At 39.3% G+C, this 72089-nt stretch overlaps 3 protein-coding genes and 1 pseudogene across 7 annotated transcripts; 2 read left to right on the forward strand and 2 right to left on the reverse strand.

Moving 5' to 3' along the window:
- Positions 1–1056: 1056 nt before the first annotated feature.
- On the reverse strand, positions 1057–5557 carry LOC104443278 (trihelix transcription factor GTL1). Of its 3 annotated transcripts, XR_005550500.1 has the most exons (4): positions 4831–5555; positions 2084–3764; positions 1522–1930; positions 1057–1335 (listed from the first exon to the last, which is right to left on the reverse strand). XR_005550500.1 is itself a non-coding variant. In XM_039311408.1 (3 exons), exons 1-3 carry the CDS (start codon positions 5088–5090, stop codon positions 1619–1621), a joined length of 2253 nt encoding a protein of 750 aa, XP_039167342.1. In that variant the 5' UTR covers positions 5091–5555; the 3' UTR covers positions 1433–1618. The 3 variants fall into 3 exon arrangements, 2 of the variants coding, with proteins under 2 accessions (XP_039167342.1, XP_039167343.1); XM_039311408.1 differs by lacking the exon at positions 1057–1335 and having other exon boundaries at positions 1433–1930; XM_039311409.1 differs by lacking the exon at positions 1057–1335 and having other exon boundaries at positions 1767–1926; positions 4831–5557.
- Positions 5558–19672: 14115 nt separating this feature from the next.
- Positions 19673–28435, reverse strand: LOC104443279 (annotated as a pseudogene).
- A 14118-nt stretch (positions 28436–42553) lies between these two features.
- On the forward strand, positions 42554–45094 carry LOC104442311 (probable receptor-like protein kinase At1g33260). The gene is made up of 2 exons (XM_010055693.3): positions 42554–43415; positions 44086–45094. Exons 1-2 carry the CDS (start codon positions 42716–42718, stop codon positions 44799–44801), a joined length of 1416 nt encoding a protein of 471 aa, XP_010053995.1. The 5' UTR covers positions 42554–42715; the 3' UTR covers positions 44802–45094.
- Positions 45095–59467: 14373 nt separating this feature from the next.
- On the forward strand, positions 59468–63501 carry LOC104442312 (protein FATTY ACID EXPORT 4, chloroplastic). 3 transcript variants are annotated; one of them, XM_039311377.1, is made up of 5 exons: positions 59468–59914; positions 60064–60128; positions 62283–62365; positions 62493–62580; positions 62756–62810. In XM_039311377.1, the coding sequence occupies exons 1-5, from the start codon at positions 59629–59631 to the stop codon at positions 62783–62785; spliced, it is 552 nt and encodes a 183-aa protein (XP_039167311.1). In that variant the 5' UTR covers positions 59468–59628; the 3' UTR covers positions 62786–62810. The 3 variants fall into 3 exon arrangements, with proteins under 3 accessions (XP_039167311.1, XP_039167313.1, XP_010053997.2); XM_039311379.1 differs by lacking the exon at positions 62283–62365 and adding an exon at positions 63102–63501 and having other exon boundaries at positions 59483–59914; positions 62756–62899; XM_010055695.3 differs by lacking the exon at positions 62283–62365 and having other exon boundaries at positions 59485–59914; positions 62756–63501.
- The last annotated feature ends 8588 nt before the right edge of the window (positions 63502–72089 follow it).

A 72089-nucleotide genomic window follows, 5' to 3' on the forward strand; every position in this document is an offset into this window, starting at 1 on the left:
ACGACTGACAAAATATGGGAACTCAAATTTTTAGTTGGACGAATATATAAAAGCTTTGATACTTCCACTGGCACAACCGCAGCTCATGCGCATCTGAAAGCTACCGAGAACTAAATTCATCCGATGGGATCGCCCGATTTGAGAGAGAATCCGTCCAACATCAGACAGACAATTAACCGAATCATGGTACTAATCGGCAAAAGTTAACAATTGCCATCGTTTCTCTTATGATCTTGTTACGTACAACACATAGAAACGCCGACACTTCCTGCCGAAAAACCAGCATTAAAACATGGCCGGATCATCACATTAAACTCTCTCAAAGCCAGAGAACATTTCGTAGAAGGCAGGGAAGGGCAACGTTAGCTTTTTACATGTTAATCGAAAGAATAATCGAAATCCATATCATCTGCATGATGTAGTTAGGAAAGTACCTAATCACATGGCGAATAATTCGTGGGAATTTCATCAGATACCGGCTGTGTCTCTAACCCGAAAATTCCAATTGGCCCGTCATAAATTTCGTCACGAGAAATTTTAACCCTTGGAATCATCTTTGGCGAAAAACGAAAATAACAAGTTACCAAATGACGACCGCTCTTGCTTATGGTCTGCCGCATAATATAATAATAAAGGCAGATGGCACCACTTTGACATAACATCAGATCCTCCTTACATTAATTAGCTTAATCACTTCTTTCATCAGGTGAATAAACAAAAGCAGGAACTCGAAAGATGGAGACAACCGAAGTTGATGGAAGAATTGTTGAAGGAAGGGTTAAATTAATTAACATGGACAATGAGAGTTATTATACAATTGCAATAAATCAAAAGTGAGATGAAGAAACAACAAAAGACCCAGCTGCTTTTGAGCTCATACAACCGAAGAAGATGAGAGAGAGAATCCAAAGCTAAGCAATTATATCGAGCAGAAACGAACAAAGGAGATCAACTCCTTCCTCTTCTTCTTCTTCTTCTTCTCCCTTCCATGTGCCTCTCCTTTCAAGTGGCTTTCTCTGAATTCTTCTTCTTCTTCTTCTTCTTCTTCTTCTTCTTCTTCTTCTTCTTCTTCTTCTTCTTCTTCTTCTTCTTCTTCTTCTTCTTCTTCTTCTCTCTCTCTCACCTCTTCAAGAATGAAATGCTGCTTTCCTCTTCACTAAAAGCTTTATTCTCCTCCTTTCTCGATGCCAATTTTTCCTTCCACTTTGCCTCCCAAGTTGCTGCATCTTATTCACCAAATGAATTAAACGAATTGGAGAGAGGGGGGCGGTCGCGATGGAAACTCTAATGGTGCCTTCGAAGAACTCCGCCGGTGAAAAATTCCTCCTCGACTTTCTACCAAAGAAGACAGATGATGAAGAAGGATGGGGTGTTTTGGAGGGAAGAATAAGAAAGGATGGAAATTGAGAAGGGGAAAATGATTAATAAAAAAAAAAAGGAACAATAATGTTAAATTTATTAGGCTTTGAGCTTAAAAATAATTTCAAAAGGTATGTTTAAAAGAGCTTTTTGAGCAGATACATGTGTGTATATGGTACAATCTTGCAGGGTGGTGGATTCCGCCTCCGCCACTGCCACTGCCGCCACCACCACCAACTGCTGTCGCACCGGTGGAGGCCTATTGAACCATGGCTAAAAACGACGGCGCCCCATTCCCTCCGCCATTTGGGGGCGCTGATGCGTTCGGCCTCTGGAATTCGATTTTATAGGCCATTTTCCTCTCCTCCTCCAATTCTTCATCCTCCTCGTTTTCTTCATCATCCTCTTCCAATTCATTTTCCTCCTGATCTTCTATATTATCACTGTCGCCTTCCTCCATCTTTTTATCGTTGTAATTACCGCTATTTACCCTTAAATGCTGTTGATCCGAGTCCAAGTGTTGATTTTGATGCTGTCCTTGCCCTATGAGCTCTTTCACGGTGTCTTCTGGCTTCAAATCCCAAAAAAATAATCAGCCCTCAAACTGAACATGGATTGAATCAACCACAGACGTAAATTTTTTTAACCAAATTATCCACAATTCGATCATAAATGATGGAATTAGACATGGACATTTCTCACTTTTTTTACAAGAAAATGTTACCTTCTTAAGCGATCCTCCATTTCCTTCCTCGACCGTCCTCTCTTGTGCCCCTGAATTGTCCCCTCCATCTTTACGTTCGGGCTCACCCGCCTGTGCCGGTGCCGCCGCCGGCGGCGGTGGCGGCGGCGGCGGCTGATCCTGAGCAATTACCGGGCGAGCTTCCAAGTTCGCCGTACTCGGAGACGGCTCGGCCCTAAACCCCATGGACCCGGAGGTGGCAGCTGTGCCGCTGGTGGCGCCGCCACCACCACCACCAAGTTCCTTTTTCCTATAAAGGGCATCGAGCTCGTGGAAGTACGGGCAGGTCTTGGCATCCTCGGGCCGCTTCTTGTTGCTTTCCTTCACTTTCTTGAAGTATTTGTTGATGTTCTCCCATTTCTCCTTGCACCTCTTGGCGCTCCTCTTGTACCCCATCCTCGCCATGCCGGCAGAGATTTCCTCCCAGAGCGGCCCCTTAGGGCCAGCCTCTTGATACCTCGACTCAAGCCCACTTCGCAGCTTTATCAGCGCAATCACTTCCACTTTCGGCCACCTCGAAGAGGATGACGGCTCCCCTCCACTTCCGCCACTAAGGATGAGTTCTTGAGACCGTGGCGGCACTTGCTGCTCCGGGACGGCCATGATTATTCCAGTCGAAGCGGGCAGCGGGTGCGTGACAACCTCGATGTTCTGTCGCTGCTGCTGCGGTTGCTCTTGATACGTTGGAGGTGGTGGCATCGGCGGTTGTGGATGAGGAGCAGCATGGGTTGGTCGAACCTGTGTTTTGGGCAGCGGGGTCTGAGAGAGAGGCGGAACACTAGTCGTCACAGTTGCCAGCATGGTAGCCGGCATGGTCGGCAGATGGATCGTCTGGCCTGTGATCTTCTGCAAGAATGAGACAATGGCTGCATCCCTTGAGGCGGAGGCGGCGCGCTCCTGAGCCGCGATCTCGTTCTCCCGGGCCAGCCTGTTCATCTCCTGCCGCCGCCACGCCTCCTCTCTAATCAACCTATCCTGTTCTCTCTTCTCTATGGCCTCAAAGAACCTCTTCTGCATCTCCTCCTGCTTCTGCATCACCTGCCTCATCAGTCCCTCAAAGAGCTCCATCATCTTACGGCGGCTTCCGCCGCCGCTGCCACTCGTCTCTCCTGGCCCCCTCTTCCGCTTGCGGCTACTGCCCGTGGTGGATGGCTCACCTTCCTCTTCATCCTCCTCGTCATCATCGTCCTCCTCCGATCTCCCAGACGAGGAGGAACTGTTTGACGAGAAGATCATTCCCATCGGGCTAGCTGACATCGCCGCTGTGGCTGCCGACCTGGTAGCCAGACCGGGTGCTGTTGTGGGTGCAAATATGTGGTGGGTATGGGGCGGCGGATGCGCCAAGACAGGAGGTTGGCCGCGGACAGTGGAGATTGGGACGGGGTTGGCGAACGATATCCCGATCGAAACTGGGGGTACCGAGAGACCGCCCAGGGCTGCAGTGCCAGAAGCAGCACCACCACCACTTGAAGCTGCTGATATTCCGACGGTGGCCCCGGCGGCGGTGTTGTGGAGGGCTTCGAGCTCGGAGAAGAACTTGTAGGTCTTGCCGTCTTGACGACCAGCACGGCCTTCCTTGGTCCTCTTATAGTACTTGTGGACGTTCTCGAACTTCTCCTTGCATTTCTTGGCACTTCTTCTGTATCCGAGTTCACCTAGCTTTCTGCAACCACAGTCCCATAAACAAACATTAAAAAAATAAGTTGCTTAGTGAATCTCTCTCTCTCTCTCCCTCTCTCTCAACGGAGATTGATGTCATGCATGAGATCAAAATCCCAGATCAAGGCTTGTAATCTCCGTCTTGTCAAGTAGCAGACAACTAGGAGATCATACGAACCCAAAAAGCGAAAAAAAAAAAAAAAAGGAGATAAGAAAAGCCGAGAGCGAGAGGGAGAGAAAGAGATATGAGATGAGACACGTCCAAATGCAAAATAGTGACCCAACTTGATGACAACTTAAGCCCACTGCTGAAACCATTAACAAAAAAAACTTGAGTGTCGCTATTATTATTGAATAATTGGAAAGTGCAGTCCTAAACAAAGAACCTAGAGAGGGGGAAAAAGTTGTGAAGAGAAGGGAAAAAAAATGTTGAATTTTCGGGGGCTGAGAATTGTTCTCGGGATTTTCAGTATTTTTCGAAGTAAGGGGAGGGAGGGAGGGAGAAGGAGGGGGTACAGATCAAGATGCTTTTCGCATCCACATGTAAAATAAAAATTCTCGAAAAAGAGGAGAGAGAGTGAGGAGGCGAGAGGATTGGTCCAGAGCTCATGCACTTGATTTGGCCTATTTCTAAATTTGGAGAAAGCTTAACCCACCCAAAACAAATAAAAATCTCTCGAATTCGAGAGAAGGGAAAACATGAGAAGATGCCCAGATGCCTGCTCAACAGCTCGTGAGTCGTGTTGGAAAGAGAGAGAGAGAGAGAGAAAGAAGAAGAAGAAGAAGAAGAAGAAGAAGAAGAAGAAGAAGAAGAAGGAGAAAGAAGAAGAACCCATCTGGGTACAAGGACAGGTTGAATTGCTTGAAAGTGAGATAATCATCTGAGGAAGATTGAAGGAGTTGGGTTCCGTTTAAAGATCGAAATGAGAAAAACACGTTTTGATAATGATGTTATCATGATGATGATGATGGTTATTAGAGCAATGGGGGGGTTCACATGATTTCAGCAATTAAGTCCAAAGTAAGATTCAATTTCATCACTTTTGGGAAGTAGTAATGTGAATTCCTACCTGGAGACATCTTCCCAGAGTGGACCTTTGAGCGTGGCGTCCCGGAACGCTGCGTCCATCTCGGACCTGATCCTGAGCAGCTCCAGCGTCTCCTGCCGCGGCCACCGGTTCCCGCCGCCACCCCCGCTGCTCCCGCCCACATCCGCCGCCGCCGCCGCGGCGAGGGCGTCCATGTCGCCGCCCGAGAGCGGCAGGAATTCGTCCAGGCCGGAGGGCGCGGGCGGGCGGCTGCTTATCGGGGAGGCCTCCTCAACCACCATGTGGTGGTGGGGAGCGGCCGTGGAGGTGGGCGGGGGCGCAGCGGCGGTGGCTGCTGCTGCGGCGGGGGCTCTGCGGGGGAGGCGGGCCGCCGTAGTGGGAGTGGGACCCTCCTCCTTGCTGCATCGCTCCGGAGGTTAATCTCCTCCACCCTCCTGAAGCTGAATTGGGTTCAAGAAAGGGCGGAGGGGGGCTGCAAGAATGACATGCAGATGCAGATCTTGATTCCTCGCTTCCTCTCTTCCTCTCTCCTGCTGCTCCAAAACAAGATGGTCACTTTGATCAGCAGCTCCGCCTAGAGAGAGAAAGAGAGGGAGGGAGAGGGAGAAGGAGAAGTGGGTCGAGAGATTTGAGGTTGATGTTTAAAGGGGAGGGGCAGAGAGAGAGAGAGAGAGAGAGAGAGAGAGAGAAAGAGAGAATTCCTACGAGTTAGTGCAAGAAGAGGGAGGGAGAGGAGGGAGGGGGGTTCAGATTTTGGTTTTTGTGTTCTTTTCAGTTCGGAAAAGAAAGAGAGAGAGAGTTGAGAGGGAGGGAAGGGGAGAGAGGGGTTGCAGTAAAGAAAGAGAGAGAGACAGAGAGAGAGAGGAAGGGAGCATAATCATCAACTCTGCACTGTAGCACACACAACAAGCATAAAAAAATGAAAAATTTGAGGGAAAAAAAATGGACAGAGTAAAAAGAAAGAGATGGGTTGTAGAGAGAGAAAGTGATGGAGAGAGAGAGAGATAGGGACTACGATTATGAGGATGATGATGATTGAGAGAGAGAGAGAGAGACAGAGAGATGGGTGTGAATGAGTGAATGAATGAATGAATGAATGAATGGAAATGTGATAAAACAAAGGAGATGCTGTGTTGTCAGCGACTTCACTTTGCTGCTAATAATTGTTAGAACCCCCATTTCACCAGCCCTTAAAAAAATCCACCCCCTTTTTCCCCCCTTTTTTTATTATTTTATTCCTTTAATCCCCCCTCAAAAAATAAATTAAAAATAACAATAGTAATAGCAATAAAAGAAAAAAAAATCAATGAGATCGGCAAACCCCAATTTCACCATTTCAAGTACGCCGCCTAAAAGGACATTCATGGGCTCCTTCTGCTCCCCCGTGGCAAATTCCATTCAACTCTGCTTTGACAAAATATTGAATTTCAAGATTGGAAAATTTATCATCGTTGTCATCCCCCATCCCCAGCCCCCTGTTTTTCTTTTAAGGTGCGAGGTAGCTTAATCTTTTTTCTCAATTTTCGAGAATATTTTTTGCACGGGACCCGGATGATTCTCCCTGATCGGGGACGGACGGAAACACATCCTATTCTAGATACCGTCTGATTTTTCCTATTCAATTGAGTTTGAATGTGCGCGTGTCCCTTATTTGTAATCCCATCCTTTATGGGCCAATTATCAATGGAGGAAAATTCATAGTCCTGCCTATTATTATTATTGACATGACGTGTCCCTTGATGTATAATATGTATATAAAATATTTATGAATAATTCTGAAGAGAGAGAGAGAGAGGGTTTGGCGTGCTTTTCACAGCTGTAAACGTATGCGTAGAAGTCGTAGCGAATGGCCATGACAAGCGTATTGTACTTTATCCTTTTCTTTATTTTTTTCTTAATCCTCAATAGAATACATAAAAAGGAAAATAAAGAGAAAAAGAAAAAGGAAAGAAAAAGGAAAGGAAAGGAAAGGAAAGAAATGGAAATGGAAGCAGTGCCACCCATGATGGCTGTGACCCATTACTGTTTCAAGAGGCTCGAGCAATTATTTTATCTATACAATATATATCATAAATATATATATATATATCAAATATAATAAGAAACCTAACAGACGCTCCAATCTGGGGTGACGTGGCCTTCCATTATTGGGCTTTGCTTTAACTTTTTCAAATCTGACACCACCCAAGTGTTTTGCCCCGCACAGAACCGCAGCAGATTCTGTTTATCCCCCTTTCTTTCTTTCTTTATCTCCAGGAACCCCACCAAAAATCAATAAAATATAATTATTATTATCATATGTATGTATGTATTTTTTTTAACCTTAGACCTGACTGCTGATCATTCACATTAGTTTCATTTAATTTCTCTCTCTTTTTTCTCTGAGAAGTGGACTTTATAAATAAGCCATTTTGAGCTGGAACAAGCTTGACATTTGAAATGCAGGGGAATCAGAATATCAACCTCCTCCATGTGTAGTAGACTTAACCAGGGTTAGGTTATGGTTTATGCCTCCCATCCTGTGGAGATCTACTTTGCAACTGGGATATGGAAATTTTTTAAATTTGGGTGAGTACAGGAGACATTGTCCTGCGTCATAAGCTCTTGATTTGAGATTTTTAACTATTGATTCTCCTATTAGTCATCAAATCAAAGAGTGAATGAGGGCGTTCGTTAGGAAAACCAATCTTATGATGATAGTGTATTATGTTTGGGTGTTCAAGAGCACAAGAGAGATGAAGAGAGGTTTACTGTCGTACTAATCCGTGTAGAATGGTTAATCGCCGCACTTGGACTCAGACACAATTAATGCCACCCAATTGGACGAGAATTAGTCGCCATCTCATCATTAGTACAAATCCTCCTCACTAATCTCAATTGTTGTCACATCTGTAGAGTTGATCGATAAGCGGGCGACCGATAGATAAAAATGGCCGAGCTTGGCTGAATGCCTTAGGCCTGCAGGCTGAGCATGGGCAAAAAATTCCAAAAGGCAAAACAACGTCCTTGAGGCTCCACCCTACCCAAATGCTCATTCACAAAGTTAATATTTACTAATAATTTCACTTTGACATTTGGAATTTATGAGCACTAATTTGATAAAATGATCCGAAATTTCTAATGTATGGTTGAAGACTATAAGATTCATAGATAAAGTAGCAAACATACTAATACAAAGCCCTAAAATGATTCAGCATTCATTTTTATAATTATATAACTTTTTAGCTGAAACAAACAAATAAAAATAAAAAAGTGTTCCAATCAGAGAGCTCAATGCACCTGTGTTTTTCCCTTATGCGGGCTTGAGCACTTGCCCAAGCCCTCACCACGTCAGTAAATTCCTCTTTCGAATTTTACACTCTATCAACAACCAATTCACAGTCTAGTATATCTCACTATTACTTTACCCGATATCGTTTGTGCTACTCACATTATTAGTTAGTATGCATCATGTATAACTCATTTTTTTGTAGCCTTTCAAATTCTTTACTACATCAATCCACCTCCATTTTTCCCTTACACCAGCTTAAGCACTTGCCCAAATCTATGTGACATCAACAAATTGCTCTTTAGAATCGTACACTCTATCGACATATGGTTTGTAGTCTTGTATATCTCACTATTATATGACTTGACATTGCCTATGCTGCTCATATGATTAGTCAGTACATGATTGCAACCATGGGACTCATTCTGTTGTAGTCCTTCAAATTCTTTGCTACGTCAAAGGTATGTTATTTCATGATTTTCACTTTTATGCTCATCTTACATTGGAGTTGACAATTTATTTTGAAGCTGATCAAATTGGTGATCTCGAGATCGATCCACTCCATTATAGGATACTATTTCTTTTTGGTTGACTCATTTGTCCTATGGCATAACAACAAATAGACTACTATCGCTTGCTCTAGTATAAAAGCAATTTATCGAGCTTTTGCTGATACAATATCATAATTATTATAGTTGTAAAAATTGTATTTAATTGCTTATGAAAAATTTAGAGATTATATTGAATGAAAATCTGTAAGGGATTTCAAGAAAATATTTCGAAAGCAAATATTTCCTTCAAATTTCAAGAAAATAAATGAGAGGTTCAAAACAAAAAAATCTCAAAAAGCACAATAAAGCAACAAAACACAAACAACGATTGATTGCCAAATCTCACATCGTAATAAGTGTTAATCACACACCATAATCTCCTTTTCCAAAAGCTATTTCTTACCTGGTGGATGGTGTATAGCTAGGCTCAGTGTCTATCATCATTGTATAGAGACACCAAAAATAGGTTGAAAACGCTTCCTAATCTAAGTCTAGATTAAAAAAAAAAAAAAATGGACGAGCATAGAAATATCTTTAAGGAACACCCAAATCTAAATCGGGATAAAAGAGCTCTCATTTTATTGGAAGTTAAGAGCTTCCACAGCTTGAAGAAGTTGTATATTTGTTCCTAGTGCAGCAAGAACTTATTCATCCTTGATCCCATTGGATTTATTGATTTGGATTATCTAAAGTAACGGGTTAATTGCTAACGATGGAAGCGAAAAATATGTCCAACAAGCGAAAGAGAGCATCAGCAACCTGTAAAGAAAAAAAAAAAAAAAAAAAAAATAAATGAAAATAACAAATGACTTCCAGATCAGATCGAGAGAGAGAATCTCAACTTGAGTTTAGAAGATGGAGCCTTCCTATAAAGGACCGTATTGAATATTGGCAAAACTTCAGAAACTTCCCCCGTCATTTACCCTGGTAATCCTCAATATTTCTAGCCACAGACTTGATTTAATAATTTAGCGCCCAGGCAATAAGAATCGCTATTTTTTCTTGGTCGGAGTAAACGATGGTATGTAGCTGTCGAGAAGGGAAGGTGTCGGTGGCACATGACCATGGCTTGATAAGACTGCATGTGATTGGAAACCGGCATAGGGAGGTCAATTAATTGACACTTTACACATACATAGAGGTGTCTGTATTGATGTACCCACATTTCGTTTGGTCCCAACGGCAACCTAATCATAGCGTCACTGTATCATGGCTTACGAGAATGATTCTGCTATAATGGTTTTCAGAGAAATTCATGTGTTCTCTTGTTCAATTTGGTACAAGAAAAAACTATTTCTTTGACTTCTTCTTTTTTTTTCGCTTAGTCTTCTTTCATTTGACTTGTATTTAAGTCTCCCCAGGCGGCCAGAAAGAAGAAAGTCGCATTAGGGTCTTTCTACAAGTGTATATCATATCGAACTTTCTTGCCTCATCAATGCTCTTTGTACTCCTTGTTTTGGACCCGGTGTATTAGGGGTGATCGGTTCCCGGTTCGGTCCGGTTCCACCTTGGAACCGGGAACCGGACCGGGAGCACCGGTTCCCAAAATTGCGAACCGTGGACCGGACCGTTTGGTCCTAGGACCGGGAACCGGACCGGACCATCGGTTCCATCGGTTCGGTCCGGTCCGGTCCGGTCCAAAAAAATCAACTATACTTTTTTGCACTAAAAACTAAAGAGTGATCACGTTCTTGGTGATCAATTCAATTCGATTCTCGGGCGATTCAACAAAACTAATCACACGTGTTCCACGTGCAAAATATTCAAACTTCACTTGTGTGATTCACGGGAACTCTTGAAGTCTTAGTCCCACGTCGAAACTATCAACGAGATTTTTCTATAAATAAAAGAGTAATAAAAATGATTTTAATGGTCTCTTGGCCACATAAGAGGTTGCTACCTCAAATTGCAATTTTGGTTGCAATAAGTTATCATGTTTATATGTTTTATTAATTCTATGTATATAAATTATATATAAAAAAGTTTGGTTCGGTCCGGTCGGTCCGGTTCGGTCCGGTTCCCACCTTGAAACCGGGAACCGGACCGACCGGCCACCGGTTCCAAGATTAGGAACCGGGGACCGAACCGCCGACCGTGGGAACCGCCCAAAACCGACCGGTTTGGTCCGGTCCGGCCGGTTCCCGGTTCGGGCGGTTCCCGTTGCACACCCCTACGGTGTATCCAAACGCGGTGTTTGATTAGCTTTCTTTCTTTTTCGAGACATGGGGTATGTGGAGCAATTTCATCACAAATTGATGGATGTTAGAGTAGTTTAATCCAAAAAAAAGAAGAAAATAATTTGATAATATCAAAAAATATCCAAAAGGGTTGTGGTGAGAATGCTCTCTACATGTCGATTGTCTTAATTTACCACACATGAATGAAAAAAAAATCTCCAATAGGAAGGAATAGTTGGAATTTGGTAAAGGACAAACGTGACGATGAAATGGGATAAAGGTTCATTTGTTTTTGTCGTACGAAAAGCATGGTGGGAAAGGAATAAAAAGAAAGATGACCATAAATTTAATTTTGGATTTAGAATAGATTTGAGAATTTTTAAAATGGAAACTTAATGTAGTATACAATAGCTATAATTGAATGATAAATAATTGATCTAATGTTATCTAATAATAGTTAGTAAGTCAACTAATCTTATGCATACCCTCTAAGAATCTAATGTCTGAGATGATTATGAAGCCTAAAATATAAAGTATAATAATCAATCCTAATTATCAATATTTTATTGATTTTGTTTACTAGTATGAGTTGCTGTTATTTATAATCGAATGAATTATGTAGTCCTAAATAGCTTTAGCTTTGAAATGGAAGTCGATTCCATGGCTTAAGTAGTGGAAGAACAACTCCATCAAGTTGGTGGAATTTCGACCAAAAAAATAAAAAAAAAGTTGGCGGAATCAACATTCTTTCGGAATTGAGGATTCCATGATCGCAATTTGATCCAAACATGGGAAAAAGGGATTGAACCTTGCAGTTGTGATTCTGTTCCTACTCATCCATCCGAACCAAACGTGCAAATTTTGTAACAATGTATAAGCATTTAAACTCCAATCAAACGTGGGACTTAGGTCAAACATTTTCATTTTTGTTCCGTGCATTTTATCTTCTTTTTTTCTTTTTTGGAGAAATGAATTTGCTATTGTCAAACAGTCTTTATTTAAAAAACTTAAACTGTTGAAAAAATAGACATCGGATAGGATATCAAACATATATATTAACGCTCCCCCTTTCCATCTAAGTTGAGTTTCACATGTGAACAGCTCGACGAGAATATAACTATGTTGAATCATTTTAGGTATTATTGCTGAAAATTGCTAACATGTAGATATCCTACATAGGATGACTAATGATGACTAAACCGTCACACAAGCCATTTTCGACAAAAAATTCATAAAAGGATTACATTGAAATGGCATGCAAAGATTTACAACTAAATTGACAAAATTGAAAAGTTGAGAACTCATTTAGTAATTTTTTTCAAATTAAGGTAGGATGTTTTTTAAAAAAAAAATTATACTATTGGAAATCAAACCACGTTTTAGGGAAAACTTCAAATAATGACCTGAATTACTTTTATTTTTTCAAAAGAGAGTATATAGTGAATATTGTTTCAAATAAGGATTTAAAGTAGTCATGGCGATTCCAAAAAAAGGTCTAACCTCATTGGCTGATGAAATATTCTGGCCGGTCAAAGGCATTTTTCATCTAAAGACAAACTTTTTTTTTTTCCTTTTTTCTGTCTTTTCTTCCCTATACATATTCTTCTTCGTCTAGCAAGATGAACAAGGAAGAGTGGCCAAAGCAACAACCTTAGCAACTAGAGCCATATGCAAGAATAACCAACCTCGGTATTGAAGCGATACTGGTGCAAGCTGTGGGTGCGGGCCACAAAGCCTTGTCCATCGCCAATGAGAGTCACAACCCTCACCCAGCCTTGCCTAGATTTGGGGAGGCCGTTGTGGCAGTGGATGAGGACTCTCTCGCCATGACTTTGCCAGTTGTGGGTAAGAGCGGCCAACTAACAACTTTGAGTCCCCTTTATGATTTGCTTTTCAAGACCCAAAATCGTAGCAAATTGGTCGACCTCATTTGCTCATCTCTCAAGAACTCAAGTCCCCATCTTGCGCTCTTACGTGATGACCTAAAATCGTTCCTTTCTCATCCGTGTAATGATGAAATCTTGCGGACTTTATTGAGATGCCAATCGAATTATGCCTCAGCTCTCACTTTCTTCAATTGGGTCAAGGATGATTAGGGTCTCGGACTCAGCGGCTGGCAAGGTCATGACGAGGTCATGATGAAGAAGAAGATACAACAAGGAAGAAAAGGAAGAAAAACTTACAAAAATTATCTTTGAACAAAAATACCTTTCACTAGTTGAAAGATTTGGTCGGCTGGCGATGTTAGAATATTATTTGAAACTGACATAATTATTTTGAATTTTTATTTGAAATAATATCTACTTTTAATCATTTTTGAGAAATTGAACACAACTGTCATTCTGGATTTTCCCCACATTTTATGTCGAACATGAATATAAAAAGGGGTTAGGTTGGTGACGTGGCTAATTTTCCTTCATGATTGAGTTAGTTTGCACCCAATTCTTTCATCGTTACATTTAATGTAACGGGTCCCTCGTCCCTTATGTTTAGGTTTAAACTTTTTCCCTTTTCGGGAAAAGAAGTCGTCGATACAGCTTATATAGCTGAGTCCTTGACAGTGCCTTGGTCCCGACATTGTTAGGTTTTGTTAACGTTTCTCCTTGTGAACTAACCCTTAGGTTTAGGTAGAACATGTAAGAGCCTCATGCAACTATCTCATTCGAGGAAGTAACAACATCCTTCCAGCAATTCTTTTTAGCTTCAAGAAGACGATTTGGGAGAGAGATTGTATGGTCCATGGACCACATGGATCACAAACATTATTGATAATGTGGATCTCACAATATATCCCACTCAATAAATGATATACATGATCCATAGACCATGTAATAACTTCTCAATCTATGAGAGAGAGAGAGAGAGAAATAACTCCTTGAAATAGGGTGAAATGTAGGAGAAACTTGTATTTATGGCAATTCGGTCCTAAATTTCTCAATTTGGTCATAAATATTTTGACAGTTTGTAAATATAATTTATCCAGTTAATTTTGGTTGAAAATTATTGATGTGGATGTCGAAGTATTACATGACACAATTGACTATGGTGTGAACAATTCTTATAGTTTTTTATTATAATATTTTTTGTTCTTCTTTTCGTTCTTCCTTAGTTGATTATTGTGTTTTGACAATGATTAGCAACCGGGCACAAGTGACGATTGGCTAGGGTTGCCCTTACCAACCTTAGGCGAAAGTCCATCCCTCGCCTGATCTTCCAGCAAGATCGAGCCTCGCCTGAAGCTGGCAAGGCCGGCCCTCACAAGTCTCTAGTAAGGACGAGCCTCACCTGAAGCTGGCGAGACGGGGGTGGAGAAAGGTGGGCCCCCACAAAGTAGGGATGAGGGGGCAGACAACAACACATTGGTACAGCTGGGAGGTGGGGTGGAGGGAGGTGGCCCCCGCCAATTTAAGAGGGTAGTGTTGTAGTGTGTGGTTTGTGGATTGAGGGAGAGAGATAAGAGAGAACGTGCGTGGCCTTTTGTCCCAATTCGTGAAAATGAAAATTCCCCCCCATCGCCCGTTCAGTCCCCCCCAACTTACAATTTGCCATCCCGCCCCTGATCGGCGCACCCCACATGCACGCAATTCGTGTTCCTAGTTTTCATCCACTTTACTTAATCCCTCGTTCGTACATTACGATGCTGTGCGTGAGCTGTGACTGTTGATTGCGAACTCCACCTCTGATCTCTTGCTGAAGGAGGAGGAGGTGAGGATCGCAATGATCATCTTATATGCTTATCATGCGATCAATAAGATCATAGAGTCGTCCGTGCTCTGGAAGTGCCAGAAAAATCTCTCGGTTCTGTCGACTGTGTTCGATAGGAAGCGGTTCGGCTGCGACCGTCTTCTTTCTTTCGTTCGGTTTATTCATTAAAGAGTTAAACCTGATTTTAGATGTAATAGTGAGCGCTGAGACTTTAAGTGTGCTTGATGTGTTTTACCTTTCTTGGCTCGGGCGCGGGGGAGTCTGGTCGCATTTGTTTGGCGATTAAGTGCTCCAGTTAAGAAGAGATTCGAATAATTTATAAGGAAAAAGAAAAGAAAGGAGATAAGAAAGGAACAGAATGAAAATGGAGACAAAGGCGACCTAAATATACTTTATGTTATTAAATATTGAGATAAAATAGAGGTAAGTGCGGAAAAAAAGCAATTTTGTCTCTTCATTAGTTGCACGAATCCGTGCATTATTAGATGGACTAGGAGGGACTTAAAAAGCTGCACAAAACTGGTTGCATTAATTTGTCCTTCTCTTCGATCCAAACTCATCAAGGTAAAATTAATGTTCGAACAACGAAGTAAATCGCCTCGAGCCCTTTCGAGGGCGGATATCGTGTTTTGTCACAAGATAGATTTCATGGTCCAACAACGAGGTTTCATAATCGGAGGAATCTGAAGGTCATAACACTCATCGACCTATAAGGGGAGAAATACCAAATGTGTCGGGTGGGTATCATGTCCTTGTGTATTCGGCAGTGTTCTTTTTCTTTTCTCTCTTTTTCTGGGGGGCCAATGACTTCTTCCTTTGTGAAGCTGCAACTAACCTTTCGAGATTCTTAGTTGTACTACTCAATTCTTATTCTTGTTCAAGGCATCATTATGATTTGTGAGGGAATCCATTAATGAACGAACAGTTGTCATACATATGGGTTTAGTTGCTTGTGAGAACGTGGGAATTCCCAACCAAATTAACCAAAGTCACTATTGCCACACCCTTTCTAATTGCATTGACATATATAGCCTCACCTCAATCAACAGACAAAACTCAGGACATAAAATTTTATTTAACAGGCAGGATAATGCTCAGTTTCAGTTCTTTTATTGAGAGAACAGAGAGAGAAAGAAGGCCCGGGATTCAGGGCTGTCGGGCGAGCTCCTCATCGCAGCTCCACCAGATGCTACCGAGAACGTCGCGACGGATAATATGCCAAACCTCAAACTTGTCCATTGCAAACTACTGGGATTTTCTGAGCTAGGAATAGGAGGATGGGAAAAATCAAACTTGCGACTTTTGCAAATCAAGTTTTGACCCTCGACCAACTACTAGGCCGGTGCGTCAATGGTACTTTATCTTACTGGGAATTCGTTCTAAAGTGAACTTTTAAAAAAGATACTTACATACTGTGCTGCTTTGATCAAATTTTAGAACAACCTTTAATTAACGAAAGTCAATATATATAAATATCCATATTCAAAATAAGGTGCTCCCAATCAACTCTGTGCTAGTCAATAATGTATTCTGTTAAGTTGATGATGTGACAAATGAGTCACGTCGACTTTGATGACTTGTGGAAAGAAAGATAGACATGAAAGCGGCGAAGTCAATTTTCCTCTTTAATTATTTATTTGGCCCTCAATTAATATTCACTGTTAGATGATTTATACATATGTGTATAGTTGGTTTTCCAACTGAATTCTTCCATATATCAATCACTTAATAATGATAGAGTAGCTTATATTTTACACCGACAATTGATTTAATGAAAAACCCTTTTCGAAATAAAATTATAAGTGTTGCGACGGATTTTTCCCCCAAATTAGATCTCTTTCAAAAAATAGTTCCCAAAATAGATCTCTCCCCAAATCATATGTCAAAATAGACTTCTCACTACCGCACGGCTCTTGAAGACGGCTACATTTTTAAAAAATTAATACCCAATAAAGATATTTCCCTAAACTATGTGTCAAAACGAACTTCTCAATGTCACATCACTTGGCCAGATTGCCTAATCATCACACGCTTGATCTCAGTCATCTTTACCGCCTCTCTCTTAAATTATTAAAATCACTTTCTAAGACTTTTCATGATCTGTACTTTCTTCTTGAATCAATTTATCATAAATAATTAAAGTCTGAGTATAAGTGCATCTAACCACTCGATTTTAATTCGGCGTTGCCTCTCTATATAAAAAATAGAAAGGTAAAGGTGATTATGAAGTTTATTTTGGTAAATGGTTAGAGAGAAATCTATTTTGAAAATTATTTTTAGAAAAACAACTATTTTGAAAATAAAAAGTCTTTGTCACGATGTACTTTCAATGAGAAGGACGTCATCGAAACTTATATCCAAAACGAAGCAAAAGCAAAACTCTCGTGTGGCTGACAAGCAGAAGACAATAGAACAAAATTAAAGGAATTTTATTGACATAAAAATAAAGGAATTAATATCGGGATTTATCTTCAAATTATTGTGCTTGATGACATCTTGAAATCACAACATAATCTTTTTACAGCATAACTATCATGATTGTAAGTTACAATAGGTATGCCCAGATTAATAAATTTATGAAATGTAATTACCATATGAAAGTTAATTCAAAGCTTAATTATTGCCCCATCTACATAGTAATTTTTTTTTTTTTTGGGTTCTTTTCATTCACCCTAGCCATTTTCTTAACTAACACAAGTAAAATGAAATGCAAAAATTGAGAAAAATGTCTAAAAAATCTTAAACATATTGAATAACGACTAATTTAGTTATAAAATTTTCAATTTAGTACCAAACATTTTGATGATTTGCTAGTGAAATCCTTTCAAACCATCAAATCATCAAAATATTTAGGACTAGATTGATCAAATTGAAAAGTTTATGATTGAATTGATCGATATAATAAATTTATTACTCTTTAGGTAATTTTCTCCATAAAAGTCAATATAAATCAAAAGGGTCTTGGCCATCCATCAATCAACACTCCACCACTTTAATGACCCACTTACCATTGAAGATCTTTCATAACCATTTCATTGCATAAATATCTAATGACAAGACAGGAGTAGTTGACAAAAAGGGAGAAGAAGAGAGGAAAAGCGCATCGCAGTTAGACGCTAGTATGAATATCCAATCTTTTCGTTTGAATATGTTCATGATACATATAAACAATCCCATCCCATTCACGTACGTCGGGTAAAACTTCACATTCAAAACGAAAAAAGTTTACCGAAAAATTGCTTTTAGTTGGAGACGTATACGAAAATTATTGCACGCATATCAATCGTTTGGTGATCTATCGATCCGCCAAACTATACTTGAAAGTAAAACTCGGGTGTCAAATCTGAAGCCTCGTTAGCTATTACTGGAGTGGGAAAAGAGAAACATCATTGGCTTTATTAAGGAAAAAGGAATCTCGATCCTTAATCGTCCGACAAAGCTCGATTCGCATTGGTCCATCACGAGTGGACATCAGCAAACGTGGGTAGAAAGAGCCCACGAGTTCAACAAGCCCGGATCATCACGTCAATTTTCGCATGCGGAAACCGCACGCAATCGGCAATCTTAAATTCGTGCCTTCTTTGCTTTGATTGGGCAGAATTAATCATCGACCAAAAAATCACTACTTTGAGAAAAGTTTTCCTAATCATGACCGAAATGAATTGCTTAGAGAAATGAGTAGTAACGAAAAAAAATAATTCGTTATCGATAATAATTTATATCTAAATATTTTTCTTGATAATGAAAATATTTTGATTTGACTTATTTTTCTAAGAGATCAATCTTTGATTTTTCGCATACAAAATCATTGATATTTTATATATTAAGGAAAACCGACACATTGAATCCGTTAATATAGAAAGACAGAGTAAGTGCCACGACAAAGTAACACGTTCCAAGTCAAGTATTTGGCCACCGACCAAAAAAAAAAAGAGTCAAGTATTTGGCCCTTGAAGTCATCATTTCGCCCTTGATAAGAAATTTAGAGGCAAATAAATTTATTTTCTTGGGTATTGCCACCTCTAGATATATTTATAACTAAAGGCGAATTCGAAATAAATAAATATTTGCCTTTAATGTTTGTAATTAAAGTCTCGCAATGGAGGACTGGTCTCATTCGTCGAAATCAAGAGTTGATATCTCAATTATTTGGAGGTAAACTTTGACGAAAACTTACACTATATTAAGAAGAACCCCAATCCTCATTTTTGTTATATTACTATTCTAGGCATTTTCTTTTTATAATGTCTATAAATTGAAATGTGGGGGAGAAAATTTAAATATGTATCTTATAAAACACTACGATTTGGTTGATCAATAGTAACTCATTGAAATTGTCACCGATCCTCCATGTGGAGGAAATTACCAAATAAATCCGTAAATCTATTGCACTGGAGTCAATTCAATTATAAACAGATTACCAATTTAGTCATTTTGGTCAATTTTGAACATAAATCATTGACTTTGAAATTTTTTCAAACTTTCCTTTTTGTCCTGAGTTTTGAACAGAAATCATTACCAAATAAATCCTTTCTTTTTTTTAATTGTCACTGCCTAGGGCTTTGTGGCCCTCAACAATCACATTGAAAAATAAAAGAAAAAACTAAAAAATAGATAAATAATTCATAAAAATTATTTTTAAAAAAATATCTATGCCAACATCAACCGTTCTAAATAAAATGGCTGACATCCGCATCAAAGATTTCATTGAAATTGGCCAAAAGAATTACATTGCTTATCAAAAGGTTTAGAATTAAATCGGCCATATTGAAATGTTTAAAATTGAATAGACACAAATATAATAGGTTTAAGATATTTCAAATTTCCCCATGCACATGATGTTACATCACACTATTCATGGACATAAGGTTTGAGTTTGGGTTTGACAATTTGGGCTTGAGCTTAACTCATCCAATTTGAGCCTTAACAAGCTTATTGGTTATCCATCTATTTGTTGAAGATAAAGAGGTTTGTCCATTGAATCATCTATCGGTTCTTCTCCAAATCCAAAAATAATAATAATAATAATAATAATAATAATAATAATAATAATAATAATAATAATAACTCGCAAGAACAACGCTGATTATCAGGAACATGGCAAGTTCATGGGCCGACACGGACCATACGAGGAGGGGAAGTGGATCCGTAGACATACTTGGTTCGTATTGAATCCTTAAAATTGCCCAAGTGGGTTGTGTTTATCGCTTGCTCAATGATTAGAAGACTGCACGCTCACGAACTTCACAGAGTAGGACACCATCTATGACCAGCTGGCTAATGACCTTGTGGCGATCTAATAAAACTAACATACTTCCTACAGAAATGAACCATCGAAAACTGAGGCATGAGTTCACACTACTTAGGAAAGAGTCGACTCCAAAATTCAGATCAGACTCGTCTTTTGACCTTTCCATAAGATACCAAATAAGGCAAGTCAAACAACTGCAGAAGCAGCACCTTTTTCACATTATTAGGCAATTACGAGATTGCTAAACAGAATGGTCCTTGAACTTCTCGAAGGTTTTGATAGCTTGCAAGGAGCCAGTACACTCAAGTCCTTGTTTTGGATTTCCTTTTTCCTTTCCACAATCCCTATGTAAGCCCAGCCCATATATGACGATCAGAAAACCACCATGAGTATCGGGACAGGGTGCTGAAGCGTTTCCAACATGTACATCTTTCGACAGACTATTGGAAAGTACGCATGCTTGATATAAACATGAGAACAGATGCCTGGAGCGCTAGGTTTACCTTCAGATGGTGGAGGTGCCTTAGAGCGAGCGCTGCTGAGATTTTCGTACTTGCCAGCCAGTGAAGGCCTCAGATGGACCCTATGTGAAGAGAGGGGAGAGTTGGTTGCGTATTGCACGCTAGTTAAGAAACTTACTCCTGTTTGCAGCATAACATCCACTGAAATATTTAACCTCGATCAGCTGAGCAAATAGTAATTTATGGACTCAACTTCAGAAACTTGCATACCAAGCTGAGAAGTGAGTTCTTGGAGGAAAAACATTCCAATTGGGATTTCGAGGGACATTTAGCAGCAGCAGATCACAAAAGGCAACCTTCGCTGCCTCATCCAACACCATATCGGTCTGGCAACAATCTGTTGCAATGATGGGTGAATGGACATGAAAATGTCAATTATTTCACAATTAAATAGGTTTGAATAGCAGAAGAAAAGGCAAAGAAGACCAGTTTTTTGCTGATTTATTTTGTTTAAGCAAAAGTAAGATGCCATAGTGTTATCAAACAATCAATCAGTACACTTGAATCCCTCCAAATTATTTATCAACCCCCCTTGAGAGACCCAATCTCCAAATAGCAGTAACAAATGCGTTGCGCATAGAACGTACCTCGGAGACATCACGTGAAAGCGGCTGGAACTGTACTGGGACTGGGCTGATTTGGAGCAACATCTGCCACGTCGGCAATGAGAGGCACCAAGCTGCTCCGCTTCATTGATGGCTCGGCCAAGCATGAACTTGTAGGGAGATGACAAGAAGTTATCCAGTGGTCATAGCAAGGCAGATGATCAGGCAACAACACGACTAATGCAGCCTGAGGAGAGATGTGCTAAACATGGCATCAGGAGATATTGATTGGTGCTTTGTACAGTGTTGTAGTTCAAATCAGCAGATAGATGGAAATAACATGACATAAAATGGCAGACAGTTGCAGCAACAACCATTGGAAATCAATCAATAGTTCTGCGATTTTTATATCCCAGAAATTTTTAATTTAGCAAAATTCAGAATAAAAATCATGGCAATAACATGTGGAACATCATTATATGATTATGTTGGGTCTTTTCTTTTCTGGAATAAACTTATAAAAAAACTATTGACTGGGGCACGAGGCAAATTTTATCTACCAACTTTTAGTTTTGACTAAAAAAGTAACACCACATCCACGTCTCTCACTCCATCAGGCATTAGTGAAGGCTTCAATTATAATTCGATTTGGGACCTTGACAGTCACTTAGACCATTGAGCTCAGTGTCAACCACGTTGTCTGCTAAATATAGTCAGCAGAGGACTCCAACAAAATTTGTCTTAAATCTATGAATGGTGGCCATAAGGCTTGGCTAATCACTCTAGACATAGTGAAGCATGTTACAGTAGCATCCATATTTGTGATCTAAGAGTACAACCTAATCAATTAATGATTGAGGTGATATCTGAGAGCTTAAACTGGGTTTTATAATCCTCTGGATTCTGGAGCTGTGCTGATGCCCTCTCGGCATTCTTCAATAAAACCTCACATTATTTACATTTTTTTTTTCCTCTTCCATGACTCCACAGCAAGTCATTTAATTTAATAAAGAAGAGTTCGACCAAAAAAGAAAATTAACAAAAAAGATAGAGAGACACTCTAACAAAACTGTTGCTGCTTTCTCCTCACTTCTTAAATTATCCTTTAGCTTTGACTCTACTTTGAAATTTTGTGACAACCTCAGGAGAAGCAGGTATCAGAGAAACTCAAAAGAACCAGGCTTCCATATCAAGCACTAGCGCTTTGTCCTCAGAACAAATTGACTCCAAAAACTCATAGAGCAATGCTGCATAATATACTGAGTGCAAACTCAAAATGGTCTTACACTTACCAGCTCATCCAGTGTCATCAGGGAAAAACAAAGACCACCATCTTACATGAATTCCAAATCATCTGACTGTTGTTCCAGGACAATAGTGGCTAGGGCAAGTCTATATGCTGAAGACCTCATATTCCTCACTAGAACATATATCTCCTTTTTCCTCCATTCCACGGACATCTCGGTCCACTGCTCCTCTCTAAGATGAGCTAGATAGTTTACCTCACAGAAAGCTTCTGCTGTCGGCTTCTTGCTGAATAAGAAATAATATTAATAATAATAAAACAAACAAACATTATTGCATGCAGTATGACAGTAGTTTGGAAGCATGTGCACTATATGCACAATTATTTTGATGTATTAAATTGAGAACAGTTGTTCAGGAAAGGATGTTCTCCAACCTGCCCCGAAGGAATCCCGTTTTACAAATCCAATAGGCCAACGGTGACTCCATAGCAACTTGGTCTTCTGGCACTTGGATTTCCCATTCCCCAGGACAAACCTCTTTGAAGTATGAAGCCGCAGCTGATTGTGGCATTCATAGACCAATTTCATTGTTTTCTAGCCTGCACCGATCGCAGCATACAAATCTGAATCATACGAGAGAGAGAGAGAGAGAGAGAGAGAGAGATCCAAAGGACAGACCCAAGAAGGCAAATTAATAGCATGGCAAGTGGAAGCTTATTTCAGATGAATAAGCTAGAACAGTACAAAGCCAATAAAGTAAGTCCAAAGCTTTAAATTGAGGAGATAAGACAACAAAAGGAAGTGCTTTCAAAAGTAAGTCCAAAGCTTTAAATTGAGCAGATAAGACGATAAAAAAGAAATGCTTTCATTGATGTTTCACCTTGCAAAGTTGACACTTTCACTTATACCCTCATTAGTCAGGAAAAAAAAATTGAAGCCTCTAGGTGAGCTTTTGAAAATTTCGAAAAGCAGCTTTGGCATCTCAAAGTGATTTAGTGAAAGCAGGTGGCTGCTTTGGACTGTGGGCCTGAAACGTAGGTTTTGGGGTCAAGAGTTTCTAAAGAATGTTACCAAACAAAAAAAAATTCAATCAAAAGACACTGAAATTTAGAACTGCATTTCAATATTTTCCCATACTCACAACATGAGAAAGATGTATTTGCGCCAATCAAACTGGACAGGTGCAAACATCATATCCTCCATATTTTATATTCTCTAAAAACATATTGATAACATGGCCCAAGCGGGTGATTAAGCCAACCAGAATGGATACAGCAAATAATGATGAGAGAAAATTTTGAAAAAAACTAAAAGAACATCATATCATAATAATAATAAATGGAGGAAAGTAGTGAACTTGAAGCCCATGATGATATATCAGTGAAATGAGGTGCACATACAATCGCTCCTCCTTCAAAGAAACCTTCCTTTAAAGCATGCAGTATCACCCTTACGATACATTAGTCATGACAAGCCATGATTTGAGAGATCCCATTTGCCAACCCACCAACATTGCTCTTGTCCTTCAAAGCCTTCAAGAAACTCCTATCATTCACCATTTTGCGAGGAAACAAAAATGAATGACCACCATAGTTATCTTCAAGGAAGCAGGTCAGCTCCTTGTTTGTCCTGAATACAGAACCCCTAAAACCACACCTATGATCTTGGGGTCACAATGATGTCACGCCTGAGCTACTATTTGTCAAGCTTGATGGAGAACTGCTGTTGCTTGTGCTTCTTTCACTGGAGATCAGAGTATCTACCCCAGTAGTATATGCTTTGTCAAAAGGGCAAATAGTACTCCATGGTGGTGGAATGGGAACTTTAGGAGCTCTGACCGCAGGAGGATGGCAAACTGCTTTTGAATGAGAAGCAGCAGCTTTGATTGCCATAAGGGATGTGTACGCATTGCAATCAGGATAATCCCATGGAAAGTGGGGCAGGTAAGCCTGCCAAATGAGAATTGCATGCTACTTTTAACAACCAACCATAGTAGATCACATATTCACGCTTCAAAACTTAGATCTTTTGCAATCCAGTGCTTCTCCCTCAAGCCTATCGCATGAGCCCCCTTGGAAATAAGAGGAATCCAGAAGGCCTTAACCCAACTCAAGGGGAGTATGATTGATCATCTAAAAAGAAAACGACAATTATGAATTCATTTTTCATATGATGAGTATTCTAAATGGGGTTGGAGAAAAATGGAAGGGGCTAATAATCATCACATGCACACACCTACAGCCCATTGCAACCTCCTAAGGAGGTCCTAGAACTTGGATATTCAGATAAGGCTCATTACCCCCTCATGTGATTGCACAGACTAACCAACACATAAAACAACTTGACATCCAAAGCCATAATCAGGACTGGATATAAATAACCAATACTGCTGAGGATACAATAAAAGGAAAGAAGAAGACTAACAGGTTGCAAATGACAAATAGATAAAGAGCAGCTCCAGCACAAATTATTAATAATTTCTTTAATTGAATGATTATCAGATAAGCCAAGCACAAGGTCAAGATCTTTTCCAATTCAGACTAAAAGATTAAATAAATTCTCCAAGAAAATCTCTCCAATTATGAATAAAAAGGTAGAGAATCTTCTTTCCTCCTGCATTTTTGTATTTACTACTGAGAACTTAACTAGGACACTGAACTAATTCCTTGCATGAAATACAAATACTTAAGGTAACTTGTCGCCCCAACTCTATATTACAGCTTCCCAGATAGGCGTTGTGTACTTTTTACCAAGCAAAAGATGTCCAGATTCCTCAAAGAAGAAATAAGTAAATAAAAAAATAAAAAAATAAAAAACTATAGCAAGCCTTTGTGTAAACAATCTCTCTCTGCAGCTATGCCTCCCCTTTATCGAGATGTCTTATAAAGCAACAAGCCAGAAACTTATCATGGCATCAACAGCTAAATTTATTTACCCTTTAAGACAGTCATGTGTGCTCCCATTTCTTAGAAGCATTGTAGGGCAGGATCTTGAAGACTGTGACCTATCTAAATAATTTGACATCCCAGAGTTAAGATTATCCAAGCACAAGAAATCTGTACACTTCTTGTGCCTCTCTACGTGAAGAACATTCTCTTCAATTGGGGTTCTTATTCCTGAAGCAGCATCCCACAAACCATGATGTGCCTGTGACAATAGGAGTAAACCTCCTGCTTTGTCCAAAGGTTGTGTCGTAGATGACTGCTTTTCAGTTGCATGTGATAAAACCTAGTCAACTTTGCTAAGAGCTATCATTTCTGAATCATTAACAGCTTCTTCGTCCTTGTATTCCTGAGGGTCCTTGACCATGAGAGAGAGAATTGCATGTGAATGAAAATCGTCCTCGTTGTGAAGCAAGTCACATTTCATCTTCTTTTCATCCATACCAGCCTCGACAGAAGAATGCTTCTTCAACTGAAAAGGTCTTTTTAAAATTCTGCACAACCAACCAGAACCATTTAGCCAATTTCAAATAAATAACTAGGAAAAATTGGAATTGTCATGCTCCTTGATAACTCACTGTCTTATTGGATGTAAAATCTTCTGAAGAAGCTTAAAGGCACCTGATCCCATAACTTCCAACTTTGTAAGATGACTCTCAAGCGAAGAGCGACGGATGAAACTACCCAATTCATCCATCTGATGTGAAAGAAAGGAAATGATGAAGATGTAGAGAATCATTGCCATGCCAGCCACTTTATATTGCTAGGAGCCCAATATTTAAGTGATTTAATGATCAACCTTGAAATTCTTGATTTAACAGAATGAGCAGGAAATCCAGTCAAGTGGATCATGCAGTTAGTGCAACACACTAAATATAAAGCCAAAAATGGTGTGATTTTCTTAAGCCTTTTCCCTTTTATATCCCTCTTTCTTTTGGTAGAAGGGAGGTAGGCATTTCCATAATCATGGCAACAATTGTAAACAGAAATCTGCTACGACCTATAAGCTTGACTTTGACTTTGGTAAAAGTGGATATACAATTTTGCTACCACTAATGTCATAGTCCTAATGTATTTTATTGATAAATTGAGTGAAAGAACTATAAGAAAGCAATACCTCCTTTTGACATGCACACTTTAGAGCATCAGATCCTTCAGTAAAGGCTGATGTATGTATCCAGACCCATAGACGACAAAATGGAACAGAGCCATCGATATTCTCAGGTACACCTTCCCCATTTAAAGTGCAATCCTGCTGAACTTTACCAGTATTATGCTGGTCCAAATGTCTCCACATATACATAACCGGAGCAATTGGCTTGGAAAGAGGTGTCCCAGCATGATGAAGCTGCAATACACGAGTTAAGAAGTTACAACCGTTGGATTTAAATTCATCATTCGTTTACCTTGAATTCCATTGAATTGTTTACCATAGCCCTTCCATATGTAACACCAGAAAGAATTGAATGAGACATGTCCATTGCATGTGCAGATGGAGATGGAACTAGCACTCTATCTAACAATGAAGTCAAAGAATCCTGCAACCATAGAAAGTAATTGCTAGTTTGATTACAATATTACTGAACAAAAGAGGAGACTGTCCAGTTCTAAGCTAAAATGATAATCAGTTTGCTTAAGCTGCTAAAGCTCCAAGGCAAAAAGCTTAACAGAAGTAACAATGAAAACACATGTGCTCACATATACATAATGACACCGATTATGCAAGTTCAAAGACATAAGATGCCACCTCTGGACCCTCCAACTGGACAGCAAAATGGTAACTAGCATCATGAATGACTACTCCTTGCTTATACCGCTTCAAGAGAGCTCTTGAACCCCTCCCTCTACAACACAGAAAAAAAAAATGAATATGTTGAAAAGTCTAAATGCATATGTCTTTCTATGGATTCAAATTCCAGTCACATCCAATAATAAACAAGTTTAAGAAGTGGGCAAAAGACAAGTTGCTATCGACAGAACCCTCTGGGGGAGAAAAAACACCAAGCTTAACATACCCTGTCAATTGCCCTAATCCATTAAAAACAGTGTATCAAGTCATGATAACATTGTGAAAAAGACAACTTAATCACCTGCCCTGCAAACCGAGAGGAAGGTAAAAACCCCACAACTTGGTCATAGTAAACCACTTTGCATGCCAAACATGAGTTCTGAGTCTCCTAGTTCCATCCCCGGATGTACAGAAACCACTCTCAGGATTTTGTTTCAGCTCATTTCTGCACCGTACCTGTCAAGGAACTTTGCCTGGAGCTGCAGGATTGCGATCAGCACCAGCCACCTGTGAATCCTTTCGCCTCTCCCTATGCCTTCTATTGGCTAGTTGGTTGTCATGGGCAGTGGTTCTCCTCCTCTTATCCCTACGAGAGTGAAAGTTATTGCTCAATTTGTTGGCTACGATGGAGTGTAGATTCTCCATCTCAGCAGCTCCAGATTCTGCAAAATTTCTAACACTGAGAGTTCGAGGAGCCACTGATCTTTTACTTCCATCAGAGCCCATCACTGCCCACAGAAGAACCAGAAAACTGTTACTCAGTTCCTGTCAAATAGTTTCAGATTACTTCCAATTGATGTAAAAAATTCAACAATGCTAAAAAAAATGATACATCCTCAAACTCAAAGCACCAGACGCTATGGCTGGTTGTTGAGGATGTAGTATATCTATCCGAAAACTATAGACGACTCAACTTCAGACACACTACAACCTCCTATAGCCAACAGAAGCTGGCCACTCAACAATGCAGCAATTAACGACAATAAACTCGACATAAAGGGTGAGAACAGCATCTAAATTTGCGGCACTCTCATCATTGCTACACACTCCAGAGTAATAAAAAGAAATCCTCTTAAGAGAGGTTTGCAGGTAAGGACAGCAGCAGGGGAATAAGCAATATGATCTTTACATATTCTGCCTCCTCTTCGAATCGACAAAGTAAAAGTAATTGCAAAGAAACCGCACTGAAGCTTGCTCAAACAAGGAAGCCAACTAGACATGTGCACAGCCAATCCCGTGGGCCAAACCACCGCCCTCCCATTGCCCCATGCCGCAAGGCAGGGCACCCCGTGGAGTAAGGTGGTACCCCACCCCCTCAATGATTAAATTATCAACCTTCCAGAGGGCAAAGACTAATGTGAATAACAAATGCAACTAAAACTTAACAACCGAATAGGACTCAAAACATATATGGAACTTTGAAATGCTCAATCAGGACCAAAACAGAGAGGTGAGAGGGCGCCACGCACGGATGAGAAAACACGGAGAGAAAGGGAGACACGCACTCCTTGAGCTTCAGCAACTGCCGTGGTCGACGGTGAGGTGGTGAGAGGGAGAGAAGAGCAAGGACCTTGAGTTCAAGAAGGCGCGGAAGCGAGACTTACGAGACGAGAGGGAGGGAGAAGTGAGAGGGGCGTTTTTCTTGATAAGGAAGATTACAAGTTCCGATAACTTGTGCACAGTCTAGATATTTAAAAAATTTACCATTAAGCCCGAATGTTCTGAAATGTGTATAATCAGGTCCTAATTACTCGGGGGTGAAGCAAACCAATGCATCGGCCCATGTTCATAATCAGGTCCTTACTTTTTTATTTATTTTGAAGCAAACAAACCCTTTTTTTAGTTTTTTTTTTTTGTGACCGAGGACTCCGCCACATGCTCCCCGTGCCTGAATGACTCCTAAGGACTGGGTCTCTATACCTCGGGAAAGACTAGTACAGCAACCCTTTTTTAGTTAATACTATAAAAAAAACCCTAAACTAGTACATCCTGAACAAATTTATATTAAATTGGTACATTTATAATAAATTTACATTCTATTAGTTTCCGTTAAATTTTACTGTTGAATTATTGAATTTGATAACGGTTGATGATTGATCGGTATACCAATTTGAGATTTTACTCTCCATTTGTTACAATTCTACCAGTTTTGTGATTTTTCGTAGCATTAATCCAATTTAATGGAGGATACTAGTTTTGGGTTTTTGATAGTAAAAAAAAAAAAATTATCATAAGTATACAAGTCTAAGGTTTTTTGTGATCATTTGGGGTAAATTTGTCACAGATGTATTGATTTAGAGTTTTTGGTGATATTAACCTCTTTTTTTTTTTTTTGAAATTGAAACCTTATTTAGAAATTAGGGTTCTCTTTGCTTCAAAATAAAATAAAAAATTAAAAAATGGGCCGATTCATTGGTTCCATTCCTTATGTGAAATCGAAAATCGGATCGATTATTCGCAATTTCAAATTTTTGGAGCCAAGAGCAAACTAGTCTTCTAAGAACCATCTAAAATTTATTGGTCCGATTCGGTTGTATTCCTAGATTGGACTGAATCAATAAACATCCCTACTAATTATGTGTCGATTGCCATAATTTTCTTACATTGTATCAAATCTGTCAGACCATGAGAAAAGCCTAAAAGAGTCACCCTTGTCTAATAAAGAGAAACTTCTGTTCTCGCAAGAGTTCCATGATATTCTTGAGGTGTCTAACTACCCTTGGATTGTGTCAGTTCTGATTATCGCTTATGCAATATCTTCAAAAGAAAAAAAAAAGGAAAAAATAAAACAAAAACCATAAAAAAAAAAAATTCGATTATAAATTACCAGTCCAACCATTTGCTATTCCTTCGACCAAAAACAAAAAATCTACTGCTCCGCTAACTTACAAAGCAAAAGAACAAAAGCTCCGAGATACAAAAATGGTTCCAACTCAATGGGATGGGACAACGTGGTCAGATGGAAGTTTGCGATTGCCTCCCCTCCGTGTATTCACTCTCATCCTCTTTTAGTAAGGTGATCACGATATGTTTAAATACTTTTAATCAATAATCCATTTTGACAAATCTAACACAAAGCGGGATATCGAAATAGAAAAAACAATTAATAAAAATTAATAAAAAAATATTAAAAATTGCCATGTCAACATCCGGCCACCGACGACGTCTACGTTAGCGTCGGCCAACCAGCCAAAATTGGCTGAGTAAACTGAATTGGTACCAATATTAAAAGGTTTAGAACTAAATTAGTCAATTGAAAAGTTTAGGATTTGATTGGTACAAATACAATAGGTTTAGGATTTTTTTAGTACTTTTCCTAATTCAAAATTATTTAAACATATCTGATCACCTTAAATGAAAAGCCTAAAATTTAAATTAAATTCAAAGAGTGACTTTATTTTGCGAGATTTTCATTGCCTCGTCTTTAATGACAAATGTCTAGGGATACTTTGGCGCATGTAAGAACAATAATTAAATTTTTAGCGAGGCCCCAAAGATGTTAATCTTGCGAGTGTGTACATAGATTTGAATTTCAGTGATTTTGTCAAACCCGGATTTGCATGTGTACTGAGGAAGTGGAAATTTTACACAATTGCTTTGTGGATTTTGAACTATAACATTTTATTAACGAGTCGTTGAGCTGCGGATATATATAAAAATGATTTTAGGATGTCGTGGAGCATTAAAATTTTACATAACTCAATTTAGATTTACGGTTTGCTCGAAATTTTTTTTTTTTTTTGAAATTGGCTGCAACTGATGAACTGTGCTTGAACAGCTGCTTTTGGGCCACATTTCAACGATTTTCGGCACAATTTTGAGTTGGTCAAGATTCTGGGTCCTCTAGTACTTCGACAGATATTCACTTTGAATGTAAGTTCGCTTGTAATAGAGTTTGGTGGAGAAAGTTATAACATGACCAAGTTTCGCGCTTAAACTCTACATTGACTTTAAATAATTGCTTTGGACAAGCAATTTGTGGGCGCATTTGAATCATTTTGTCAGCATTTAAACTTAGCTTAGCTGAATCATAATTGAGGTGGCAATTTTCTCAGTTTTAACATTATTTCTCGCTTATTTAATAGGATTACGAGTTCTACAATCCAAATAATCTCCGTCGTTTGAGTGAGTGATGTTATCTCTTCCTTAAGTTTGTAAAACTCATATTTTGAAAGGTGATAATAAATTTCATATGGTATGAGATACAAAATGACATTGTTGTTGCATAAAAAAGCTGATCAAGCATTTACTACCATATTTGTTATTTGAAATCGTTCAAGACGTATTTATATAATGAATTGCAAAAAGGTATTCTGTTGGATTAGTTGAGCTGCGAAATGTCACATGATTTGTTTTGTAGATTGATTTATGACATGATTATGGATTTAGCTTTTATGGATTGTGAAGTATGCTGTTGTGGGTTAGTGCCGATGCTCAATATCTTTATGAGCCCATTGAAAGGTTTGTGAATATGCATACTAATTTAGAATATCCTTGTAGGCCAATCATCGCTAATATAAATGGAGACCTTGTCGGGGGGAGCTTGGTAGCCATGTCATAGGATACTATAAGTGATCATGATTGATATTTGAGCTCAAGATTGGTCATTGGAATAGACTATTGACATGTGCATTGATATTGATTAGTGGATTTGATTATTGATATTTGTTAAAAATCGATATGTATGTAGTTATGTTACAACGATATTACTCATTATATCTTGTATATGTATTGCACATAGGAATTGAGATTAATAAATTTTGATATTATTTTGTAAAGTGCATAGTGAATGCTTGATCTATTTAAAAGAAATACGTATTACTCACTAAGTTGTGGCTACTCACCCTTTTCTTCTCAATCTTTTAGGTTTCTTAGTTAGTGGCTAAGGACGCTATTGCAAGGACTTTTGAAGGTTAGATTTTAAGTATGGTTTGATATTATGTTCTTTGGATGGGAGGATGGCCATACCTCTTCCCCATTTTGGTAGGAATTGGGTGTGACACAATCCTTTTGGTCTCCTTTGGTAGAGGCATTGTTGAGCTCTTCAGCGCAAAGCTTGTAAGATGCACTTCCAAATTAGCATTGGCTTTTGCATGATATTCTACTTGTTTTCTCAAAAGTTCCAAATATGACCATTTACTTCCAAATTCGTCAGATACCAAAAGAACCCTACATGATAGAAATGATCATGAACTGGGGTCACTTCTTCAAAGATGCCATTAATCTCGGGCTCTGCGATATAAACATCAATGAATTGCTGATCCAATAGTACCTGAAGTCCTATCTTTTGCCACTCCGCCTTTCAAGTTTGGACTCTAGACTACAACAACTTCCGATAGGAACGTGAAGTAACAACAATCCTGAAGGATCATCGGGATATATTTCTTAAGCTGGTGTGATGAAGCAGTCTGTTATCAAATCCACGAGGTCTGAAGATTCCAAACGTTCATCAAAACAGCCAAATTTCTCAGGTTGTGTTGTGGCTGCGAAGGGTAAAGCCATTTGCAAACAGAAAGCAGGTGATTGCCACTCAAAGAAACTGATAATAGAGAAGAAGAAGAAGACGGCTGCGATTGGAGACAAGCTCCATACTCTCCGTTCACTTGTACCAAAAGACATCCAAGGTCCACTGTACTTTTCTCGCTCTACTCTAGAAAAAGTAATCCATTTCGCTTGGCGTTCAAAGCTGTTTTCTTCGATGCGGTCCTTCACTGTGTTGCAATATTGAGTGATTACTCTAGTCAACAACAATTTCTATTTGACACAAGCATAAATTTATATCAAGGAACGCACGCATTCGAAGATTGTCATGTTTTAAGGAACACATGCAGTAACAAATTATTTCATAGTCATATTGCTTGTTATTTTACTTGAAGACTGTATATCCATCTGATTCTTCCTTGTATTGACTAGATGGTCATGACTTCAATCCTTGGGGACGCTGTTGATTCCATTGAGGATTTACAAATGGAGGTGAGAAACCTCAAGGAGGAACTTGGCAAAAGCTTGGCCAGACAACGCGATAACCCTCGACTCTTCCCCGTCTTGACCCAAAGACGGACGCAGAGGTGAACAAAGTCAAGCTTGTAGCTCAACTGTCATCTCATAGTTCCTCATTAAATGTGGACTGAGCATCACTTTGATATCGTGCCTTGACTTTGTGGAATTAATGATTTCAGTCGCATGGGAAGGTGAACCAAATTGGGAAACGAGAATTTCTGGTCAAGGTGTCACTGTTGAAATAGCGAGGATGGCTTTCTAGAATGATGGAGAGGATGAACTCGCTGGCAATTTACGGTGGTTGATGCCCGCACCACCGCGTTAAATGGTAAAGTCCTGACCATTCTCGTGCTCGAGGTAAGTCTGTGAGGATACCGCGGCAAATGAGAGTATTTACAGAATTTCCTTCTTAGAAAAGCTTCTACGAGCATTGGTCCATCCTACTTTAATTTGAGCTTCATGCTCCAATTCAGGTATGTGTAGAACAGAAGGCATATTTATAATGAAGTTTGCATAAGATGCAAATTCTCTGAATAATTTATAGTTTCATGATTCCTGTTTCTGGTCGGTACTAAGACTATTCTTGTTCTTCCAGCTGAACATCGGTATCCCTCCAGAACATCTGAGAGACTTGCCGATGCGGCTAGTGAGCTAAATTAGTCAGTATGAACATCCGAGGTTGTCATCGAGAGGGGGCGAAGATTATGCAGAAGTGTCCTTGTGCGGCACAAGGACCAATGTATCCGTTAAATAAGGCCGATACCATGATCAATGAACTTCAACTATGCCCAAATCCCAATCGAGCCATGCCCATCTCGGCTCCCGTATTTTCGCAGTCGACATTTTAAATTCCAAAATATGTGTATGGCCAAGGAGGATTACAGGTATCCTTTCCAAATCGTCAGGTATGTCATTCAGTCTGTAGATTGAAATCTCATCAACATTTGCAGATTTCTTTTTGCATAACAGACTCAGATGTAACTTGATGAACCTATAGTAAAAATCGAGCAACTTAGAAACCTCTCCTTAAAACCGAAAGTTATAGGTTCAATATTGAAATCATCTTTAAATTAGTATGGTAGGTTTTAAATCAAGGTTCTAAGTTCTTATAGTCTTTAAAATTGGCCTTGCAATGAACTCATTCACTACGACCATCGTTACTCCTCATCTTAAGCAAGCAGTATTGTGGAATGATTCAAATTAAAAAGGATAAATGCGGGATTTGCGAAGAGGAGACAGTCGTCGTTCGTCTTTGTCATCGACACCGCTCCTGTGGGATGACTTACACGCAATGACAAGGGATTTGATATGGATCTTCAAATTGCCACTGCGAAACCACGAAATGAAAATGGACAAGGGACGACTTGCACGGACTCGCTTTGGCCGGGAAAATTTGCCCGGACTTGATTTAGATTTAGGGCTTAGAATTTGGGATTTGGGTAAAAAGAAAATACTCCGAGCAACACCTCAAGAAGGGAGAATAAGAAAGAACGAAGATATGGGGCAAGAGTTGAACGACGCCGTTTTGGATGCATTGAATATGGACTTAATTTTTTTTGCCACATAAGTGAGAAATGAATAAAATAAGCCACATCAGCATTTTCCATTAACCTAATTGGACAAAGTTATTGGATGGGCTTTCTTGCACTTGATAGAGCAAATCTCCCAACATATAACATCTTCCATAATCTGCACCAATCCCATTGATAGAGTAACTTTTCTATGATAATATAGCAGTCTTATATTTCGTAAAATCTTTTCAATTGTGATTTTCCCGCTCATGTACATACTATGAATATAATACAAAACTCCACACTAATGAGTGTGTGATCAAACTCAAATTCGTAATCTTTTATGATATCAAAACTTCTCAATTTTTTTCTCTTCTCCATTATAATGTCTTCTTCCCCAACCTCCAACATTGTTATTGCCTCCAACACCATATCTTCCACCATCGTTGCTAACTCTCCATTCTTGTTGGCTCCCTTCCAATTACCCTTTGCTCTCGACAATATATCCCATGTTCTTCAAATCAAGCTAGATCGCAATAATTACCTTATGTGGTGAGCACAGTTTCTTCATTTATTTCATATTCACGGGTATCTTCCGTTTGTGGATGACTCATATCCTTGCCCGGTGCCCACTATCATTACTGTTGATAATACTGTGATGGACAACCCAGATCATACTGTATGTCATTATCAAGATCGACTCATCCTCTACTACATCTTCTCCACTCTTGCTAAATAAGTTCTCTCACACATTGTCGGTTTTGAGACAACTTCACTCGAGAAACTTTATGCTCCTCAATCTCAAGCCTGCATAATGCAGTTAGAGTATTAGCTTCGATCTCTAAAGAATGGCTCTCTTTGCATGGAAGCATTTGGTTAAAAAGCCAAGAACACTACGAATCGACTTTTTCAACTGCTCATCCCTTCTCAAATTTCCAATTAGTTCTCAGCATCCTCAGTGGCCTGGGTTCGGAATATGATGCATTCATTGCCTTAGTCACATCTCGACTTGATCCATTACCTCTTGATAACTTCCTGGGCCTTCTTTACAATCGGGAAGTTATTTTTCAAAGCCGTACCACTAAATCTCCAATAGAGTCGTCTCCAATTGTGAATGCGGTAGTCAAATAATTTGAGCCCTTGAATACTTCCTTCAATGGTAAAGGACGTGACCGAGGACGAGGATGCGGCCGAGGCTGTGGTCACAATTTTTATGATATAGCTTACTCTCCTTTTCGAATTATTTGTCAAGTTTGTGATCATGTAGATCACTCAACTCTCCAATGCTACCAACGATTTAATCTTGGCTCTAAATCTATTACTGACTCTCTATCTACAATGTATACCTCTTCAACTGGTGAATCATTTATCCCATGCTGGCACTCAAACTCTAATGCCACTCATCATCTCACAGCTAACATGGCAAATTTGACCATTCAGATCGACTATCCTAACACGGTTCAAATCTATACTTCAAATGGGTTAGGTTTGCAAATATCACATACCAATTCTTTAATTCTACATTCTCCTACCAGTTCTCAATTTACCAAAGACAACAATGTGGTATTTAAATTTCATCCTACTTTTTGTTATGTTAAGGATCGATCCTTGAGGAACCTCCTTCTCAAAGGCTAGTATTAGAATGGACTCTATTATCTTAATAATGCATGTACCACCAATGAGGTCCCTCTGCAGTCAAATGAATCACCTTTAGCTCCATCTTGCTTCATTGGTGAAGAAGTGTATGCTTCTATTTGGCATGAGCGCTTCAATCATCCAACTGCTCGCATTCCTTTTTCAATCAATTCAAAGGCATGATCTGTCAATATCTCCTTCTTCCTCATTTAGTTTATGTGAATCATGTCACATGGGCAAGTTGCATCATCTTCCATTTACTAGATCATCAACAAATCGTAATACTCCTTTGGAAATACTTTATTATGATCTATGAGCACTATCTCCTGCAATTTCAGTAAATGGTTTTTGTTATCACATCATTTTTATTGATGCTTATGGTGGATACACATGGTTTTTTCCACTTAATGTGAAATCTAATGCTCTTTCTATTTTTGTGCAATTTAAATGCCAAGTGAAAAAATATTTCAATTGGAAGATTAAAGCCCTTTAAACCGATGGAGGTGGTGAGTATGAGAAATTTGATCTTTATCTCCATCTTCATGGCATCCTACATACTTTTTCATGCCCACACACATGGGAACAAAATGGTTGAGCTGAGCACAAGCATTGTCACATTGTGGAAACTAGTATCACATTGCTTATTTGAGCTTCTATTCCTCATCTATATTGGACTAATGCTTTCCTCACTATGGTCTTTCTGATTAACCGCATGCCTACAACGATGTTGAGTAAATTGTCTCCTTATTAGAAATTATTTGGCTAGAAACCCAATTATTTATAGTTGTGTGTTTTTGGATGTGCTTGCTATCCTTAACTGCATCCTTACACTCTGATGATAGAATAACGCAATGTATCTTCATTGGCTATTCTCCTTATCACCATTGCTATTGTTGTCCACATCGCATCACAGGCCGAGTATATGTCTCTTGCCATGTGATTTTCCATGAGCACTTGTTCCCATTTGCTAAACTACAATTTGGTCAATTGTCATCACCATCACCAAGTATCCATATTTACATTAGTTATTCCTCTATTAAGCCCCAGCAGCTTCAAGTGGTGTCCACTACTGCATCAATTTCATTACCTCCATCTAATATCATGGGCAATTCCTCATCACTACTTCAACAATCCTTTACTTCCACAATTCCATGTGGTTCTTCTTCTCCAACAGTCCACCCTTATAATCTTCTCAACCTCAACTGCCAACTTCTAGCCATCTAACGGTCACTTGTGTAAAAAAAGAACATTCGTAAACTAAAGGTTTTTCTCTCCTCTAAGCACCCCATGTGTTTTTGTTTTCACTCAAGCTTGACACCAAGTGAACCAACCTGTTTTTCCATTACAAACAAAGGCCCTAATTGGTAACAAGCTATGGCCAAAGAATCTAATGCTCTCATTCAAAATGGCACTTGGGAACTAATTCCTCATCATCCTTCCATGAATGTGGTCAACAACAAGTGGATTTATCGACTAAAAACCAAGGCTGATGACTCCATTGATAAATACAAAGCACAAATCGTTCCGAAGGGCTTTACTCAACAAGTGGCTTAGACCATGATGAAACTTTCAGTCTAGTTAACAAACTAGCAATGATTCAAGTTGTTCTTTCCTTAGTTGTTACATATAATTAGTCTCTATGTCAATTGAACATCATGAATGCATTTCTCCATTGAACCATTAATGAAGAAGTCTACATGAAGCAGCCACAAGGATTTGTTGATTCACGTTATCTTGGCCATGTATGTCGTCTTTAAAAAGCTCTATATGGGCTAAATCAAGCTCCAAGAATTTGGTCTTCTCGGCTAAGTTCATACCTACTTTCTGTCAGGATTGTGGCCTCCACTTATGACTCTTCATTATTCATTCAACGTAGTTCTAACCACATTCTACTTCTTCTCATCTATGTTGATGATATTATTATTACTGAGAGTTCTATATCTCCCATCACCGAATTAATCACTCAACTTGGTACTGATTTTTCAATTACTAATTTAGGAAATCTATCTTCCTTTCTTGGCAACGAAGCCCATAGATCCTCTATCAAGTTGTCCCCCTCTCAATCTAAGTATGCCACCACTCTTCTCACTTGCACAAGCATAGCTGATGCAAAACCTTGCTCATCGCCTATGCTCCCTCGACTTCCAAGTTGTTAAAGCAAAACCATTGATTGATGCCTCCACATATCGGAGTACACTTGGGGCACTACAATACCTCACTTTTACCATGCTAGATCTATTGTTTGCTGTCAATAAAGTGTCCCAATTTATGCAATGTCCAACTATGGACCATTGGTCAGCCATCAAATGGATTTTGCGCTATCTCAAAGCTACTATTCATCATGGGATTACTTTGCGGCCAAATGCCAACTAACCTTCACTGCATTTACGGATGCTAATTGGGCCGATTGCCTTGATGAGTGAAGTCTACTAGTGGCTATTGCATTTATTTTGCTCCCAACTTAGTTTCCTGGAGTTCTAAAAAGCAACCTATCGTTGCTCAGTCCAACATTGAATTAGAATACAAAGGGGTGGCTAATGCAGCCTCCGAATTACAATGGCTATTACAACTCCTTGAAGATATTCGATACACTCTCCACCGATCACCACTTGTTCTTTGTGATAATGTAGGAGCAATCTATCTGGCCGCAAATCCCATCTTCCATGCACGAACCAAACACGTGGAAATTGACTATCATTTTGTTCGTGATTTAATCGACAAGAAGCAATTGGAAGCTCAATTTATTCTTACACGGGCACAAACGGCTAATGTCATGACAAAGCCTTTATCCAAATCCCAATTTCTTATTTTACGTGAGAAGCTCACAGTAACAGTAACTCCGCCACTGTTTCGCTTGAGGGAGTGTGATAGAGCAAATCTCCCGAAATGGAGCATCTTCCACAATCTGCATCAATCTAGTTGATAGAGTCAATTTTCCATGATTTGTGAGTAAATTTTCCAAGATAGAGCATCTTCCATAATTTGCGTATCAATTTTCCACGATTTGTGGGGAAATTTCCCAAGATAGAGCATCTTCCATAATTGCGCCAATCCCGTTATAAAGTCAATCTTCCACAAGTTGTGCAATTCCATTGATAGAATAAATCTTCTGCCATATGTGATAATGTTGTAGATTCTTATCTTTTGTAAAATCTTTTTGATTGTGATTTTCCCGTTCATGTACATAGTATTAATATAATACAAATCTTCACACCGAGGAGTGTGTGATCAAAATCAAATACATAATCTTTCGGCACTGACTTAATAAATTTTAGAATTTAATTACATTTTTTGCAAGTTTAAATTTTTTTAATCAAGTTTAAGAACTTTTGATACACTCATCCTTTTCTTATAATAAGAAGTCAACGTTGCTATCATCGGTTGCAATCGAAAGGGATGGTGTAATCATTCGGCACCCATGGACGCAGTCTCATGCTCATATCAATCTTCTAAATATACGATTTAATAATCAGGATAAGGTCTCACATACGCTAACAAGGAAAGGAGTGCTACCACGTGTTTGTAATGATAATCGTATCATTATTGGCATGTTGTATCATCATTAATAAAAGATGACAGCGTGCCATCCCCCCAAGGTCCACGGGAGAGCGACGCAGCACCATCCACCCCATCGCAGAACCTCTACATGCGCAGCATACCCAAATTCAACCATGTCCAACATTAGAAAATACCCGACCAAAAAGAAGAAAAACATTAGAAAATAACAAAGGTGGAAGGAACACGAACACGGTTTCGTCTGACCGAATCGAAAGAGGGATATACTAATTATGCCGGCAGCGAAACGAGCCCACATGAACCTGCCCCATGACCGCTGCGATATCGACGGCATGCCCGGCTGCATTCTGAAGACCATTTTTCACTGGCGTGCGTGCCTCCTGTTCACATTGCTGGACAGCATTGGCTTCTTGCCAACCGCTGCTTTTTTCTTTTTATTATTGCGTATTGCTGTTGATGACTGTCCGAAGTGGAAAAAATCAAATGTGTTGACATTACCACATATGTCATCCCGGAGTTTTGTGCACGTCCGTTGGTCTAGTGACCGCATTAGATTAACCCAACTTGGAGAAGCATTTGTCATCGCGCTTGATTATTCGATGGGCAGGGCTTTTCTCTTCTGTTCTTCCTTTTCCAGATGATCAAGCAGCCATGGTTATGACATGGCGGGAAAAAAGAAAGCTCATTTGTCTAAATTTATATGCTCATGTGACATGGAGTGTTGATGAAACAGCTTCAATCATTTATTGAGAAACCAAAAAAAAAAAAAAAAAGTGAAAGTGCCTGATTTCCAAATGATTAAATATATTTTCGTAATTGAAGTGTCGACTACTAGGAATATGTTACCGAGAGACTTGTCTATATAGTCCCTTTTTATGTTGTGATTGGATGGTATCTCTAGTTGCATTTACATCAAAGTGGATTCACCTTCCTTGTTTGAACGAAAGCATGTCATCTCCGTAACAACAATAAAAGATCTGAGAAATTGTTGTTTTGTAACCTAATTCGAGATATATCATCTATAACGTGAGAGGCGTAAATGCTAATCAATATTCTTTTTCTTACAATTGGAACCGACAGAAATCAATTGATGACTAGCTAGACTCTCATTAATCTAGGAGCCGAACGGTCCCATGCACGCACACTCTTGTGGCAATGACTAGAACATTGGGGTCCCTTCCCTTTTATGTAAACATCAAAAGAGCGTGAAAGCTTGAGCAAGCACACCCATTGCTTTGAGCAACCTCTCACGGTTCGGATCGGCCCTACTTCCGAGGTCCGGCACAACCGGAGCTCTCACAATACAGTTGCCCCAACTCTTGAATCCGACCCTAACTTGGGACGAAACCCCGCACACCATCTCGTGTCCACTCCTGATGGGCCCAAAAACTTTAAATGTTGCGGCCGTCTCCGGGCACTGGGTCCAACCATCGCCGGCGGTTCGAGTCCCCGTCCCATCTTGGATCCGGCATTTAAATCTGGCGAAGCAACCGCCCCATCTAAAGTGGCCCCGCCCGACCCATTTGTGCGAACCGACCAAGCATTGAATCCCCCCTCCTCTCTCTGATTTGAAGACTTGTTCAGGATTTCCCCCAATCGCATGACCCCAAAGATTCGAAAGTGGATTTCCGTATTCCTTTAATAAAATAGGAGGAGGAGGACTTGACTTTGGGCACTCAAGGGCCCCACGTGGGCCAGAGCACGAGGCCACGTTTTCTTGACCTAGTGAACTTTTCGAACAGCGAATTTCTTCTCTTTACTTTGGGTTTTTCTTTTGGGGGTGGGGGTTTAGATTGGGCTCGAACAGCGAGGTGCGGAAACCTTAACTCGTCCGACTCCCGATGATCGCGTTCAGCCCCGAGTCAATTCCTCCCCACTGGAGCTGCCCCCCATTAGAATAATGAGCGCTCGCTCTGGCGGGCAGTTGCCGTGTAGATTTTGCCAAACGCTCGATCCCGTTCAGATCTCGCGGCTCGCCTTCCCTCGCATTTATTTCCCATTAAATCCCCTCCGCTCCTCCATTAAATATTGTCATTTCGGGTCACCCCTCTTTTGTGCCCTTTCGATTTGGGGTTCATTTGCGACGGCATCATTCACATTCACAATTCGCTTTTTTGTCCCCCTCCCCCTCCCCCTCTTTTTTCAAATATTATTCTCTCTTCCTGAGCTCTTTCCTTTTCTTTATTTTCCCCCCCGGGGGTCCTTTTTCCTTCCTTCCCTTAATCTCAAGTAACAATGCCAATTGGGGTTGTGATTAGATGTGGGTCTGACGATATCTCAAACCGAACTGTTGCGTCAGTATTGCGATCACGACGAAGCCCTTATACTTGTATTAAATTCTCTCTAAAAGGGAGAAGTATTGAGATGAAATACTTTTGAACACTACCAAAATACCAAGAGAAGGTAGTTCCCAGGAGGGTCGAAGTCATCTTCGAAGGATAATCTTATGTAGTGATAATAACTTCACCCCGTTATTGATATCTAAGACTTTTTATTCCATAACGACAATGATATTATTTCACAATCCTTTAAGATATATTACATATCTTGTAAATATGATCAGTTCTGTGATGAATTTGTTTCTACTCCAAAACTTGAAATCAGATATGGGAAAAGCTTGTTCTTAATTTATGGAATTGAGAACCAGCTCACCAACCTACTTGATTTGATTCCAAAATTGGTCCTAAAACCATTGCTTTCTTATTTATTTTGTTTCTTCTATTTTGTAGAAGTGGGTATTTCCCAACAATAAAAAAAAAAAGTAATTCACTAAGTAGGTTTGCTTCAAAATAAATATAATAAAAAAAATGAAGAGATCTTGGCCGGTCTAGTCGGATTGATTTTTCTTAGTGCCATAATTTTTTAATTAAGAACTAAACTAATTCCCTTAAAAACACCTAGAATTGTTTAGATGGGTTCGATTTAGTCTCGAATGGAATAAGAGCCAATGCGTACCTAACATATCCATCAAATAATAAGTAATTCATTCATTGTTGTTATGGATTAAGACCCCCTCGATTGGATTTACTTCCCCATACCATCGTAACTAACCTTCCTTCGTATGCATCATTCATTTATCCATTTTTTAAGAAAAGCTTATATAAATCTCCCTCCCCTCTCTCTCTCCCTCTCTCCCTCTCTCTGGAAGCAAAAGCCATGGAAGCTTGACCTTCCACCCTCTCTCTCTCTCTCCACAGGAGCAGAGTCAGAACAGACGCTTCCCCTCGGGGTCTGGTTCTGCCTCCTCCATGGCTCTCTCCGCCGCCGCCGCCGGAGGCCCGAACGAGGAGGAGGCGGTCGCTGAGCAGGACCCGTCTTCGCCAAGACCGGGTCTCTTTCTCAGCGGTCGTTCCTGCTCCCCCTGGCCCACCTCCTCCGCCATTTTCTTATTCCTCCTCTCTCTTCAGCCCACCACCATCTTCGGCGCCGACACCCCGGAGGCGCCGGCGAGGAAGAAAGCCCACTTCGACGCGCGAGTCGCCGCCCCGCTCATCGCCGTCTTCTCTCTCCTCGGTCTGGGCCTCGCGATGGGCATGCTCTGGCTCCTGCATCTCTGGCTGCGCCGCAGATCCAACGGAGCCGTCGTCGCCGGCGCTGAGGATCAAGAACGCGGCGAGGTTGGGAACGACGGAACCCGGGACGGTGTCGTTGGGAAGAGCGGGGCTAACAAAAGCGACGGCGGCGGCGACGGGTGCTGCGCGGGGAAGTACAGGTGGGAGGAGCTGCAGGGGATGACGATGGAGTTCTCGCGGGCGATCGGATCCGGCGGGTTCAGCACCGTCTACCTGGCCGCGTTGGACGGCTCCTCCGAGCCTGGCCTCGCGGCGGTTAAGGTCCAGTGCGGCGGCGGCGAGCGGCTGAGCTTGGCGTTCAAGCAGGAGCTGGAGATTCTGCTCCGCGTGCGCCACGAGAACATCGTGAAGCTTCTCGGGTACTGCGACGACAGAGGTGAGCGTGAAGCTTCTCTTCATTTCTCGCCATTGTCTTGCTTCGGAGGGGAAAGAGATCAACTCATTTAAGAATCTGTATTTTCTTGAAACAAGAAACAAGCTCGAAATTAAGTATTCTTTAATGGAAAAATCGATTTTTTACAGTATTCCAATTTTCGGATGAAATTTTTCTTTTTTATGGGCTATTCTTTTCTTTGTACGGTGTACGTTTCCTTGTTTCTTTTTTCCAGTAATCTGGAAATTATCATTTAGTTATTGTGTGAAAGCACAGTGGTGTCAGCATATTGAGTTTTTACTTTCTGCCAGAGCTAGCAAATTGAGGTTCTTTTTTTATTGGTAATTAGCAAATTAAGTTGAGTTATATGAAATTTTGTGCAAAGAGCTCAGCTTTTCAGTGCATGTGGTTGTTTGGGAAGCATTTAAAATGCTCAGTGATGCATAGGTAGGAGGACCTAAAAAAAAGAAGCAACTTTGGCCTCATAAATTTTGCCATTTCTGTTTGGTATGCTTTCATTGCTGATGATCCATGTTTGTTTGTTTTAACCTGCACTGTTCATGATGCTGTGCTCAGCTTTTGGCATTAGGGTGTACGAGGAAGTGTAAATGCAAATCATTTTGCTCTTGGAATAGTTTACTGATTTCGTTTATCTACTGTTTTTCCCCCCAAGATGAAGGAGCACTAGTGTTTGAATACGTTCCCAATGGAAATCTCCAAGAGAAGCTTCATGGCAACCATCTACAGAGGGGCACCGTCCTCCCGTGGAGCCACCGGGTATCGATCGCCTTCCAGCTAGCGCAGGCGATCGAGTACCTGCACGAGAAATGCGCGCTCCAAATTGTTCACGGTGATGTTAAATCGTCCAATGTGTTGCTTGATGAGGACCTCAATTGCAAGCTCTGCGACTTCGGGTCCGCGAAGATGGGGTTCTCATCTTTGGTCTTGCCGCCTTCCTCCACCTCATCCCCACGAGCAAAGCAGATCTTGATGGGATCCCCCGGGTACACGGACCCTCACTACCTCAGGACGGGGATCGCATCGAAGAAGAACGACATCTATAGCTATGGGGTCATAGTCCTCGAGCTTGTCACGGGGATCGAGGCCTTCTGCGAGGAGAGAGGGCTATTGCTGACGTCGATCGCCACGACTTTGCTTCGGGAAGAAGGCGAGCTTGACACGGCGAGAGCGGTGGAGATGGTGGATCCGCGGTTGAGCGGGAAATTCGAGATAGAGGAGGTCAAGGCCATGGTGGATGTCGCAAGGTTGTGTATGCAGCAGTCGCACACGCTCCGGCCCTCAGCGACGCATATCTTGGAGTTTTTCAGGGAGAGGATCCCGTCGGTGGCAGTGAAGCCGGGGCCAGAGAAGAAGCGTTTGAGAACCTGATGGTTTAGGAAAAAAAAAAGGAATAGGTTAGGTGCTTGATTAGATGTGCGTAGATGGTTGTTTTCTGGTGTAGAGACTCTTATCATTTTGTCATCTCGTTTGTACAATCATGTAGTTCAATTTTTTTTTTTTTGGCTTTTGGACGTTTGTAGTTGATTTCCAGGTAGTAGTCGTGCTTGTCTAAACTTGGAAGCCATTCTTTGTACATGTTAAATGGTCCCTTGTACATCATGCACCCCTTTGGATACTGATAAAGGCTTCGAGAAGTTGCTCACGATTTATTGTGGCTTTCAGCTCAAGCCCCTCCCATTCCTTTTTACTTTCTGCTTTGGCTGTGCTTTTTCCGCTGAAACTTTACCTCACATTTCGAATTGGTTGGCTTCGTTTTGGGGGTTGCGTCGTCTAGCGGATGATGGCGACCACGCAACTTTCCTCTACATTCTTTAACTGGTAGCTATCATGGAGTGATTAACTTCAGCGAGTTGCAAAAGTCACATCTCTTTAATTTTCCTTTTGGGGCTGGCTGTGATATCTCGTTCTCGCTAGGGACATTATCTGGGGTCTTGCGATGGCGACTGATGTAGTTTTCTCCATTGATGTTCTCCGTCACTGGTCCAAAAAGATTATATGCAGCTATGTATATGCATGTGCATACGAGACTATACAGGATGCCGCAATAAACAAACTCGATGCACTTTCCCTTTCACTTGCCTAGCGTACATTGACCGAACTGAGTTATTCCGTCCGGGGCTCTTTTTCTCTTCTTCAGTCGGGCAAGACCTACGGATCGGACAGAGAGAAATCAAGCCTAATCTGATGGGGGATCGGGCCGAAGGAATTCCTCTTGGCAATGGCGCGTCTGGTCCGTTTGCACCCCTAGTGAATACTCGTTCGGACTGTGGAAAGATAGGCGCATGGTTAAAAACAAGCACGTGAATAACTTAGGAACCAAATAAAAATATTTCATGCGTCTAATCTAATGCTATAGCCAGAAAACATCTCATTTGGGTCTTGGGAACCAATTGACCTTTACCTTATTGTTTTTCCCGATGCTATCTATATTCAGGAGGGAGAGTAGGAAGGAAAATAATGGATTCAAATGCTCACTTGGACAAAAGACGAGTAAGGAGTTATGAAGTTTGAGCCATATTAATGTCAGCGCTATATTTTTTGAATTTTATTTAGATGCTAGCTAGAAAAAAGGGGGAAAATTACAAAAAAAGAAAAAGAAAATCATAAACAAATTATACTCCCGCCAATTCAGTTTTCAACATTTCAAGTATATCAATTTAATTCTAAACATTACAGTTCAGTCAATGTTGGCCATCCTATGTAGTGTACCGACACTGACATGCATACTTTTTTAAATTTTAATTTTTTTTTTTTCCAATTTTCCCTCTTTTTCTTTCTTTTTTCCTTTCACTTTTTTTCCTTTCCTTTTTGTTGATGGCTGGCTATTGCCTAAGACGGCCACCGGTGAAAAAGAAAGATTTTTTTTTAAAAAAAAAATTGTTCATATTAGCGCTAGTATGCTATAGAAGATGGTTAGCACTAAGTTGACCACCATGTCAACATTTTTCAGTAAAAATTGGTCCAAAAAAATTATATTAGTAAATTATCAAAATGTTTTTTTTTTTTTGGTGAAGGATAATAATATATTGAGCTTTAACCAACAATTTACACAAGATTCGGCGCTACAAAACTTGCACTCAAGAAGACAACAAGTCAAATTGAGTGGAATCAAAATGTTTATAACTGAATTAGCAAGAACAAAATTAATAAAAAAAAATGGCAAAATTAATAAAAAAATTAATATTGAATTGACACAAATACAATAGGTTTATGATTTTTTTTGGTAATTTTCCTTAAAGAAAGGAATGAGAATGTAGTTATAAACAACATTTTAATTTTCTAATATCGTGTGTTCAGTTTAATGGATATTTTAATATAATGTTGGCAAGTTGTGATAAGTAGAAAGGGTGGGAAGAATTGTCCAGTGTCAGCGAATCCCTCTAACTATTTTCATAAGGAACCCGCAGCCTCTATATGATGTTCAGTTCAAGTTATATATATTTTGCAACACACGTGAACCGGAGGTTCGAAGTTAAGTCCATCACCGCAATCCCACCGAATTATTAGAAATTATCAAGTGTTTTCACATGATGTACAGCTAGGCAATGAAGCACGCGCCACGCACCACCCATAATCTCACTCACAACTTGAATTGAATTATGATTTCTTGAAAAAAAACGATTAACTCCTTTACCACTAAGCCGACAATCACCTCCGTAATGCCATGTTTGCGATTTAAACGTCGTACTAGATTGCGGTTATTCCTAAATGAAGTGCTATAAAGTCAATGAGATTTTGTCTTAGTAAGACCTAACTAGGTAGAAAATTTAACTGCCCCTTCAATAGATTTCTAGCTGATTCTGATCTTGCACGTGAAAATAACTCTTCCAGCAAGGAGAGGAATAACAAAATTTTACACTGTAAGTTTCACTTGGAACGTTAGCATCGACAATTTTATCACCTAGACTTATTCTATTAAACAATAAATCGTATGTTAATAAACATTATGATATCCACTAAGTCCTACGAAAATAAAAATTAACATAAGCTCTTTCTGTTGGGGATCTTATCTCTGATGTACCAATCTATGACACATGCACCAGATGATGACGTACAAATTGTTATTATGCTGGAGGTTAAGGGTACAAGTATTGAGATTCTGAACCATAGCATAAATTGTGCGGCCAACTATGATAATAGCTCAATCACATTATCCGTGTTATACATCCAAATCAACTTTTGCCGGCGCTAGAGAAGAAGCGTTTGAGAACCTGATGGCTTAGGACAAAAAGAATAGGTTAGGTGCTTGATTAGATGTGTATAGATGGTTGTTTCTGATGTAGGGAATGCATCATTTTGTTATTTCGTTTGTACAATCATGTAGTTCCAATTTTTATTTTTATTTTTTTGGTTTGGCTTTTGGAGGTTTGTAGTTGATAGTCAAGTAGTAGCCGTGTTGGTTGAAACTTGAAGCCATTCTTTCTACATGTTAAAATGGACCCTTGTACATCACGCACCCCATTGGATACTGACAGAGGCTTCAAGAAGTTGCTCATGATGTCTTGTGGCTTTCAGCTCAAGCTCCTCTTCCTCCTCCTCATCCTCACTTTCTGCTTTGGCCGTGTTTCTTCTTCTGAATCTTTATCACACATTTCGATTGGTTGGCTTCATTTTGGGGGTTGCATCGTCTAGCGAGTGATGGCGACCCCGCAACTGTCCTCCACATTCTTTAACTGGTAGTTATCATGGAGTCATAACTTGAGCGAGTTGCAAAAGCCACGTTTCTTTTGTTGCCTTTTGAGGGTGGCTGAGATATCTCGCTATCGCTGGGGACATTATCTGAGGTTTTGCATGACGACTGATGTAGGGTTTAGCAACTTTCCTCCACTGATGTTCTCCGTCGCTGGTCAAAAAGATGATACGACGACAGCTTGTGCCGATGCATCCCGCCAGGGCGAGCAAAATGGACCGTTCAAACTGAAAATCACTTAAACTGGACCGAACCGACCGATTGTAGGTAGTTTTAGAGAAAATCAGTTCGGTTCTTGGTTCCATAAAAATGAAATCATTGATTTTTAATTTAGCTCTTAATTTCAGGGTGGGAATTAGACTAGATCAGCTATATATATAATTTTTTAAATTTCTTAAAGAAAACAAAAAAACCCTAATCGGCCTTCAGTCCTTCCCTCTAGCAATGCCTCGCTCTTCACTTCAATCTTTCCGTTGCGCCTCACTCTTTCACTCTTTGGTCTTTCAGCTCTCGCTCGACTCTCAGATGTCGCTCATCAACTGCTTGGTCTCTACTCTTCAATCTCAAATTGCCGCTCCCTCTAATGAAGAGACATCATCAAGAAATGCCCAATTTCTCTACCTGTTTCGAGCTTCCTATTTCGCTCTTTACTTTTTGGTCTCTCGGCTCTCGCTCTTCTGACAGCCTATCTCGCTCTTCTGACAGCCTATTTCGCTCTCACGGTCTCGCTCTTCACTCTGTGGTAATACTCTAAATGAACCCTTGTCGAATGATGCCAAGAATTAGCGGTTCAGCTTTAAAGTGCCAAGGTGGCCATATGTTTGTTTGTACATATGAAGAGCATGTACTGGATTTCTAATTCACATGTCCTTTAGTAGAGCCTCTTGTTGCACGCATTCCTTAGTCTTTTCGCACCCTTGAGGAAGAGGAGTACCAATGCTTGTCTCATTGCTTAGTCATTTGATCATTGCTAAGTGACCGGACCGACCGACCGTCAGTCTGGTCCAGTTTCTGATCCCAATACCAGTCAGTATGTTCGCCAATTTTAGAAGCTTAAAACCATTCCTCCCGATCCATTTCCAGATTCTTGGGTGGGATCGGATCAAATCGAAAGTTGATCACCCTAATCCGCCGACTTCCTTGACTTCTTTGAATTCCACATGGGCCATGTATATGCATGTGCATGTGAGACACTACGGGATTCCACAATAAGCAAACTTGATGCGCTTTCGTCTAGCTTAGCGTACATTGACCGAAATGAGCAATTCCGTCCAGGGCCCTTTTGCTCTTTTCAGTCGGGCAAGACCTTCAAACTGGACAGAGAAATGAAGCCTAATCTGATGGAATTGGGCCGAAAGAATTCCTCTTGGCATGGCGCGTGTGGTCCGTCTGCACCCCAAGCGAATACTCATTCGGCCTATGGAAACGATAGGCGCATAGTTGAACATGCATATGAATAATTTAGGAACCGAATAAAAATATCTCATACATCAAATCCAATCTAATGCTATAACCAGAAAGCAACTCATTTGGGTCTTCGATGACACCAATTTCCCTTTAAAATATTGTTTTCCCCGATGCTGTCTATATTCAGCAGGGTTAGTAGAAAGGAAATGCTTACTCCGATATTTGCCTTTACGAGGAAGGTGTATAAAGATTGAGCCGTATTAATGTTGGGGCTATATTTTCCAAAGTTCTATTTTGCTAGCCAGAGAAAGGGAAAAATTATGGAAAAAAAAGTCTTAAATATGTTGCATTTGAGTCAATTCAACTTGGAAGGGGGGGATTCAAATCCCCACTTTCTCATGGGGGATTGGGGTGGGGACGATTTCATTTCAGGAATGGGTTTTGACTCCCACGCTCTGCAAGGAGGCAGGGCAAAAGTCTGATAGTGAGTGTTAGAGTAGGATTAGAGTATGACCGATAAAAAAAAATCTTAAACCTTTTAATTTTATCAATTCGATTTTAAACTTTTTGACAACTTGCCAATGTAGTCATTCCAATTAACTTTGATCAGAAATACTAATGTGACAGTCCAGTTAGTGCCAACCGTTCTATGTGGGTACCGACGCTAACAAGAATATTTTTTATTTATTATTTTTGAATTTTTCTTCTTTTCTTTCTTTTTTCCTTTTATTTTTTCTTTCCATTTCACCTGTCTCAGGCAATGGTTGGCCACTAGCAATGCCTGGAGAGGGTTTGGCCCTCACCTGATCCAGTGAGAACCACCATCGCCCCCCAAGGCAAGGAATGGCCTCACTTGAGTAGGGCGAGCGTTGCCTCACTTAGCCCTTTCCAAAAATTGGCGGTGGCCAGCCATCAGTGAAAAGGATGGAAAAAAGAAAAGGAAAAAAAAATCAAAAAAATGTTAAAAAAGTATTTAGATTAGCGTGGATAAATGCAACTCAACAGTTAGAAATATTATCATTCAGGCATTCTTGAGCATCTCTATGCTTTGAACTAATTCTCTGGGTAGTTTGGTAGTCCCTAAAGGGCTTGAATAAAAGGTTCGCCTACTGTGGATAGTATATCTGCCGCAACTGACTTGGTTTTCTCTAGTTCTTAGCGAAAAAAACCCTCATTGGTATCACATCCATGGTTTCATTTGTAACCTACTATATTCTATGCGCTTAGATGGTGAATCTAGTGTTGGGGAAATTTTCTCTTCATCTTGATTGATCTAGATATTACTCCAATAACTCTCAATGCTTCTGTTACTCTTACTCCATCTTCATCATCTTCTTCTTTATCTGAGTTTCGAATATCTAATGCTTCTAAGATCGACTATTTTTATGAAGTCTCTCTTAGTGATGATACTAAAATCCCTGAAACCTGAATTCCTCTTATGAATCCTTATTCAGCTTTTGCTAAACCATCTTCTTTGTTTTCTCCCATCCGCTCTACACAACACCTTATCCATCATACTCTCAAAGAGGTTAAAGAGCCTGTTCAATCTTCAAGTTTGACTAGCACCCTATTCCAGCCACTGAAAAAGAATATTTCGTTACTCTCCAAATTCCCCTAGAATTTCCTAAACAGTAGATTCAATAGGGATATTCTCATATCCATTATGAAGCTATGTATCTGGCATTCACTTTCTATGGTCAAAAAGGCGTACCAATTGTGGTCAGAATGGCCCTATTAAACACTAAGTTTTTAGAATATTAGCACGCTTGCATGGTACTATCCAAACCACTTTAAATGCTGGGACAATTTGTATAACCTTGTATCTGAACTTCAATATTGCTTTTTCAAACCTTCAGTTGTTTTCTTTCTTGAAGGTTCAAATCCACCTCATCGGAGCACCTCAAATTGCCAACTCCATTGCCGCAACCCTTCATTATCAAGTGATTTATCAAGAGCGGAATCATGCCCTTGATTTGAATTTCTAGAATGGAAATGAAGATGCCTTATTTATCTCCATGCAAAATGACCAAGCTTCTTGCATTCATGTCTTCAGATAGATTACTAAAGAAAAGTTGGCCAAGCTCATCCTCGAGACTTGAATTGCCAACTATGAGAAGATGCATCAGAATAATAAGCCACTCTGGTCCTCACATTTGGAATTCATGAGGAAAAAGCATGGCACTATGATGATCGAGTTTGGCAAAGAAAATGAAGAAAGTCTTTCTATCTTCTAAATTATGTTTATGATCCACCCTTGCATTCCAAATCCAATCCCTAAGCTAGACTTAAAGAAACTTGTTCAATACTTCCAAAGTGATGTAAATATTGTCTATTACTACAAAGACCTTTATGATCATTATTTTTGGGATCCTTTTTGCCCGTGTTTTTCATGTGCAAATTCTCCTGATGAAATAGACTCGGCCTCAAAGTCCAAGCAAAAAGCCAGAAAAGCTAAAGATGGTTTACACAAGATACATTTAAATGGAGATCTCTCTATTGATACTCTTCGTGAAAGTGATAACTTCCAGTTTATGGTTTCTTATGCTTCATTTCCACCACCCTCATATACATCATCACTATTATCACCCTTAGCTCCCTCATCTCCTCATAAAAAATCAATTGTTTCCCCATTTTACAAGCCAATCCTTAAATGGGTAAAAAAGAATTCATATCCACTTAAACTTCCAAATGAAACACCACCTAACCAAGAAAGTCAAAAGAAGGTTAACCCTTCTATTTCTGTGTTCTAAGAGGCAAATTTTCCCTTTCTTACTTGAGAAGGTTCTAGGCTTTCTTTTCTTGCCATTGCAGAATTTATTGATCCACATGGGAGATATTGTCATATTCCAAAAATTCCTACTCCAACTGATGTGGACGAAGAAACTTTTACCATACGAGATAGAACCGATGTGGTAGAAATGAGGAATCGCCTTTGAGAAATGGACAAGCAAGGGGAAAAAAAGAGGAAAATAGAAGATTCCTAAAGAATCCTCCAAATTTGCCAAAGAGGATTTTGACGAGATGATGTTATCTAATCTATTAGAATCATTTCTAATAGACCCGAATAATCAAGAAGATAGACAGCCTACTTTTGCTGATTTGAAAGATCATACTTAGTCTTTTCCAGATTTGATCCTTCCAATTAGCTCATATCTAGACTCCGACTTAGACACAAACTCAGTATCGCTTTCATTCTCTTCTTCTTTTTCAATACCTACTATTGAATCATTTCCTATTACACCGACCATACCTTCAATATTTATGGCTGATCCACCGGAATAAGAAAAGGAATCATATCCTTCCAAACTAGAGGTTATTCAACCAAATAACTCATCTCAAATTCCTACTTCCTCTTTTAAATAGTTTTTCACCATTGATGATATTCTATATTCCAAATGGCCAAAAGAATTCCTCTCTTGGCTAAACACTCGACCTCTTACTGTAGAAGGAAAATATGAGATCATCCTCAAATTTGTCACAAGGTTTACCAATAGTATCAAACATTGGTGGAAATCAATCTCAAAAGCAGACCAAGTGTAATTTCTGCTTCTAGCATACTTTGCTCAAGCCATCGGATTCATTTATCACTTTTTCATTGGTAAACTTGCTAACTTAGTTGAGCTAAAAAAAAGAGAATATTTTGAAAGAAAATATTGTTCTCTCCAAGAAAACACCTCAATCGACATTATCGAGAAATGTTCAAACTCTTTTATGGCTTTAGAGTTGATGTAAACTTGAAGCAAGTTTTTTTAGTCTCTATTCCAAGAGAGCTATCCCAACAAGTTGAAAGGTCCTTTCTCAACAAATAGATGAGAATTGTGGATATTCACTTCAGAGAAATACAAAAAAAAAAAAAAATCCATCTTTGTCTTGACGATTTATGTCTCAAATGTCGGATGATGAAAACTTACATTAGAGACAATCAAGAGCTTGATGGCATTTGTTCACGCTAGCATCTTCACATCAAGTGTTCTAAAAAAGATCTCGATGGCTCTTGTGGAAAATATTCTAGAAAGAATAAGCATTTCAAGAAATACAAGATGAGAAGATCTAAGCATGGATCCAAGCATTTTCAAAGAAAGAAAAAATGGCGATTCTTGCAAAGAAGGAAAGATTGCCTAGACTGCAAGAAATCAACTCGATGCTTCATCTGTAACAAGAAAGGTCATTTTGTCAAAAATTACTCTCATGCGAAAAAAAAGTCAAAACAACTTGATACACCACATTGAAATTGAAATCGAAATCGGCAGCTTCCTTGAGAATGATGATGTTGAATCATTGTGTTTCATTGATGAAGATATATTTAAACAAACTCTTTATATTATTCATTGTTATCAAACCCTTAGTGAAACCAATTCTGATTCTGATTCTAAAGAGCTTTTTCACTTATCTCTGACATCCGTAGATTTAGACCCTAGTATATTTTCTAGCCAAGTTCATTGCCCTCATTTCCCTATGAAAGTTTTCACTTCAAAGTTTGCTAATCCAATCCCAGTCATTATTTTTATAGATACCGGTACTAACTTTTCAATTTTAGATGCTAAAGTTTTTCTTGAAATATATTGAACTTCTTGTGTCCGATACTTCAACTCCATCTTAAGAGATACTTTTTCTACAAATGTGCATACTACGCCAATAACCATCTATTTTTTCCCCTCAATACTCTATAACCATTGAAATGTTTGGATCTAGGCTTCCTAACAAAGATTTGACCATTGATTGGGACATCATGACCTAAATTTCTCACTTTCAAATCATTTTGGAAAAGAGCTTTAAGTATAAAGATCAATTCTCTGAATTTGTCAATATCAAAGGCTCTTCTATATTCAAATGAGTTTGTAGATCCAATCATGCAAAAATAGTTAGAATCCTATTTAAAATCTCAATCTGACTTCTCTAAAAAATGTTATCATCCTTTGTGGAATATTCTAGGGCTTTTTATTTGCCTCTCTTTGAAAAAAAAAAAAGAGAGGATATAAATCCTATTAAGACGAGTCATATGGGAATGAATCGATGACATCTTGCTCTTGCTCAAAAGAAATGCTCAAAGCTACTATAGAAGGCTTTATTGAAATCTCATACTCCTAATGGGCTTGTGAAGGTTTTTATGTTAACAAGCGAGATGAGCAGCACATAGGAAAGATGCAACCGGACCAACCCCTCAACTTTTTCATCCAAGATGATAAATTTCCATTCCCTTCTCGAAATTCCTTTTATGTTGGACTAACTAAAGCCCATATCTATTCTAAATTTGATCTCAAAGTTGGATTTTGGCAATTAGGCATTCATCTTGAATATAGACCTAAGACAAGGTTTGTATTCCAAACCAGTATTTTCAATGGAAGGTTCTCCCTTTTAACCTCAAAGTAGCTCATTTATTGTTCCAAAAGGTCATGTGCTGCATTTTTTTAGCTAATCCTACCTAGTACATCGGTTTATATTGATGAAATATTACTTCATAGCCTTAATGAAGAATCTTACTATTGACTTCTCGAGCAATCTGTAGACATTATAAAGAAATATGAGGATAGGGAATCTAATTATGAGGCTAATTCAAAGATATTTTGTTTAGCAAAATCAAATTTTGTGATTTTTAGAACAAAATCCCAGAGATAATTTACAATCCCTAGGAATTGCTAAACCTGCTTGTGGGAGAGATTTTCATTAGGAAACTTTTGCAATTCCTCAGTAATATGAGGGCACTCCAAATCCTCATGACATTCTGTCCATCTCATACTAGTCTCTGAATGATACAGGTATCGAACGTCATAGATGAACATTGCCCAAATGAAAATTGAATTTCTAGGTATGCACCTCAACAATGTACATACTATTTAGGGCCACACATTGCTAGAGAATTATTGAAATTTCCAAAGGAGAATTTCATGACAAAGTAAGTTCAACAATTTCTTGAAATAATCAATTATTTCAAAGACTTTGTTCCTAACATTGCAAAACTACTTATTCCATTGCCATTGATGTTAAAGAAAAATCTACCATCTTGGGGTAAGACTCAAAACAATGTAGTAGCATAACTAAAAGAAGTTATGCAAACTCTTCCCTCATTGCAATTACCATCTATTGGGGAGAGAGTCCTCCAAACTGACGCTAATAATAAATACTAGACAGCCTTACTTTTTGAAGAAATCGATGGTAAGAGACATCTTTACGTTTATAAAGTAAAAATTTTTCCTAAGCTAAAATGCATTATAATTCTACTTTCAAGGAAATATTGACTGTTAAAAATGGAATAAAAAAGTTTGAATTCCATATCAGTAGCCATCATTTTCTTGTAGAATTAAATATGACATCTTTTCCTCAGATAACCAAATTTAAGCAGAAGCAGATTCCTCATTCTCAACTGCTTAGATGGGGCTGAATGGTTCTCAAAGTACTTATTCAAAACCAAACACATTCAGGCAAAAAAAAAGAAAAATTGCTTGCTCACTTTCTCTCTAGGCCAAAGGCACTAGCGGAGATTAATATAAGGCACTCTTTTCCCCAGCAAGAAAAATACAAGATTGAGAGAATGCAAGAGTAACCAAGTCTAGAATACCCCTAGGTGATCATTGAGCAAATTCAAGATGACAACCTTACTGAAAATATTGATAATCTCATGTGGTAGTGTCATTTAGATCCCTTTAGATTCCATGGAGACTCAATTGTTCATCTTTTTGGATTAAACCCCAAGTATTCATTCAAACATCCATTAATCTAGAAGGAAAATGAGATTTTTTTTTTGAATAATTTCGATAGTTGTTATGGTACTTAACCAATAAATGTTTAATAGCCATTGAATTTCCACCAAAAAAATCATTGTTAAGTTAACTAGGCTGATTGCCCTTGGTCATAACAATGAAAATGAAAGTGATAGAAATCTTGACTATGCTCAACTGGTTTTATCCTCCAACTTGTTGGAAATGCCTCTATTTAGAAGAACTTAAAATTGTTTGAGCAAAGCCAAAAACACATACCATTGTGTTTTTCCGTCTATTATGGATTTTTTTGCAAAATGATGGCACCCTCACCAATGCTCTAAAAGGAGTAGAAACCACAACCTACAAACATCAATCACATCTTCAAGAAGTTCATATTTACAAATCATTTCTTAATTGCATGGAATCTATTGAATACAATTACAGAGAACTCCAGAGATAACTATGTCAAGAAAACTGGACCATTCTCGAAGAAGTATGAGATTGTACAACACCTGACCACTTTAGACTTGCCCCTGAAGCCAGAAAAACACTTGAAGAATTCAATTAGGCACAAAATCGGGCAAGGACAACTCAATCACAGGAACAAGAAAGGACTGCAGATGATCTTACACAGTTTTCTCAAGAATCTTATGTCCAATGGGGGGACCTCTTTCTCAAGACCCCTATGATCAATGACTTTTGTCTTTATCTCTTGCGTTATACCCTAATGCCACTTCTTATTATTTCCAAATATCCAACTGCACTCAAACATTCATTCTTCAAAGAATGAATACCAATACTTTAGGATCCTTCGGGACTCATGAAGAAAGAACTTTTTCAAGTGGTTTAAGTATGTGGGACACCTTGATATTGCAAAGAATATTTGCTCGTAGCCTTGACAATCCTCTTGTTCCTGACATTGGTCTTATTGAACAACACTACTTGGAAGATTAGCTAGCGTATCACAGCTTGAATAGTTAAGATTATGACTACAACTCTCGAGATGGGAGATAGGACTGTAGTAAAGTTACTATAGCACAAATCACTGTAGCAATACTGTAGTAATATGCTAGAAAAATCACTGTCCATAATCATTATTCATATCATCTAGAATAAGTCCCAACTAGAATTCCCAGGGCCCATGTTTGGTTCAAGACTCATGAACATGGTCTTTGTTTTATGTGACCTCTTGAAACCTACAAAAGGCAATGAGGATGTAATATTTTGGGCAGAGTCCCTTAAAGTAAAGAGTGTTATTGTCAAAATTCTCTCATGTTTCTCTAAGCACTTTTTCTTCTTTAGTCTCATAGGATCCATTGAGAAATATAGTTTTGTTAGTTAGAAATATTACCATCCTGACATTCTTAAGTGTTTTTATACTTTGAACTAAATCTTTGGATAGGCTGCAGCTAAAAAGCGGTCCTTGAAGGACTTGAAAAAAATGTTCGCCTACTATTGGATAGCATATTTGCTGCAATTGACTTGGTTTTCCCTAGTTCTTAGCATAAACACAGTTAGCATTTCCTAGTAAAAATTGGCCGAATTGATTATATTGATAAATTTTCAAATGGTTTAGGATTTAATTGGCAAAATGAAAATGTATAAGATTGAATTAGCACATATACAATAGGTTTAGGACTATTTTAATAATTTTCCCCAGAAAAAAGGAATGAGAATGTAGTTTTAAATAACGTTGTATTTTTCTAATACTGCGTGTTCAGTTAAAATGGAAATTTTAATGCAATGTCAGCAATTTGTGATAAGTAAAAGGAGTGGAAAGAGTCGTCCGACGTCAATGAATCATTATGACCATTGTCATAATGAACACATGGCCTCTACATAATGTTCGGTTTCACAACACCTGTGACTTGAAGGTTTGAAGTTGGCAAGTCCATCCCTATGCTCGAACCAAATTGTTAGCAATTAGAAAATATTTCCACACGAGGTATAGCCAGGCAACAGAGCATGCGCTGTCCAAACACTTATTTACAACTTGAATCAAACTCATGATTTCGTGAAAAATGGTTAAGTCCTTCACCACTAGGCTAAAAACCACCTCCGTGGTGCCATGTTGGCAATTTGAATATCATACAAGATTGCAGTAATTCCTAATTAAAGTGCTACATAGTCAATGAGATTTTGTCTTTGTAAGACCTACCTAGGTAGAGGATCTAATTGCCCTTTCAATAGGTTTTTAACTGATTCTGATCCCCATTCTGAAAATAACTTCCAACAAGGAACAACATAACAAAATTTTGCATTGTGATTTTCACTTGGAATGTTAGCATCGACAAGTTAATCACCTGGATTCATTCTAGTAACCAATAAATCATATGTTAAGTAGATACAATGATATCTACTAAGTCTTGCTAAAATAAAATTGAACATAAGTTGTTTTTATCAGAGATCTTATCTCTGATGCACCAATCTATGACACATGCACTGGATGATTACATATAAATTGTTACTATGCTGGAGGTTAAGGGTACAAGTATTGAGATTATGAAGAAAGAACAATCAAAACATAAATTGCGTGGCTAACTATGGTAATCGCTCAATCACATTGTCCACGTGATATGCATTGAAATCAACTTTCACTTTTGGATTTAGAAACTCTCGGTCTTTTATTGATCAGCTTCTTTACGTGCCTATGCTATATCTTTATAAGTCATGCAACTGCTATGAAGCAATGCCTCTTTTAACATCATGCACCCTGTGACGTACTAATGAGAAATACATATTTAACAAACGAGTATCTCACAAGCACAAGTTAGTAGTTAAGAAATCAACCAAAGAAATTCTGGAAATAATATCTTACATATTGAATAATTTCAAATTAGATTTTCTAGATTCTGATTGACTATGGACATCATATTAACAGAGGATAATTGTAAAAATCCCCTTAAAAGAGGGACTCCGCTCTAGAGATTCCTCCCTAATTTGTCTTTGTTCTCAAATACCTTATCAACTTTATCATTTTGGTTCAATAACTCTGACCTCATTGTCAACTAAAATTATTGCCGAGCGACAAATGGATACATTGCACTATTCTCAACAAGGGTACAAACCTAGCCGGTGGTTGAGAACAATACCATAAGACATGTTAGGTCCGCAATGGGTATCATCCTATCCAATACACCTCGATATGGAATTTGCCTTTTCCACTGTAGGACTCCCTAATTTTTCATCTATTTTTGTCTTCTCAATAAAGAGGCTCGGCGGTTCTCCTGCCTGTTTCTTCCTTAACCCTCTTTAAGGATCGTCGACTAAAATTACTGCCGGGCGACAAACGTGTGCATTTTCGGAATTTTCCCCGTCATCCACCGATTACGCACCGTTTATTTTCCTCAGCATCCTCCTTTCGCCCCTCCCTCCTCCTCAGCAGTGTCCGCAGCAGAAGATGTCGTTCTCGCTGTCGCCTGCATTCCCACTCAAACCGCCCCCGCCCCTCCGCTCCCACCGCTCGGACAACCGTCGCCCCGAACACCCCGCGGCTCGCCATCTCGATGGTGGCGCCGCGGCTTCGCTGAAGCCATGGAGATTCGGCGTCGGCTCGGGGCTGAAGTCGCGCGAATGGTCCGGCCGCAAGCGACGTCGCTTCCGGTGCGAAGCCCAGCTGGGTGACCTCGCGCCGGTCACCTCCGCGGTTTATGGGTCTCTCCTCCTCGGCGGCGGGCTCTTTGCCTGTACTCATTCGTTCTCTTCTTTGGCAATTTCTCATTTTACATTGATTGCAATATGCACCTTTTTTATGGGTAATTTGAAAGATGTTGATATAAGTAATGACATGTTAGAGATGAGAGAAATAAAGTTTGGGAGAATTTTGTGGATGCAGTTAGCAGGTCAGGAAGCAAGGGCTCACTTGCTGGAGGGTGCACTGGGGCAGTTCTGATGGCCACTGTGAGTGGAATTTACCTCTGATTTGACTGTTTCCTTGATTGTCGAATTCTTTCCTCCGTTCTGGATAAAATTTGTGATCTTTAGCTACTTAAAAGACACAACGGACCAAATGTCCTGCTGTGAAAGTAAAAGGAGAGATTTTGGTGCTTCTCTGGGGCTGCTTGGTATCATTCTAGAGTAGAAAGTGGGACTTGGTTAAGAGAATCCTGCAAAAGAAGACTAGTTGGATTGGTTGATCCCGTTCACGTAGTTTTGTTCATAGGAGGAATTGCGGGTGTCTGTTATTGACATATAGGGAGACGATGGTGGGGACGGAATTTAGGGACGGGAATGGGGGTCATTAAGGAAAATTCCTGAACATTTTGTTGGGTGAAATTACAATTTATCGAGCACCTGGTGTTTGTCTATGCCCTACCCCAGCCTGCAAAGTCCACAAGTGTGCTGAAACATATGGGTGAACTTTGAAGTTGTGCAGTCTTGTTGATTGACCTAGCATTGAATCAGTGTCAGCTGCTTTTCCCCTTTGAACTTTTCTGGTCCATTGACCTTGTTATGCAGCAGGCATTAGCTGCTCGATCGCTTCAAAATTTTTCTCATTCAGGTGCTATTTTCACCCACTTTGTTTATCTGTCCAATCTCAAAACCTAAGTTATTCCCATGTTCACATCTTTTATGATGGATTGTTATTGCCTAGCAGATACATTAGGAGTGAATTCCGCATGGTGTCAAACTTACCTCTGGGTAGCATGAGACCTCATGGAAACAAGTGGCTGTTCTTTCCCCGTAGAAAATCAAGGTGTGGTGAAGCAATAGAAAATCTAGCTCTGATTTTAAATAGTAACATGAGCATGAAGAAGAATTGAGTTTGGAGGAGACTCAGTGCTTCTTTGCAGGAGAGAGTGATCAACTGCTTTTAAATTTAGTGAGGGTCAAAAGTTGCTGTACCAACTTCCATGCGAATCTTCTGTCATAAAACAAAAACCATATCCTGTACCATGTGCTTATTCTGGAAAAATTGATTTTTGGCCATTAGCTTTCACTGGAAGAGTCTACTGGCTGCATGCATCGAATGATCAAACACTGTGCTTCATGATTTTCAGGCACTCAATCAGTCTCCATTTACTTCAGATGAGATTCTGTTCATGTTTAATATGGTTACCAATGTCCTTTTATTTAGTTTGTGTATGTACTTCTGTCTGATTCACTGGCAATAGAGGTAAGTTTGCAAGTCAAATAAACTAGGTTGGTCACACTCTTATGGTTTTAAAGGCACACCCACATACAATTCCTTTGTGATGAACTTGGTGGTCAATGAGATAGCATCAACAATGATTACACAATTGACTGCTTTCCGGAAGAGTACTTTTTAGTTCTTCTGTAGTTATCTTGTTAACCTTGCCTTAAATAGTTTAAATGCTACAGAGTTCACTCTGAGATTATGAAGCATTCTGCAGAACTAGTTTACTTAGGTTGTAGTTTGGAGGTGAAGTGAAAGGTCGCATCTTAATGCTATGGAGAACAAATAATAGGAATTCTTCTTCACAGCTTTTACAACATTCAAATTTATTACCTCTTTTATATGAGGACTCACTCGGAACAATTTGAGTATTATGGAGAAGGAAACGGTAGCCATTCTCATTTTTTTTCATTTTATACTTGTCAGAAATTTTTCATTGTTTAAATGAGTTAAATGGCTGAGCTGCAAACTGATGCATAACATTTGCAAGCTTTTAGCCTTAAGAAAGGGTTTTGAGGAAGTCCCCTAAGCAGTGCCTCTTTTACTTTCTTTCTGTTAAATTATGTTATTATTCATGGGGCAAGGTTATCTATTCCGATTTCACCAAGAGAATAGCACAATGTTTTCTTGGCAGCACACCGTCTGATATGTACTCGTCTCAGGATTAGAATTAGTAAAACTGCATTGCATTGTCTCTTTATATTTCTGCAGAAATTAAGGATATCTGTTGAACTCTGAAGTTTCTCCAATGCTATGCCAATTCTGTTGTGACTTCCCCTTGTTCAAACCATTGTCCCAGCAAAGACCTTGTCCTAAAGCTTTACTACTTAGGAAAACCTTCTCAGAGAAACTAGATACACATGTCACACGTACCTTTTTTCTTTTATTGTTCACGTCACATATACTTTCATGTGCAGTTTCCTTGCTTCACATGCATGAGTGGAATGACTAAAAGGTCGATAGCGACACTGATAGCCTGTCATTCAAATACCTTCTTGAGGTCTGAATGAGTGGGAATAGAAAGTCTGATTAATATTGTTTTCCAAAACTCTGCATCTAAGTCCTTTATAATCACTAACTGATGTGACTAATTAAAAACAATGCATCTTATATTGTTTCTCATGCAGGCCTACTATCTTATGCAAGCACCGGAGACAAAATCAATTGGTTACGCACTTGGATTTGGCGCTGCGTTGCTTTTCTCATCTGTGTTTGGTAAGCTCCAAATAACTTTGTTTCCCTCACCCTGCATTTTGATTTTGCATTTGGCTCATGTAGTTATCTGGCTAGTCGGTTGTAATATACAGACTTATGTTGAAGGCCGAGGCTCCTCATTTCCTACTTGCCCTGTCGGTGCTGTAATTTTGACCTTGTTCTTTTGCTGTATCAGGTATACGCTTGGTGGCTACACAAAAACTGACCCCGGCAGGTCCTCTATTAGGTCTCTCAGTCCTCGCATTGGCAGTTTTCTTATCTGCGTATTTGCAAGATAGCATCTGACCGATGAAATGCCCACTCTCTTGCTCTGATAAAGGTTTGTGAGAATGGCTACGGTTTGTTATGGTTGTCACTCCACAAGAAATAATTGTGAGATCTTTCACTGAACATATGAAACCAAAAAAATAAAATATTTAAAATTTTAAAAAAATTTTAAAAAAAAAGGAAAAGGAAAATCATTGAGCAGTCCATCTCTATTCAGACCCTTCCTTCAAATGGTTTCTTCAATTATTGTTTAGAGGCTGCCGACATTGGAAGTGGTTGCACTCTCTATACAATGGTAATGAATGGACTCTGAGAATTGACTTTTGACCCATTTTGGTGATGCCTGTGCTAAAGAGCTTTTGAAAAGTGTATCTGAGCTGTTGTGGGATCTACTGGTTATCTCGACCTTCTCAAAGTCAACTTTGAGGTGTAAGACATGAAGTTGCACATGCAAATCGAGGGGCAAAAAAGTGAACACGGTTCAGTTCAATTTTCTGGTGGAAATAAATTGGTTTAGCTCTTTTCTTGCACTTTTGCTCTCTATACTCCTATTCCCGTCTCTGGTTTTTCAAGAGCATTTTTCCTTAATGAGTATTTTGTTAGGACTGGTCTTTGTGGATATTCACATATTCATAATGTTTCTCTTTCTGATTACTTTTTGGGTTTAGGATCAAATTAGGTCTGACTTTTCAGTAAGGTTAATGCTAAGTTTTAGCCAATTGATGGTACTGATACTCGAGCTCATCGTAAACACTCAAAACCTTCAACTTCTTGATCAAAGGTCTTGTAATTTGTAGTTGTGAAGCTTTTTACCAAAATCAGAAAATGTGGAAGAATATGAAGTTTTTCAAATGAAGAAACTCAAAATAGAGAACAAAGATCAGTATCAGCGATGGTGATTGGCATTTCTCTTTGCCTCCCAAGAGGAACGTGTAGTAAAGGTTCTCTTTCTACTTATGAGAGGATGCTCATTTCCAACTGAAATGAAACTTTCGTTTAGGAAAACGTTTAGCTTTAACTAATTGAAACACTCGCATCCTTTGCTATGCAAATAGCCCAGGCTGCAAATTCCCTATCCTTGCTCCAAAAGAAATAAAGGGTCTCATTAGTTATGCTATAAGGTAAGGGTGAAACTAAGGCAGGGAGCAATTTCCTTTTCCATGCCATAACCGTGCCGTGCCATATTATGGAAATCACAAAAATTTGTCTAATTGAACACGACAACTTATTACTCTTGAAACTCAAACATGACATATCGAATTAATAGGACGGTATGACATATTTGTAAGTCTTATATTAACACAAGCTTATACGAGCGAGTCTTATATTAGCACAAGTGTAAAACCGATCCACTGATAAAGCGCACCTTAGCGCGTGCTCAAAAGTATCGAAAAGGTGAATCCGTACGCAACATGCTTCTTTATTTAACATTAATGGGTAGATATATTAATGAAACGAATTAACAGGCCCATCTCAACTTGACGCGCCTGAATACGAATCGCGTATGAATGGGTTCCGTCAATCAATGATCTAAGAATAGGGGAGGAAAGAGAAATTAGAAAGGGCTACCTCATCAATGAGCCAACAATCTTCAGAAATCTTATTTCCTACTCAAAGAGTAGTCTATGAAAGTGTCTTTAGACTTTTGAAAAGAGATTTAATCAATCAAAGAGAACCGCGCTCGATCTATTCTTTTTGCTCCGACTGACATCTCTTCAAAAGCTCTCAACCACAAATAAACAAATCATTTCGCCTCGCTTCACTGTCTGGATCAGATGCAAGGCAAGAAGCTTCTGGGGTGTTACTGGGTGATTGCTGTCTTCATTGTGTGTCTCTTGGCAAGCCTGGCATTTGCGTCAAATAAAGTTTTGGCTGGGCCCTCTCTCACTCCACTCTTTTTCAAAAAGAATGGAGGTGAGGAAAAGAAGGGGCTGCACACAATAGAATGAATTGATGTTACCTTTGTCTATTGAAATCATTTTGCAGCATCTTTTCTGGTCTTGGCTTAATAGGAGCTTGATGTCCCTCGTTCGGTTCATGCCACAAATTCTCTAAGAGAGTGAGAGAGAGAGAATGTGTGTCTGTGATAGTCAAACCACTGTATCTTCTTTTTTCCTCACATGCAATCATGACTCTTCATCAGCACAAGGAAAAGGCGCACTTTGCACTTCCTCGCGCACACATCAAATGTCATCTATGATTCATGGGACGAAATTATGGCGTGGAGCTCATTGCTTTATCCTTTTTCTAATTAAGTGGAGATTAAGTTAAAGAATATGTGTGGATTCCACACCTATCAGGACGACATTCCTTTGATTTTGCGAGTTGCTTTATTGGGTTTGGATGGGTTTTGTCATATTATGCATATTTATAGCGGTGGGGGACGGAGAATTCGGGAAAGGAGAGCTCCAAACTTTTACTACACTCTAGAAAATGTTCAACTTCCATCACTATATTAAAAAAAAAAAAGGACTGCCATCATTGTAGTCTCCCATATAAAGAGAGATCATCTCCACTAAAGTCTTGTCTTCTAGTGCTTGTGTCACGAATTGTCTGTTTCTAATTTCAATCGAGAAAAACTTCCATTCGGATGCTTCGTAATGTGCTATAATTTTGGCAAAATCATTGTTGAGTGAATGGACATCTGCCTGCACCGATGCACCTCACCAAATATACCTATTTGATCCCCCCAAGTAAACAGGCACGCGACATTCGCCAGAAAAGAGTGAACACTAGCACGAGCTTAAACCCTAGCAACCACTAAAGAAGATAAGGCAAAAGGAAAGAAAAAGAAAAAGGAAGAACATTAAAAGAAGATTTCTCTGTGAACAATGACTTAGTCTCTCTAATCAAGAAAGGGGTTTGTGTATTTGGACTTGGTGACCAAGTATTCCACTGTCATTATGCTTGGCTAATCTTGCAATGTTTGGAATATAATAAAGTGCCCTTTGTCTAATGGAGGAATATAAGTTGGATTATCTAATGAGGCAAGGAATTAGAATCTAACTAACGAGCACAATGTCACAGAGTCAAGGTTATAGTCATGCCCTCCCATTTGTTTCAATATAGTGCTTTTTTTTTTTTTTTTTTTTGCCTTAATTAAGTAAGGCATTTGGTCAAGCACTTTTGCAAAGAAAACATAGGTTGCCTTGTTAATAAATGCAAATGAGCTATTCATGAAAACACGAAAGTTAGTGGTCTGTAATCCGGGACAAGAATAGTGAAAGGAGACATCATAATTATGTGTGTGAAATGTGCCAAACTAATGCATCTACTATGCCCCCCAACTCTTTCCTTCATATGAATAATAGAAAAGGAAATTTCACCAACCCTGATCTCAGGCATCACGCACATCCCATAAAGTATTAATGCAGAGTATGAATGAATGTAGTGCTCATCATTCACTGGCTCTTTCGCCCCTTTTTGGTCACACACACACACACACACACACACACACACACACACACACACATATATATATATATTGAGAATTTGGGTAGTCAACTCAAGAATACATATGAGAATTATTTTGAAGATAATGAACTGAAAAGAGAGATGATTCAGAGCATCCTATCATAGTACCATCATCTTCCAGCTACATGGGTTTGAAGGAAGACCACCCAAGCGTATAAAAATGAAAAAATAATCACGAACTACCACGTCTCGGAATTCGCAATTCGTCTGCTTAAACAAATAGGGAACCCAATCTCGGAACGTGCAGCTCCATATGCTCAGGTTCTCCTTCTTTGGCGTCACCATCGCTTGGTTTCTTTGAGAACACTCAAACATTAGCTTTCGAAAATTGCAACAGGGAGGTCATCACTAATCATGTAAGATGGCATTCGCTTTGCCGATTTTTCTGTCACTGATGTTTCTTTTCTTCCTTTTGACGATTTTCTGTTATCCCAACAGCTCATCGATTCCAAAAAGAGGAGACTAATTAGGGCAGTGAAGTGTGTGTGTCAAGTTTACCAACTGATGTTATCACCTGGGGGCTCTTAACCCCATCAAAATGGTACGATGAGCTAACTAACGTGTGAGGATTCAAAATCCTCTCATATCTCTCTAGGTTTAGATCTATTTACCATATAAATCATAGTACAATTATGACATGGAAGTTAGGTGCTACACGTGGAAAATTTACAACAGTGACAAATGGTTACAGAAAAAGCTAAGCACAGAAGCCGCTTAAACAGGGTCGGGATTATTTTCCTTTTTAAATTTGATTCCTTAAGAATTTCGTAGCAGGTGTCCACCGTTTATTGAAGTAACATGACAGCCCTCTTGCGTCTAATGTCAATCTCCTCGAATGTTGATATTACTTTGGCAAAAAATAATTTTTCTTTTTTCTAGAGATGCTTTTATAAGTGATTATTTACGAAAGTAAGGATACGGGAAAGCAAGTTTATTAGAGAGAGGAGCCCAATCGATGAAATGACGTTGTCAAAGGATCTATCGATTAATTACAAAAGGATTGATTATGTATTACCGACATCTCTTCCCGTCCTTTTGCATCCTCGACAAATTCGATAACTTGTCGTATTCCTACACAGAGAAGCCCAAACGATGAAATGGAGTTGTCAAAGGATTTATCGATGAACTTTCAAGATTTTCCTTTTTGACCAATGAACCGCATTTATTATACGTCGGCTCGCGTGCCAAAGTACACTGAACTAAACAACTAGAGCATCATAATCTCATACTAAATTTGAGTTTAATTTCTTTTTTTTCTTTTTTTTAGGAACAAGCACTCTTAATTAATTGGTGTACCCGTTAATTATGCTCACGGTGCACAAAGATGTGGAATGTCGGCCGAACAAGTACTCTGACACTATAAACTTTTTGTCCCTGGACATTCTTCCAAATTGGGGAGGTTATAATTGCAAGTACATGAACTATAATAGTGGTACCAAATTTACGAAAGTCGGGTCGACGTCTCACGATACAACATTTTAATATAAGAAACTATAGCTGGAAATAGTGTTTTATGAGAAACTATTTAGTGGTTTGTTATCGTCACATCATCGGTTGATGTGGCAATCATTTGTGTGCTCCATTCCAATTATAGTTCGACACATATTTATTCACATGAAATCAAATGATTAAAAAAAAAAATCTACTCAAATCACTTAATTCCTCTCTCTTCCCCTCCTTCCATGCCACCTTTGAGCTTGACTTCCGCGCCTCCCTGCCGCGATTGGCACCGTGTCTAGGCCAACACTACAGGCGTTCAAATTGAACCACTCCCTCCGTCATCTTTGTGGTCGTCTTTGTCTTCCTCTAAACTAGGTCCGCAGCCATGGTCGCATCCCCATCTAGAGTCTTGGCCGCGATGGATTGTGGAGCCGTGACAAATCCCCTTGACGGAGATGAGCACAAAGACTGCGAACTTCCCAATTCATAGCTCAACTGTGGCCGTGAGCCTTGACAGAATGGTCCATTGGTCTTCAGCCATCGACTAGATCTGGTCACTTCGTCTTCCCACCATCAGCATGGCTTCATATTTGGTCTTTAGCTTCGTCTTCCTCGATTCGTCTTTGACTTCTCCTTCCTCTGTGCACCGTTCGTCTTCAACTTAGTCTTCCACAATTCATCTTCCTGTATTTTTGTTTCTGCGCTCGTATTGTCGCAACGGCCAATTCTGCTCGTAGTGACCATGGACGAGCCGCCTCGCCAGCCATGGACCAACATTGTTACTATTTAGATTTGGTCGCCTCTGTCTTCCCGCCATGACCATGGTTCCAGATTTGGTCAAACAGAGCAAATCTACGACAATGAACTCGCCATTGGGTTCGACGGCCACGATGACGCAGAGAGCATGAGGATGGAGGTTGAAGCGGCTGAGCGCTGGCGATGATCGCCCTAGGGCGGTCGGGCAGTGGCTGTCATGGTGGAAGAAGAGAGAGAATGAAGTTTTTAATTTTTGTATTTAATTTCACATTAGCGTATATGAGTAAAAAAAAATGCTCACCACATTAGCTAATGACATTGTGAGAACAAACTGCTGAAAATTTACTTGTGGTTCGAAGTTTTTATAAGGTATCCGGCGAATTATCCCTAATTGTAATACCTTTAAAATAGCGGCAGCTTTTAGAATATTATCACATCTAGCTCTAACGGGTTGAAGTCAAACTCATATGACTTAAAAAAATGGGGGTGAGCATTAAGTCTAGTTCAACTTGGGTAATGGCCATAACTGACTTGGTCAATTTAGTTCTAAGCTGGTTTTGTGGAGAATCGGTTTCATTCCCGACAAAACTTTCACTTCCACACAAGAATCAGTCCAACCAGGTTGGTTCTCAAGTTGAACTAGCTTTAAACGGTTTTGAAGCTCCTTTTGGAAAAATACACTTTTGCAACCATCAAGACTTGAACCATGATTGTCAATACGATCAAACAAACACATGAACACTTGACCGAAAAATGCTTTTGTAATAACATGGTGCAACTTTTATGAGAATGACTTAGTTCCTGGGTGGAACAAAAAACCAAAAAACTAGCGATTATAGAACCGACTGGCATAATTCATGATTCCAATCATGTGGAATCGGGGTTACATGGTCGGTCTTAAACTGTTAACTGATCCACCGTAGAACCATTTGCTCCTATTTACAACACTGCAAAGGCACGTCACAACACAATTGCAACTATGTCAAGGACATATCATGTATGATTAATAAGAGAGTTGCTGAAAAAAACTAATTACTAATATGGTGTGCGAATTTTAGTTATTGGATTGAGATCACGTCACTATATCTACACAATTTTTTAGTAATGTCTTTGGAAACACAAATCTATCGATATGATAAATCTTAGTATACACAAAGCAAGATCGTAACACACCACAATAAATCATACTCTCTCAACATCCTTGACAACCCATTATTAGAAAAAAAAATTAATAATAAATGGAATTTAGAAGTATGGCCAAAGTGTCAAATGTGGAAATATAAATTAACCGAAGGAGTTGCTAAAGTGGCAAATTAAATTCCTCTCGGTCGCTCGAAATTTATGAAGTCGAATCATTGTTATGTTTATTGGTGTGCGTGCCCAAGAATAAATATACTTCAGAAGCTCTTTAGTAGGCATGAGATGGGACCCATCACACTCGTCCGAATAAGTCAGATGCTAGAAAAAGATTACCTATCGTTCAAGACAGAAAAATTCTAGTATGATTATTTTGAAGTAAAAAGGAATTCCTAAATATGGCTAAAATGTCGATGTTCATCCCATAAAAATGTGACAAGTTACTGGCCCGTGAGTAGCTATGCAATTGGAACTTTATAGACAGCAAAGTTCCGCCAAAATAGGGCGGCAACAAGTGGAGGATAAGCGAATCTAAGATGCATTATTAACAAACGTGCAATAATAGTGTTATGATGGAAACATGATATCATATTCTAAACCGTAATATTTCGTAGTAACCTTATCTCCTATTGTGTTCTTTTTCCCCGTTAATGACCCAAGCATAATATCCGACGAACTAAAATAGACATGTATAATAATTAACGCCACATGTTTGCGAAACTTTTATCTTCTAAGAAAAGATTTCCTTGGAAACGAGGATCGATTAATTGTCCCGCTCATCCAACCTAGTAACAATTAAAGCGGCATCTGTTAAATTATATCACACATTACTTAAGTACATAACTGTGATGCATCTTGACTTTCATATGGTCTCATTCCATTTATTAGTTTAAATATGATGTTTTTGTTGTCAGGTTTTAGTTATTTGTGATTCACTTTATTTTTTGTGTCACGTGTAATACATGTCTATCTTGTTACCACGTTCTCCCGTTCGTGACACAAGATGGAATCCACCATATATACTTCTTTTGATAATTAGCCTTTTCATGTTGCTCATAATTCATGGGCTATATGGGGCGTGCAACATCTAATAAAATAGGGATAAGTGGACTGAAAATCCCTAAAACTGATTACGATAGTGCAATTGAGTTATAAAAATTTTAACAAGTGCAATTAAGTTCTAATATTTGTCAATTGTGCAATAAAGTCATTTTGTTAACTCCGTCCAATTTAGCAAATGAAAATGCCGACATGACTTTTTTTAAAATTATTATTTCTATAATATGTGGTAAATTTAAAACTTCACGACATGATTTAGATTTTTAGTATACTTATCCCAAAAATATAAATAGGTCTAACTAAAGAGATGAGGAAGGGGTATCTTGATAAGCTCAAAACTGTCAATTATGCTATATGCTAATTTGGTGTAACTTGATCGTGATTCAACCGCTGATCCATATATTTCCAAAACTCTATTTTCAAAAAAATTGGGATTTTGTACATTAGAGAGTAAATTGACCCTTCGAAAGTTTAACACTCTTAGACGGATGACACGTCAGCCAACTTTATATAATTGGGTCTGAAATGTCTTCATTTTTTTTTCTTTACATTCTTCTTTCTCGTTCCTTTTTCCCTATTCTCCCTTCTTCTTCCCAAGCAATCACTGTCTTGTCATTACCAACTGCAGCGTGCCATTGTTACCTTTGTGTAAATTTGTATAGAATGTGATGATATTCTGATAGTAAATTTGGGGTAAGATTCAGCTACCCCTAGCTATACAAGTTATCCATCATTTTCAAAAAATACTGAAGCCTGACATGATTTATACTTTTTTACAAGTTTCCACACTGCATTATTTGGCAGGAGAGCAGAATCTTTCGACATCAAGATTATCCTAGAGCAAGGATCTTAGCCCAAATATACCTTTCATATTCACCATTGAATAAATCGTGCTTTCAGCCGGGCCCTCGTTCAACTAAAGCCCTCCAAACCATTTTCTTAAAATCGATTATCCTTTTCTAACCAGGCATATTCCTTGAGTTTTTCATTATGCAATAAATTGATAACGTTAGATTAATGTACAACCACAAGATGGATGTGCATTGCCAACGAATTATAACGAAATCAAAGGGCCGATTAACTGCCCCTGATCAGCTTGGAGTTAGAGAACAACCTTAATGAAAAAAAAAAAAAAAAAACCCTAAGAAGTATCTAATTCTCTAGCAAGTGTGGGGGGTTGTTGTCCATATATACAATTAACATCATTAATTTTTCTTGGAGGACCAATGACTTTTCTCTCTTTCTAAAGCATGGGGAAGGTATAGCCAGCGAGAGAGCGGGGCCTTACGCTAGTTATAGCCACTCTTTGCTAATTATGTCCCCCGTTCTAAACTAATGAAAAGAAAGGGGACAAAAGGTAAAGGGAATCAAGGAGA

Source organism: Eucalyptus grandis, chromosome 4 (assembly GCF_016545825.1).
Source record: "Eucalyptus grandis isolate ANBG69807.140 chromosome 4, ASM1654582v1, whole genome shotgun sequence".
NCBI lineage: Eukaryota > Viridiplantae > Streptophyta > Magnoliopsida > Myrtales > Myrtaceae > Eucalyptus > Eucalyptus grandis.

Bases quoted from the DNA above. Each gene is read 5' to 3' on its own strand.
- LOC104443278 (XM_039311408.1), bottom strand. From the start codon at position 5,090: ATGGTGGTTGAGGAGGCCTCCCCGATAAGCAGCCGCCCGCCCGCGCCC. The intron at 3,765-4,830 runs GTAGGAATTCAC...CTGTGGTTGCAG, and splicing joins CTCTGGGAAGATGTCTCCAG to AAAGCTAGGTGAACTCGGAT. The intron at 1,931-2,083 runs GTAACATTTTCT...TGGGATTTGAAG, and splicing joins ATGGAGGATCGCTTAAGAAG to CCAGAAGACACCGTGAAAGA.
- LOC104442311 (XM_010055693.3), top strand. From the start codon at position 42,716: ATGGCTCTCTCCGCCGCCGCCGCCGGAGGCCCGAACGAGGAGGAGGCG. The intron at 43,416-44,085 runs GTGAGCGTGAAG...TTTCCCCCCAAG, and splicing joins CGGGTACTGCGACGACAGAG to ATGAAGGAGCACTAGTGTTT.
- LOC104442312 (XM_039311377.1), top strand. From the start codon at position 59,629: ATGTCGTTCTCGCTGTCGCCTGCATTCCCACTCAAACCGCCCCCGCCC. The intron at 60,129-62,282 runs GTGAGTGGAATT...TTTCATGTGCAG, and splicing joins GGGCAGTTCTGATGGCCACT to TTTCCTTGCTTCACATGCAT. The intron at 62,366-62,492 runs GTCTGAATGAGT...TTTCTCATGCAG, and splicing joins CATTCAAATACCTTCTTGAG to GCCTACTATCTTATGCAAGC.